Below are 64124 nucleotides of genomic sequence, written 5' to 3' on the forward strand. Positions count from 1 at the left end.
ATCATACAAAAGCACAGACAGAAATTTTGCATCATTGGTGTGAAGTGACATCAACAATAATGAGGATGCTACCAAAGAGCTAAGCAGTGTTTTAAGAATATGGTATTCATACCCAGTTTCATATTCTTTTATCTGTCAGGTATATACACTATCTTAAAGAATGCACGATCATGCTGTCTTAACATTTATTAACTTTTTTTCTTGATAGCAAAGTCTGGGAATCTTATAATTATGTACATTTAATTCCTGACTGGCCACCAGAACTTAAAAATACCAGGAGTTTTTTTTCCAGTTTTCAAAATGCAGATGCATTTCTCTTGAGAGGCATTTTAAAGCTATTCCAAAACCATCCTGACCTATGGTCTGTACAGAAAAATATTCTGGCACAAAATCAGTTTGGCATCTTAATATAGCCTACAGGTAGAAGATATGTTCCTGTCTCTATGAAGATCATATCCCTCCAAGAATGTAAACATCCAATTTTTGTCCTTCCAGACAACTAAATAAGCAGACATATTACTCATCTCAACAGTGCAACACCGTAGGTGGGGGAGATCTGAAGAGATTTCTGCATGCATTCACTGTGGGAAGCTCTCAGAAGTCTGAAAGCTTGGCTGAAGCCATCAGGAACTTCTCAGGTACAGTCACAGTTGGTTTGCAATTTGTATTGCACACACAGCTGCATATTGCATATACAGGTCAGACTCAGCTGTTAAGGCTAAATGTGAAACCATATACTCAGCTGGTATTTACTTTTATTCCAACTGCAAGTCGCTGGAGTTCTACCCAACAGACACAGGCAGATGCAGTTCAGGGTAGGGCAGGATTCGATCACAAAATTATCACCTTGGGGAAAATCTGAAAAGAAGAATGAGCCAGAAACTCAAGAGAAACAAAGCAGCTGCATAAAACACAGGTCTTTCTGCTGTACACACACAGAGACACAAACACAGATACTGCAATAGCTTGGGAGGCTGTGGTCATTACTTCATGCCTGATGTCATGATGACGTAGTACAGCATAAACATGCCTACATCTGCTGCACAATGACAAAACATGACATTGTCACACATGTTGCCATACAGCAATACCTTATGCCTTACGGCAGTACCTTATGCTTTCATTATATTTTCTGCAGCCTATTTAGAGTCATATTTCCTAGCTGCTTTTCAGGGAAAAAAAAAAAAAAAAAAAAAAATTGCAGTTCTCCACAGCTTTCTCTGATTATTTGAAAGAAAGAAATTGGAATTAACAGAAAGATCCAACCACCTTTAATTTTGCCACCATCCACTACTTGCAGGCTCCGAGAAGCACTTGAAAGACAGGCATGGCTGTTCTGAAACAGGCACCACATAGGGCCACCAAGATGATGGAGGGACTACATGATTTCCCTACAAGGAGAGATTTAGAGAGCTGGGACTGCTCAGCCTGGAGAAGAGCAGACTCAACGAGGATCTTATCCATGTGTAGAAATATCTGAATGAATGGTGTAATTGTCCCAAGACATGCACAAGTTAAAGCCAGGTAATCTGTACAAGACCAGATTCCAGTCTGCAGTAATGTATACCAGTACTTGTCCAGATAAGGCTAAGAGGAACTGGGAAGGAATGGGGTGAAGGAATGGCACTGTGGAGCAACATCAAGGCCAAGGGAAGAAGCTGAGATGATACAAAGAGAGGGTAAGTAGTGCCTAGGACACAAACAGCACAAATCCTTTGGGAAATCAGACTTCATTAGTTTCAAGGATTATGGTATGACCTGTTGAATTATACCACACACATAAGCATAGACAGTGGGGAGGAACTCATAATACATACACGCTTTGTGGTACACTGATGCAATAGAAACACATTTAACTCCGTGCCATATTAAAAAGAAGTGACATTATGAATACTGATCAAAGCACAAAACCATGCCACTCTATGGAAATAGTCTTGGTCTAGACAGTCTGAGCAGACTTAGCTCATTAAAGAAGACACCACCCTCAGCCAAGAGTTTAATGAGCACTTTCACAACACCCAGGCAAACATCCTAACTTGAACATACAAATCTCTGAATTGATAGTGAACAGCACTCTGTCTTCTGCAACTCGAAGCCAAATTTATCTTCAAAATTAGCAGGAACTCATGGTCTCTGAAGCACGTGTTCTTATTAAATCATTCTCCCAGACTGTGATCTCCCAATCACTGTACTTTTGTTGATTAGAAAAGATTCATACTGAGTGCCAAGTGAGCAGAATAACTGACCTCAATAAGAGTTGCAGCTGGACAGCAATTTACAGTTGTTAATTTATATCAAAGTTTTCTTATCAGAAGCCAACCATCAAATCAGACAAGTAGCAGCAGCATACTGCTCCCACATAACAGACCACTAAGAAGTGGATGATTTCCACGTGGTAAATTCTAGAAAATTTCCAAACAATTTTTATACCTAGTTTGTATATAGAGCAGAGCACTTTGTTCCAGAAACTTACTCTAGACAGATTTGAGAAGAACATTAGTATAAAAAAAAAAAAAAGAGAAAGAAAAAATTGGGACCTCATCCATATCACGTAACGCTGAATAGCTTTCAGATATTGCCTAAAGTGTAAAAGGACTCCCTCTTCTTCTTCCTTCCCCCCTCCTTAAGTACCTTATTCAAGAGAACTTCACATTTTTCAAGTTATTTACTTCAGAAGTATAACCACGATCAAAAAATCCTGTGCAAACTATAAGTCATAAGCTAAAGCTTTATTAAATTCCAAATACTAGCATAGCTCTACTTAAAATTATGTCTGTGAAGCTTCCTGCTTTTTACTGGCATAATTTAAAAAAAAACTATTGTTTCCCAAACTCTGGAAGAACTCTATCTACATCATTCTTGCAGTTCCTGCAATAAAACAGCTGACGTGATCACTCTGGATAACATAGAGTTGTGCTGCAGCACTCTGGAAACATTGCTGTCTTTGCTAAAAAAAAAAAAAAAAGAACATAAGTTTTTGTCAAAATGAAATATGAAAATATTTTTAATGCTATTTTGGAGAAATATTCTTGGTGCTTTCTTCTGTAACTAGTTCTTCATTTGTTACTGTGGGCTACACCTTTCCAGAATATTTTTTACTCAAATGATTAAATATTTAATGACCAAATACTTTCTTGCCTACACACAACAATGCACAGAAACACAAATAACAGAATTCACTCACAGCATACTGAACAGAGTCCTCAAAGCCAAGATATAATCTACTACACATAGAAAGGTCAAATGACAGAACAGAGCAACTGTCATACACCACAAATAAAGTAACACAAGTATCATGGCAGGTGAGATGAGGGGAAATGTCTCGTTCCACAGTTTTTCCCCATTCAGTAGAGGGACCTCCTGTTCTCACAGACAGATTTCTGATTCCCTGAGCTGTTTCCAGCATCTTGTCAATTGGGCCTAACTTGACTAGGTTTAAAGAATTAAAAGTACTTGTTAAGAGCATTAAAGGGAGCATTCTCTTATTTGCATTATACCTTTAAGAAGGCCAAATCCAGCAGAGTTGCATTGCTGTTGGCAGTGAAAAGCAGCAGTAAAGGAGAAAGCTATTCAATGAACATGGAGGTCTGCCTAGGACTTGAAAAGTAGAGATTAACATTGTTATACCACCAGGGATGACACTGGACAAATCACTAACTCTATGACTCTTGTGCTCTTAGGTGGTACATGCGAAAAATAAGCATTATTCTACCCTATTGAAACATAAAAACAGTTTGAGAAAGACAGTGGGAATTTTATGTCTACTAAAGACATTTTTCCCCATAAAATCTTTGCTAGTTAAAGCAACAACAGCATACTTAGAATAGCAAGACAAAAACGTATCATTGTATCTCAGTTACAAGTACAAGCTATGCAAGATGGTAGCTCACTGAATCCAAGACACTTCGAGCCACATGCAAAGGTCATTCAAGCTCCAAGTTGTTCTGGTCTCTCTCTTACAAAGATGCTTGCCAGTAACAGTCTAAAGATTGTAGGCCATGAAATTTGATTACAGCATAACCCACATGACTCTTATTTTCTGGCTTTGTGAAGCTACGGATGAAGTGAAATCCTTCCCAGGATGAAGAATTCTGGAACGTGTCACATTGCCTTTGGCTGGCATCAAGTTGAATTGGGCTCTAGAAAAGTGTGTAAACAGATTAAGGAAATTAAGATGGCTCACATTTACATGTGTGCTGTTCCATAAACATGTTCATTACAAAACCATCCCTCCCAACATTGTACTGAATGATGTATTTCTTCGTCCTGACCAGCAATTTCACGCATACCACATTTTTGGCATCTTCCTGCCTGGACTGACCCTCTGCTCATGGTGATGTCTGAGCATCACAGTGAGATATGCCAACCACTGGCTGCCAACACTGCCAGACTATGCTAGCCAAAAAAAACTCCATAAATTAATGATTGGTTTTCTTGGCTGGAAATAGTTCTATTGATAAATTATAGATCTCAAACTTAGAAACCAATATATGCAGTAATCAACAGCATTTAGAGTGTATTCCTGACTTGCAAGATGAAGATTTCTAATGGCTGAAAATACACACAAAAGCATTTAAACTGTAGTTCAACTAAGCCTCCAAAGTAACAAATAATTCAATCCACCTGTTCACATCTTTTGCACGTATAATAAAGCATACCATGGTAATCCTGAAAAAAACAATTTTCTCTGTGGCAGTATGTTACCCTGGATTTTTTTAATTTTGGGGTGGTGGTCTGTCCATTTAAAACTAGCAGAGTCTTTCATAGACAGTTTGAGGCAAATCTATTCCCCGTAGTTCAAATCTAGTACAATAGGAAAACACCAAGAATATTTCTCCAAAATAGCATTAAAAATATTTTCATATTTCATTTTGACAAAAACTTATGTTCTTAAAGCAAATCATTTACAAAGTAAAGTCCAAGATTGTTTACAACAAACGAAAACAATATCACAGCCCACTTTACTCGAGGTCTTTTTTTGGCCTGTTGAGTATTTTCTTCACTTTTCTTTCATAAAATGAATTTCAAATCTCATAAGACAGAGCTCATAGAAAGGTTAGATCTCATTAAAACACTTGAAATTACTACACTAGTTCTTCTCAGACCTGGCTTTTCTCTATTAAAGCTCGATGAAATATTGTCATCCAGCTGCCTGCTTTGTAAGATCATGAACCAATTGCACAGTGACTGCTGTATGAGGTGAAGAAAGCTTTCATTAAAACTCTGCAATACACAGCTCTTTCAGCATCAGTAGGTGAGTAATCCCTCAGCTGGACCAGCTAAGAGCAAGATTTGCAAGCTGTATGCCCAGTGGTATTGTTTGTTTGTATTACAGTAATACTTAGAAGTACTAAGTGGAATAGGAACTGCTCTTCTAAAATGCTGTATTTTCTTGTGCATGTTAAAGATGGTAGGTCTTATAAGACCCAGCTGAAATCTGTAGCCATATTTCTACTATAGAAGCAAAGAAAACAATATATGAAGATTATCATGCATCTTGCAAGTTGCCTATGCAGTTGCCTACATCAAAACCAACTGCAAAATTAATACTGAAACAGAACAACAATAAACCACTAATTAGAAAATCCCTTTCCTCTTATGATGTGTTTTACTCAGAATATCACAACAGACTCAATCTCAATCAGATTCTTCCTCATCTTTCTAGTGTAACAGACTACCATCAGTATATACTTTATAGGGCTTATTTTGTTTACTGACTGTCATCACAGGACTGAACTGTAGCTTGTCAACATCTGTTGCAAGCAGCACTGAAGCCTACTACCAGAAGCCTAAATGAGAATGCAATGGTCAGATTTATGATGCCGTTTGGTTCATATTTCTCTTGATTCACAGTTCATAAGTGAATACTGCCAAAGAAGAAAGTGAATATTAATTGCACAACAACCCAAGTTAAGAATAGGACATCAGTGGGAATGTGGGCAATAAAGTAAGTTAAATCTGGTAGTAAGGTACCAAATACATGAAAAACCCAGAGGTCATCTATTTGCAAACCTTATGTTTGCCTTAATGAGATGGTCTGGTTATCCAAATACCCCTCAGAACAAATTTCTAGTGAATTAATTTGCCAAGATCTGGACCCTCTATTAACAGATAAGTCCAAACCATCAAGTTCATCCCCTCCACAGACCTCAAGATGAGGTTTTATTTCAAAATTACAGTGCACAGCAGTCCTTTTTGTCCTCATATTTATACTTTCATGGTTATCACCTCTATTGATGCCAATACAACGATTAATGTTTCCTACTATTCCTACTGATACACACATCAGCCATTACACACCAGGCCTGAAAACAGAGGGCAGAAAAAGCCAGACCATATATTGACAAACTGAGACATGAAAGGAACTGCAGAGCGCTGTGCTAGAATTTCTCATATGAGAGTTGCTTTGTAGCCCAGAGAAAGGTTCATGAACATCCTAAACCACTGCCCATCAATGCATTTCCCATAACCCACCATATTATTTCTCACATTCAGCAAGCCTTAGAAGTTAGAGCCATGTAATTAATCCCATTTAAAGACTAGTCTAGTTAATTAATGAAACTAGACTTCATGGGAACATCTCTGACTAAAGCAGGATTATAGCCTTGAGTTCCCCACTCCTCTATGTTGAGTCACACAACAGTCCTTCCACTCATATCCAGTAAGGTTTCTGTTGGGCAAGGACGGGGTTCCAGAAATGAGTCAGGCATCTGTCAGTGAGAGCACTTAAGTAAAAGTGAATTAAGAATTAAAAAAAAAAAAAAAGAAAAAGAAACAGGTTGGTCACTGAAATGAAAAGAACGAGGGCTTCAGGTGCTTGATTTGGAATTCCTTGAACATGTAATCACTGTCTCAAAATCTGAGCATTTAAAATAGCTTGAAGGTTTGCAAACATAACTCACCAAAAGCCTTGAAAAAACAGGATTCAAAGAAATTCATAGACTTTACCTGCTGGTTCTCAAGAGTCACCTGTATTTTTTAATTCATTTGTAATCAATTCTGTATTTCAGCCTTCTTTGGGACATAATGGTTTTACCTAAATTGAGCTGTGTTTGAATTCAAGCCATGCATCTTTATTATTTTTTTTTTTACACCTTTGTCCTCTTGTTTTGCCATCACAACTAACCACTAAGTTCAGTTTTAACACTATGCTGTTGCATAGAAAGTCTATCTAAAGAAATCACATAGTAATGCATTGTTTGGATGACTTGGTGTGAAAACTTGATGGTATGATGCAACCACGATAACCTAATCATACAGCATTTCCTTTGCATTTTCCAGACAAAAAAAAAATTGAAGACTCTGTAGTGCATTTCACTGAGCTATATTTTGTCACTTATTTGGTCTGGATATTAGTTCTGTCTGATGTTTAAGTTGTTTGGAAGTGATGTATTAAAAAAGAATAGAAATCTTGACAGTTTGTTACCCAGTATTCAAGACAAATGAAATCTCTTTTCACTGAGTACTTTCAGCACTAAGCTTATCAGATCACTACTGGCTGAACGCTTGCAAGACTAAGAGCCTCAGGCTACAAAGCAAAGTGTTTCCTGAAGTAAGTAATGTCACCCAAGAGGACAGAAAACAGCATTAACACTTAAAACTTAAAAAGAAAATAAAATGAAACTCAGTTAGTTGCACTAGTGCCAATGATGATGAACTTATGAGATACCATGAAGACATCAATAGTATGCCATACCATAAAATAAAGAATCATAGACCCCCCAAAGCTAAAAATTTATGCCAAGATGGGAAGCAGGTCACAGCAATGTATTCTTGTTCTGCTGGTTTAGACAAAAAAAGAAAAAAAAAAAAGTCAAGAATTACATTTAAATTACTGATCCAAATGCATCCATTGTACAAGCAGCACTGTAGCAACTCCATAATGTCTATTGCGAACCCCTCATTTCCTTGTTTGATAACTTTAAAAAAAAAAGAGAGAAAGAAGTATTTGCCTTTAATGACAACAAATAAGGTCATTCTACCCAGGTTTCTTTACCAGAGGCTAGCTAACACCAACTCAAGTTATGGCAGACTATCCCTCTGTATTCTATCAGGCATTATGTAATTACAACATTATAAAATATTGCACAATAAAGGTACAACTGATCTATATTCTTAAAACACCGATTTTGCTGGAGACTTCAGAAAAGCTTCAGGGCTGTATTTCTTCTCAGTACCATATACTTAAGGCAATGATTAAACCTCCATTTTTACTCCATTCCACTTCGTTTATCTGTTGGGAGCCAAGCCTTCTCATATGTTGTTGGTTACCATGTACTACAACAAATTAAAAATGCTGCCTAAGTTTGTAGCAGCAAAAATTAATGCTCCATTGCCAGATTTACACACATTGCAAAACAGACCCAGGATTCCTGACTGTCTCCAAAATAAGACATACTAATGCATCAGAAAAAGAATGCATTTTTATTTTAACCGTATTTTCTTATGTTGATTTTTAAGGTAACAACATCAAAAAAAGAGTGTGTCTCCATTAGCAATATAGTGTGGATGAGATACACATATTAGAAACAAATCTGGTAGTATCCACCAACAGTATTTTGATTTATGCTGTAGATGGTCTCAGAATGTACAAGCTAGATTCCTTTGGGATGAAACTAAACCAGAGGATGCACTCTGAGAGCACACTAGTACTACTTTCAGGTCACAGGATAAAATTGTAGAGGGAGGAAGGTTGGCAGGCAGTGAGGAAGATATCGTAAAAAGCACACAGTGTGGATTTTGGGTCTTAACACCATACACCTCACTACAATCTATACCTCATCATGCCACTTACTAATCTAGACTTCAGAAGAAATCTTATATTTAGATTTTAAAATATTTTTAAGTTAGTCAGCTATACTCTCTACTCAAATAAAAGAAGCAATAGGATTTAACTAAGTTAATATTCCATGCAGAAGGTTTCATCTACATGCAAGGACCTTCTTTTCTTCAAGAATTAAGACATCCATCAAGCACCTGTTAAGAGAGTTTACATACTCATATGTACTGAGTTTAGCCTCTACAAAATTCCATTGTAATTTCACAGCTATATTCACCTTACCTCAGTTTTCCTCCTACACTACGTCCAAAGACGCAGGTCTCTGAGAACTTTCAAATGCCAACTGCTGAAATAAAATATAATTAAAATCAGAGTTGGACCACCTTCTTTTCTTAATATTTTTGTCATACTGCTCTCATCAGAACTCCTGCAAAGTGAATCTCAACACCCTCTACCTGCTTTTTCCCCTGTGCTGGTTTTGGCCACTGGTTGCCACTTCCTCAGCACTTGTTAAGAGTCCTTCCTGAATTGATTTACATTGCTAACTCAGTGGAAAACTCTTTTTTCTTTCTGGAGTAGGTGAGGGATAACTAAATTAATAAATGAAGTAAATCAACTCAAGAGGACATAAACAAAGCAAGGACAGAATGTACATAGCCATGAAGGAGATAAAGAGGAAGAAAGTTCTTCCAGACAGAAGTAACTGGGTCACTGGTAACATTCAGCTTGAGTTACATCAGTATTTTATAGAACCAAAACACAAGATATGGTGAACAAGTACCCCTACTCCAAGTCTACATCGCTACAGAAAGGTCCTGATAAGACACAGGTTTCCTTCACTTCACCACAAACAATCCAGCAAAAGGCAGGGACCAGCATTTCTCCCATTCCAATAAGTCCTCAGCTGAGCAGGCTTTTGGTAGCCCTTCACTGGCCAGTACTGGTTTTGGACACACCATTTAGATGCTACAAACCTTCTATCATCTGTTTTAATTAATCCTGACACCACAGGGATCAGAATCTACTTACTTCGACTGATGGATCATTTGACATTACAAAGTACAGGAGCTTAAACATATCATTAACAGTTGGACATTTCTAGAAAACTTTATACACAATGTACTGAGACAACTGCTGTCAGGACAGCAAAGAAGCATTAGAGTTTTCTCCAATTCTAAATATTTTGTTGTATTTCTCTGTATTTTAAATATTGAGAAAACAGATTGCAGAACTAACTATCAGGTCCAATGATTATTTCCAGCAGCTTTTGTGTAACAACTCAGTTCACTTGTTAGCACTGGAAATTTGCATTGATATAAGCTGAATTTGAACAGGGACTGACACAGTTTCCTCCTACATTGTCCTATTCTCATCTGAACATCTTTCTTCTTGTTTTGGTTTGTGTTATTTTGGATATATAATTCCATCCAGTAACATCAATAACTCCTGATGGGGAAGTACTCCTTACACCATATTGCTACAGAAATTGAACAACCTCCGTGTGATTAGTAAGACTTTCCAGTGCACAGAAAGTCTAAGCTTCTCTAGCAAGTTACTCCTCTGGTGCCATTCCAGAGAGGGATTATTGCAGTAGAAACCTGTATCATCTCCTCAGCACACCCCTCTGGCACAACCAGCCCCAAAACTTTCAGATGCAGCAGTCCTGTGGGAAGCTGTAAGGCCAGAGGGAGAGCATGATCTCATTCCATGTGTTCATGTTGCCACTCGAGGAAGCCCAGGAAGGAGCTATCCAGACATCTCATTAAATGAGAGAACAAAGCATAAAAATGGTGCAGAAGAAAATAAAACCCAGACCCAAAGAGACGAAGCAGCAAGCTGCATGTACCAAGTGCAGGGTTCTAGATGAATGTTCGCCTCAAAACAGTTACTTTTGATTGTTTCAAAGATTTTCCAACTCAGGGTTCATGGTTCAGACACATTCCACAGTGCCTGTGAAAAAAACAATGTGTATTTTTGAAGTAGAAACTATATGTGAACATGCCAAAATCCTAAAGAAAATCAGACTAATATGAGTACAATTTTTTTTTTCTTTCTTAAAACTAAAAGCAAACTGCAAGCACACAAGATTTTTGTGAAGAGGTATCTGAGTATCCAAGTTACTTCTGTGGTACTGTAAGCTGTGAATCAGAATGCCAGTTTGTAAAGAAGGCTTACTTTGATCCTCTTGTTTGACTTATAGTCTGTGTAGACAGTTTCAGACAGGGAAGATGGAGGAAAGTAAACTCTTGAAACCTTGCAGCTTGCAGCAGTGAATTAACTTCAAATGTTAAACGTACAACCTTCCACAAATAGTTGGGTTTTTGTTGCCTTCAGAGCTGAATGTGCTATTGCAGTCCTACAAAGAGGGGTGAGTAAATATATATTTTTAAAGTTTCCTTGAGTATGAAGTACCGTTGGCAGCAATATCCTGGAATACCGCAGTGTTCAGATGTTCCTGTTTGAAAGGAATACAGGAAAACTGAAAGAGAACTAGAAAAGAATCACAAACATGATTAAGAAATAGCATTGTAAAAGACCTTAAAAGAACATGAGTAATGCTGGATTCTGTAACACTTTCTTACCTGGTTGAAAAAGCACAGCAAGAAGCAATAGCTAAAAGGTAAAGCCAGATAAACTTAAAGCAGGAATGTCTCAGAATGTCGGTCGTTAACCTGTGGAACATGCTACATGACGAAAGAGTGATTCTTCTCTCACTACTTACAAGGCAAGCCCAAATGCCTCTCTGAAGGGCATCTACCTCAGCCAGAACAAGTAAAAGGTAGGGTTGGTATAACAACTGGGATTAGTTCAGAAATCCAGAGATCTGTCCCGGGCTCCGCAGAACTATGAGTGACACCAACTAAATTAGAAGCAGGATCAGTCCGTGGTAAGTTCATTAACTTAGTGAAAAGAGATCTAATGAATAAGCAACTCCGCAAACGCCCATCACAATGATTCCTATTTGCACACTGAAAGGCCCCTCACTCCAGCTGCTTGTCGGGCAGCCGAAGCCTGTCATTCACCCCTTTGTACTTCTACCCATTGTTCAAAAACCCTTTTCTTCTAGGGAGAAACCCCTTATTTCGTTCTTATAGAGAAACCTTTAAAAGCTGCGAGGGAGAAAGGGAGCCTTTAGCTCAAAACAAAGAGGAACTGAGCTTCTGCCAGCAGGAGCCTAACAAGCAAATGACAATTTCTATCCCCAGGGTCCGAGCACAATCTCCGCAGGCTGTGTCACGCCCTGCGTCAGCTCGCTGCCCCGCCACGCTTCCACAATGCCTCAGAATGACCGCCCGCCGTCCCCCGGGGAGGGCTAGCACCGATCAAGGCAGAGGCAAAGCCATGTGGCCTCGTGTTCTGTGCTGACAGTCATTATATGGTAAAATAATGCGAGGTCTGTGCCAGATGAAAGCATGACCTGAATGTGTGCAGGACACGCAAGCCCAGGGAGCTGGACAGCTGCGCCGAGGCAGGTCATTGCGCACTGCAACCAGCCAGCAGCTCTGCCTTTGAGCATTCCTGGCAGCTCCTCTAGATGGACTGGGAAGAGAGAAGTCAGTTCTGTGCAAAGCAGTTCTGCCAAAACCACCCCAGTAAGGGCCAGAAGATCTCAAGGTGGAGGACTTGCACGGGAAGGAAGCTGCTCGTACACACGTGCCCGCTCCTTCCTGTGCTGTACGGAAGCAAGAAAAGAGCACAGCGCACACAAATCTGCACTGGATACAACATGCCAGGGCCTGGTTCAGAGCGCAGGGAAAGGTCACAGTGCCCATGACTCACCAGCCATGGCATTCAGGACTCTCTGAGAAATCGTAATCCACAGTCATTCTGAGCCTTCTTCCAGCATTTTTCTGATGACATACACATTTTTTTTCTGCCTGCTCCCTTTAATTTTTCAAATTCCTGGACAACCACACTCGTAACTAAAGACAATGGCCCCAGAATGAGCAATGAAGTCTCTTTCACTAACTGTGTATAAAATGTTGTTCTAGATGCAGCTTGAGTTCTGTGATAATAACACTGTTGGGAAATCATCACCAGTGAGTAATGCTACTGGCTTTAAGGGAAGCATGAATTTTGCAAAAACTCGTGTGAGAACTAATCTCCCATTAACTTCCAAGGGGACTGCAAGCTTTTATACTCAGACCTCAAACAGAGGGAAAAAAAGCCATCAAGAGATGCTATGGTCAAAATATCAAAGTGAACCGAGCAAGAGCCTCTCCTTTAACTGTACTCTTTGTTTTTACATGCTCTTTTAAGACATGCTTCATAATCCTTCTTTGATTCAAATAATTTCCTTTCTGCTTTTGCGAAGCAGCGAGTAAAATAATAGCCTTTTTTGTGATAAGAACATCCAAAACAGTAAAAAGTATTCTTTTTTTATGGAACTGACCCCTAATGAGCAAAAATAAAAAACGATCACTTGTTGTAAGTGATCCTCTGCCAGCAGCCCCCATGCCTGCTACTAATTTCAAGCACTTTATGTTCCCCCTCCAGTAAGGCTTTGTACTCTTTCCCACTCATTAGAAGATGGCTACTGTAAATAGCACTTCCAGCATTAATATTAAATACAGAAAGAAATACGCTCAAACCAGGTTATAGCTGTAAGGCAAACTGACAAAAGCCAGGAAATTCATAAGATAAATTCAGTCCTTAGCTCAAGCTGTTGTGAAAACAAATACGTGGGAGTTACTGAGGTGCCCAGGGTCAGTGCAAAGTGCTCATTTCCTGGCTTTTGTCAGCTGGTGTCAAAACATCAGCCTTACCTAAACATCAGATTTGCTGGTTTTAAAAATGGCCTTGCAGTCAGAAACAAGGGATGGGTGGATGCACGCCCTCAGCTTGCTGCTTGCACCAGCACACCAATGGGAAGCATGTCTCCCAACCCAGTCAACCATGTCAGGCTGAGCAGGAGATGCCATGGGCAGCCTGCATGATGCCAGGCTCCTTTTATCTTTGTCCCAAGAGCAATTTTTAGGTGGGAGGCAGGTGTATACAATAGTTCTTGAAGAACATGCTGTGTGCTTGCTGGAGTGGCTGTGGGACAAGAAGCTTGACAGATGCTGGGTTTGGAATTGACACATGACCTCACACTCTCCTTTTGATTGGTAGCTAGCAGAGGGAAGAAGGGAAACTTGGCAGGTACCATCCTTCATATTTAGGTGCAGACCTTCCTTCAGGAGCATCTCCAAGCATCCTCCAAGCAATGGGCACCCACCCAGCCCCAGGGGAACACAGCTGCTCCAGGAGGGAAATGACAGATGAGAAAGATGAGCATCCCCCCTTGAATGTTCAATTCATCCTAATAATACAGTCATTTTGATGGTTTCTGACTTGACAGTCAATACTGTAGTTAGAGTTTTCTAGTAGAGAAAAAAAGAATGTGGGGAGGGAGAGGAGAGTGGAACTTGCCCAGAAATATTTTCAGTTGCATAAGAATAATTTTTTTTGTTCTCATGTGGATGTTTTTGTATAAGACTAATGGACTCTGATCCTAACCTCTGAATGGAGAAGGTGATGTTTAATCCCTGAGTTGCCCATGAGAGGCGGAGAAAAACATCTAGGCCTAAATTCTTTTCTTTTAAGCAATGCTTTGGGAAAATGTTGCAATATCTTAACTGGCATATAATTTAAATGGCTTCAAACCTCTATCATTAAAAATGCACTGTACGTAGTTATAGTTATAATGATGCTTGACAGCTTAACTTTAATTGAAGAGAGGCTGAACTGAGCTGCATGACAGCTGTCAGTGCAGCTTTTTGGACCAGCTCACCTAACACACACAAACACCTTTTTCTAAGCCAGTGAAGATCTCACCCAGAATACCCTCAGGGCACAGTAAATATTTAATTGTATGACAAATATTTTATCTGCCTCAGGAGGCTGACAGGAATACAGGTGGTCAACTGAGTGCAAGCTGAGAAAAAACAGGTGAGTCAATGCCATACTCAAATGTTAACTTATTCCATGACGCCCAGCCTTTGAAGGAATACATCTTTTATAACCTGGGAGAATAAGGAGGAGGCTACTTATGGAATTAAAGGTTCCCAGCTTCTAATTAGAAGGAGAGTAATTGCAGCATCATTTATAGAGATCTTAATAATTTATTTTCTTTTCTGGACAGGTACATTTGTGCTGTATAATTTTCATTCATACATATACAAATTTATAGTACTTTTCTTTGCACTACATATTTCTCTTCACTTTAATCCTTTATTTTAAGGTATATTTTGATGCCTTTCACGCAAGGAAAAATAAATAACGAAGAGATACTGAGCTTTGAAACTGACATTGAAACTGAAAAATAGAAAATTTGAATTTCCTTGATTTTTTTTTTTCCCCTTTTCTTCCACAATCCATTATTTGTTGAAGGAATGAAAATATGCAAACTTCAGCTCACTGACACCCAATTCATTGGTGATTTTCAGCCAAATTCAATAAATAAATAAAACAACGATTCATTAAGGAAACCATCAAACCGCCATAACTGCTTACTTATGGCCTGGAGCTTTTTTTTATTTCTTTTCAGTATTTTAGATGGGGGAAAAAAAAAAATAAAAAAATCCCCTCTACTTTAGGCTCAGTGTCTAAATTAGAGACAGTATCATCTAGACACATAGTACATCAAAGCTGAGACTTCAATTAATTCCAGAGTTATTTATTTAAATACAAGTTTCTCATTGGCCAACTACCTCTGAAGGGCCTCAAGAGGAACATGGAGGCATTGAGGGGAATTCCATCATTCCCATCCTCCAACCTCCTCTCCTAGGCATAGGACCAACATCAAGAAAATAAAACAGTCACCAAATATAGCACAATGGGCCTTTTCCTACTAATTACCTTAAAAATTCCCAACTGAAGAAAGAGACCCCACACAGATTTTCTGTGCCGCATGTTAGCCCTGGTTCATCTGTGACGAACCTCCGAAAATAAAGCTTCATGGTGGAGCTGCTGACACAACACAGAGCAGCCCCATATAACGAAATAGTTTTAGACCAGCCGATTGACTCCATCGTTTGGAAGAGAGGCGTTTTCTCTTTGAAAGTCTGCTTTTTGTATTGCTCACACTCCTCCTACACACTGCTCCCTGGCAGACTATTTGCTATTCTTAGGAGGCTTCTGCAGCTTCCTACATCAGATGGAATTTACCTTCATGTAATTATTTGTTCTGGGAGCTTTGATCTCTACTTCCCTTGTAACTGCAATGTAGTCACACTTTGAACTACAAGAAAGTACCAATTTAAGGCTCTTGCTGCAAACATCATAATGGTTAATCCTAACAAAAAGGTGTTAATTGGTCTCCTGGTGATTCTAAGCCGCAGTCACAATATGTTCTTATATTTGTTTACCACTGCTATATTTCCTCCTCATCCCAGTAAAAGTGCATTAGACCTGATAACCTCTTAGGCAGGCTTCTCGATTTTTTGGTTGAGGGTATGAAATAAAATAAATATATATCGATATAGGTGGAGCAGTTCTGGCCTGACCCATTGTGATTACTGACTACAAGCTTCACAAGAAGCTGTTTGAGGCTGTGTACTCCTGGGTAAGAGGTAAAAATTTAGATGACTCCAAAACTCTTTCTGAAGCACAATAGAGCCTCTGTTCTAGATGAAAGCTGTTTCTTCACATAATGCATTCACTCAAACCTTTGGCCCTGACAGAGGTTTCATAGAGCTGGGGAGAAGCATTATTCTGTTTCATTTTTGGATCCATCTCCTGCTCAGCAGTCCAAGAAATTTATACTGAAAAAATGCTTAAGCTCAAACTAATGAAAATTGCTCATCATTTTGGACTGTGCTATTGGGTTTTCAAGAGGTTGTTTTATTGTTAAATTGGCTGGTTTTATAACATAACCAGGGTAGAGAACACCTTCCCAGCAGAAAGCTAAACTATGGTCTCTGCTGCTCAAGGTAGGGCTGCATATTTTATTTGTCTGTATGGAACATGGTGTGCTTTTAAGCAATCACTGTGCAAACACATTTATGGCATTGCCCAATGGAGAATTAGGCTTGTTTGTTTTTTGTCTTACACAAATGTGGTCCTTATTTTTAATATAACCACTAAATTCTGATCAAATATACTATATCCATCTCTCAAAAATAGAATAAAGCAGAAGTGACATACGAAATAGAAGTGAATAGTTGAGGAATGGCGCTGAAACTAACTTTGTCAGGCCCTGGGGCTATTTCTCAGGGCAATGACAAAAGGACCAGACAGAACTGCAATTTTGTTGCTCAGCTTATGTATTCCTGGAGTGCAGAGGATCCGGCTGTTCAACAAAACATTACTCACAAGATAAACATGAAAATGGCACAGAACACCAGAATCCCACCACGCTCTTCTGACCTCCTAGGGACATTCAGCATTCTCAATGAGCGCCAAACTGCGAGCTCTCCCTCCCTCTTTCCCTCTCAGGCAATTAAAATATTTTTGTTTGCTTCTGCTAGGCCAGCCCTTCCCACTGACCAGTTCTCCTGAGGAGACGTTTCCGGTTGTCCTTTCCTGTGATTAGAGCACTTCAGAGTCATACACTTAAAATCTGACTGGAGATGCCAGGAGAGCCCCTGCTGACTGAGGACAACTCTTGAACCCCAACTGAACTCCCAGTTTCTCAGCTGAATCTTTATTCCCTGAATTATGTCTGTGGATGGACCATACTACACAGTATCTCCCCAGTGCACTCAAAATACGTTTAAGCCCATTAAGAGCTGACAAAATTCCATCGTCGTGATGGCTTCAAAATGAAACATAAGCGTGAAGGATATCAGTTATGGGAGAGGAAGCAAAGTCCAGGCTGGAGCCAAAGAAGCTTAGTGGAAATTGGGTGACCTGTGTACAGGATCCAGGCTGGGAGAAGTACAACATTTCTTCTTCCTCAGCTGCGAACAGGGAGTTCACTCTCCCACCGCTCTACGTGTCCAGCCCAGGAGCATTTACTGATGCTTGTCCACCAGCAGAGGCCTTAGCCTGTTGCTGCGCACATGCACACACATTTAATAGCAAACTCATGTCCCAGGATTATAGCAAGATGGCAGCCCTGAAACAAAAATACTGCTATCAGGGGAAACATTTGAAAAACATTTGTTTTATTTTTCCACTTTTGCTTTGCATGACTTCCTACAATCTCCTGAATATAATCCAGACCTTCAGCAGCTGCAAACTGTGATATCAGGCGTTGATAAATTTATTTTGTAAAATATCCGCAGCACTCTCATTTTATCACAATGCTGCCTGTGAGGAGGAAGGGACAAAGGATTTGTTTGAATTCCCAGCAATCCTGCAGTTTCAGTTTCTGTGTATTTTGCATCTGGGGAAGCTGACAGTCTCTCTAAAAACTTTTTGTTCTCACAGTTAAAACTTGAATCGGTGCCTTCTTTTTCTGGCTCATATACAATGTTTTGTGCTCAGCTTTCTTTGTTTTTTTTTTCTTTTTTTTTTTTCCTTCTTTTTTTTTGGGGGGGGGGGTGTTGTTGTTTGGTTTGGGGTTAGTATTGTTGTGTTGTTTATTTATTTAACTACTGACATGAGATAACCAAACATTTAATGGAATTTTGTTGTGTGACAATTATTGGGTGTTTGTGTGTGTGTTGTTTCCTCTTACTGGCTTCAAAATGAAAAAGCGTTTAGAACAAACTATACAATGCCTTCTCAGTTCTGCTATTTGAAGGATATTTTCAGCCCCACCTTCCTTGGAAAATAAAGTATTTTAAAAGGGCGACTTGATACAATAAATCTAATCATAATCATAAATCACACTTAAAAGTTACATTTCAGGATTATGTAGGCTTAGCAGTGAGTTTGAGTGTTAAAAAAAGAGTGCAAATTTTGCTATGACAACTGACAGGACAAAATTTGACATCTTTGATTTCAAAGTGTAATTATTCGCTAGGAGTACAGATCCCTTCTATACCTTACATAAACACTCTATTGAAAGCAAAGAGTTTACAAAATTCCGTCACAGTATTTTTTTCTTACCTGGGCACTTCAAGCAATCTGCTTGAACCCTGAAGCTCATATTACTGCATGAACACACAGGTTAAAATTATGTGATTGCTTGGATTAGAGTGGAAGTGACTGAAACAGGTTTTCCACTTTTATAACTCTATCAAAGTCAAAACTAGCATGCATTTGTGTGTGGGGTTTGGGACTTTTTTGTTGAAGAGCAGAGCATGTGATGGCAGTACTGCATCCTCTGTCTGTTTGCTGGGTTTACCCAACTTGGTAAAAAATATAAATAAAAATCCAAGGGAATAATATATTTTATGTCTGCTTGTAACACAGTAAAGAACTTAACAATCTTCAGTGTTTTCATCTTCTCAGAACATGTACAGAGGTAGAAATTTGAGGCAGGAAACTAAGCTCCAAAGAGCGTAAACAGTAGTTCAGTGTCACGCACAAAGGCTGTGGGAAAACAATCTTTGTATGAGATCTGCTCAACATCAAACACACACTTGAATCAGACCATGTTCTCACCTTTCCTTTCAGGTCCAGTCTTACCAGCACTTTCCTTGCAGCAAAACATTTTTTCTATCTTGAGCTTTATTAACTGATGTTTAGTATTCTGAGTGAATCCAGGGCCAAACTGCTGATGAGAGTCAGCTGTAAACAAGGGCATGATCAGTTACAAAGGTGGCAGCAGTGTATTTAAATTCCTAGCACTGTTGGTGCAGTACGTGTCGCTTAGACTGAGCAGTGACACCCACAGCAGATATCTCAGGAAACAGAGCACTGTCCTTTCCCTGTGATGTTCCTGAAATGAAGAAGCAATTCTTTCAAGCCACTTTTCTTGAAACGAATGTGGGGGAAAAAAATCACCTAGTCTTCACACTTCAAGGGAGAAATGCTCAGAAATCAGCTTACAATCCATAAGGACAGGCTCCTTCTTTTCAAGTGTTCTCATACTTCCATATGCCACAACTCAGTAGATTCAGCATTTCTGATGAAGTACAAATGAAAAAGATGGGTCTGGGAGTAGGGACATTCAACATTGTTGTAAACTAAGACAAATCTTTGAAAATTAAATGATAACTGAATTAGTTCTGACTAGCTTAGTTTCTGATTCCCTGAAAGCCTGTGGATTGCACAATGGCTATTCATCTGCATACAGTTATTTCAAAATGAGGAAAGAAACCCTATTTTACTCTAAAGACAACATGTAAGATTGAATGCAGGCTCTATGGACGATGCCAAAATTCAAGACAGAAAGTTGGCCACTAAGAGCCTTGATTTCACAAGTGATCCTTTCCATAATGCACTCTTTCCCCTCCATATCTCCATTCCACAATGTCTTCATAACCTTCATAACTACCTCACCATCTTTTTATATGTCCTGTCCATGCTTCTTTCCCTTTTGTTTATGTGTCCTTGGCACATCCCTGTATTTTCACTGATTTTTTTCCTACACAATATTGTAGGTCTCAAATACAGGTCACCTTTGGACTGCAGTAGATCCACTGACTCATATACCCCGTGCAGCACACCATGGTCCCCCAACACTCCTACCTACTGCATTCCATTGTCCTTTCAGTTCCTCTCCTGCCTCCACAGCAGTAGCCATAGCAATTCACTCTCACTAGTGCAGTCTACTGCATCTTCAAGGTTCTTCCCTGCTGTCTTAAAACCCCAGTGCTCTTCCCTAGCTCTGGCTAGGGCATTTGCCAACAAGTGGCATTTATGTTCCGTAGCTGATGTAGAGCCACCCAGATACAAGCTGGTATGTCTGTAGCAGTAGGCCTGACCACACAGGAATTCAGGAATGGGAATGAGATGTGTATCAGCAAGCCTGCCAGCAGCTGCCTACTGCCTCTCAGGCAATCAGGCTGACATTGCCTACCAGATGCCTGGCAAGTCCAACAAATGGCTTTGGGGATGGCATCTGGTCCCCAGACCTATGCTGCTCCTGCCAAGTGCCATTCAGCATGATGGGATTTTTGATGGCTGTTTGCATGAAAGTGGGATTTGGTCTTGAATGAGCAGATGTCAGCCTCCTTCTCCTGTGATGTCTCTTCAGCTCTCTGATGACAGCTCAGTCACCACCACCTTCCCTCTCTTCTCTCTCATCCCTCATGCTTAGAAGATGCCTCATGCAAAGCCAAAGAGCTCGCTATTCATTCACTTTGAAAAAGTCTGCCTCATCAAGATGGAAATAGCAATCTCAACCCAAGGATGTGGAGAGGCCAAGTCCTCTGTCTCTCATTCTGAGTGTCCTGGAGTATCTCTGTTGTCCTCACTTGTCCACTTACATGTAACTGCTGGTTGCCTATCTTTTGGAGTGCATGCTTTGTGGGTACAAGGACTACATTTCACACTGTTCTTGTAAAGATTCGAACACAGTGATCCTGGGAAAGATACCAGGATCAGAGCCATCGAAACAGTTCAGTAAACAATCCAGTAAAGTCTTGCCAGACATTCAGTTTACAAACATATGGTGTTTGATATTAAAAAGCTGAATCTCTGCCATTGCACACTCAGCTTTGTTTTACACTTCAAGTCAGTTGCTTATGGGGAAGAAAGATCATGCAGCAGCAATGGGCAGTGAGCTCTTTTCCCAACTGTCAGTAAGAGGTTTTGATTCAGAACTTTCCACAGGGCATGTGGGAAGACCTCTATCTCCCCAGAGTGAAAGCACACTGTCCTTGCCAAAATGAGGTGGCTTTTCTGATATTCTGTTATCATCTTCTGCACTCCTAAATCCCAAGGAGTCATCTGCAGGCAACATTCCAAAGGGGATACTGAATTTTATTGACAGGAAAGTACTAAAGCATTGGTTCCCACATCCACTATCTGTAAAAGTCTTTCCCTCAGGGCTCACACAGGGAGCAGAGCTGTCCCTTCCTGCATCATCCCCACTGAGAACAATGCAGGGAAGACGGCCACTGCCAGGGAGGCTTATAAATCTCTGTTGATCAGTTTTGCTTGCCTTGAAGAAAGAACAAACACACATTCTTGAGATGAGTATTCCTAATTCATTAATGGGCCTTTAGAAATGTTCCAGCTGCATTATCTAAAAATAGAATCATAGAGTCATAATATGACTTAGCCTTCAAGGGACCTTAAATATCACCCAATTCCAACTTCCCTGCTGTGGACAGCGCTGCCACCCACAAGCTCAGGCTGCCCAGGATTCCATACAATTTGGCCTTGAGCACCTCCAGGGCTGGGGTATCTACAGCTTCTCTGGACAGCTTGTGCCAGCATCTCACCACCCTCTCAGGAAAATACTTTTTCCTAACATCTAACTTAAACCTCTTTTTTTTTTTCTTTTTTCTAGCTTAAATCTAGTACCCCTTGTCCTATCTCTATCAGACCATGTAAAAAAGCTAGTCGCCCTCCTTCTTGTAGGCTCTCTTAGCTCAGGTAACCTTGAAAAAGAAGTTACCTGCCAAACTGGGTAAGCTAGAGAGGTGATTGCCCAATTTGCCTCTAACAGCTGGTTGGAAAGCAAGCATTCACCTACCTAATAAGTTTGAATTCTCTGAAAAGGAGGCATTTACAATGAATTCCTTAGGTCTAGTGTTTATATTTGTTACTGGGACAGCCATCACTGTGAAGTCCTCTTTAAATTTTTAATCTTCCAGGCTGTGTGTGGCCCATCACATCTGCACTGGATCTTGTGTGTTAACAGGTAAATATTTCAGGGTCATGATGGCTTCTACACATATTTCTGTGTAGAAGCCATCATACAGAAGTCTCATTTGAACAAATTAGTGCTGCTAACTGACCTCAATATCTTCGTTATCACTGTAATCATGCCAGTTAATTGACTCATTCCCTTTGCCCTGATTCTAAAAGCATAGGCAATACACCAGATGTAGCTTTCTTATGAATCAAATTCCTTCCAAGTCCTAGCCCATGCTAGGCAAACAGGTGACTAGTCAGCATTCTACTTTGTTATCTTTTCCAAATGTACAATCAGCCTTCTCTGTTCTGTCCACTCAAAATGTCTGTCTGCCCTTTGTGCTCTGTAGATAAAAGCTGTCTCTTTTCATGGCTCATGCAGCCACATACACATGGGAATGGCTGTGTCAGCAATGCTGAAGGATGAAGTTCAAAACAAATTTTCTTCTTGGCAAAGCTGGTTTGGAAATTCTCATTTACCCCTCCCAAGAGCTACTCATTTCTCTGTCATGCCACAGTCTTGCGTGTCGCCAGTGCACGGAGCCATCTCAGTGACCTGGTTTGCAGCATGAACCACAACTAGTTCCATCAGCACCACTAGAAGGGTGGTGGCTGGAGAGCAGGATGGGAAATAATGAATGAAAGAAGAGGAAGAGAGATTTCTCAAGCCGACTTAGTTGTTGAAGAAAGCATGGAATGACTTGCTCATATGGAAAGATTTTTCTTATCTGCTCTCCTGCCTATTATCACCCCTCCCATATCCATAACGTGAGCCAGCACAGCTACATAAACATGTAGGAGATCACAGAATAATCAGTTCAGCTACTGCTAGAGGCCTCAGATCAGACTAGTTCTCAGGAAATTTTCTTGATAAGAGGAGTAATTATATAGTTCTTTCCAGACTACCACTGCCAAATATCTAGTTTGAACACTGTCTGACTTTTTGTTTCAAACGGCTTTTATATCTACCTTCAAGATGTACTTAGCTGCCAAAAAGACTCTGATGTCCAGCCCTGTTCTGTACAGAGAAATTGTGCCAACACCACAAAACCTACTCAGGCAGTACAACAATATCAGTTTGGAGTTGATTAATGGCAACCCAAAATTGAGTAGAGACCAGGTACAGTGCTTCTGTGTAGAACCTCTCATATCCTTTAGCCCTGCCAGAATGCAAGACTTAGTCAGTCTGGCAGTCTCACATAAAAGTCCACTTAAAAATGCAGTTTGTATGCACTTTCTGTGCAATACATACAGCCAGCTCCTAGCAGATGTGCCATGCGGTACATTTTGGCATGCATGGCAATCCCATGCCCTAAACACATGAAAGTTAATATGCCTGCATTAAACAACTGCAAGTGTGTGCAATACCCTTGGGCACTCTGGTGGCACAGTGCTTTTGGTTATGTTTTGTGTCCTAGGATTGCAGTGGAGAAATACGGAAGTCCAATGTATGTACTTCTGCCTCAGCTTCCCTGAAAATACTGCACTGCAAAAATACAAACAAAACAGCAAGGTTAAAAAACTGTACTGTGTAAAAGATGCTTAGTGAGAATCCTTTATTGTGTCAAGAATTATATATAAAATAATAAAATTAAAATTAAATATAAAATAATAGCAGAATAGAACTGTTACCAGCCTTTGGCTCATAACTATCTCTTTGAAGAACTATGAACATTATTCAAGATTTATGCATTACTCGTCTGAGAACTGCTTGTTTATGTGCACAACTGTGCAAAAAAAAAAGAGAAGTACTCAGGATACTAGTTGTTTACTGGATCCATGCAAAACCAGCAAGTTATAAAATATTTTAAGACATAGAACAAGTGGGGCTTTTTTATTTGGTTGGTTGTTTTTTTCTCCCATGAAAGTTTCAGCAGAAAATACCAAGTGGATAAAACAAATATTAAGGAAATAATCTCACTCAATGGACAGTGGGGTGACAAGGCCAGAAGTAGAGCAAAGGATCTGTGAAACATAAGTTTTATATCTACTCACTCTGAATACAGGATAACAAGGAGTCCTTTCCAAAGTAAACAGTTCTTAGACTAACACAGAAAGGATGAGATACAGTAAAATAAAAATGTATGGTAATCAAAGAGGATAGAAAAAGAAATGTGGCTGAAAGCAATGGCTGCTGAGCAGATAAGCCACTTGCAGGAAATATTTTAAAAGATTCTTCTGACAGCTTCAGAATATTTGCAAAGTCTGCTGTAGGTGAAGGGCAAGGAGAAAAATGTGGAACAAAACACTTAAAACTTTGCCCCTCAAAAAACAAACAAACAAAAAAATCCACCTTCTTGTTTTGCTTTACTTACTTCAAGACACCTTGAAATCATGAAGTGTTTTAACACAAGAAAAGCAGAGATCATAAAAGTGATTGTTGCCAAATGACAAGATGTTTAATCTTTTGCTTCAGTCGCCTCATAAACCAGCTTATGGGTAAATTTTGGTAGGACTAATACCATTAAATGAAATTTCCTGTTCCACTGTGATTAGCTCAATTGCAATAATACCATCTCTGCATCTGAGAAAAGCTTCATTGCCTGCTTATGCATCTGTTTATCCATATTGAAAGAGATATCCCTCTCTCAGGAAAGCATGCAGGGAAGCCAGATAGCCACTGATAGGAGCAAGACCATCCTAGATCACTTCTTATGCATCCCAGAAGATGGACGAAAGCTCAGCCTGGACTCTCCAAGGGTCACTAGAAGTCAGAGGACAGGTAGAGAGAGCAGTGGTGTGTGTTGTGGATTGTTCCTTCCCAGGAATACTCTGGTAAACTGTGACAATTGGAGTCTATCTAAGCTTGGGAAAACATCACTCCTTTAGCTCTGTGCTTTCGACTGACCCTTTCTAACCATGTCAGTTGATGACTGCAGCTTTATGCAACATCCCCAAGTTTTGTTCCCATCATGCACTAAGCAAGTCTGCAGGGCTGACCCGCTGCAGTCATCTGGCAGCTCTCCTCTATCCATCTCCCAGTGTGAACAAAGCCAGACAGCAGCCAAGAACAATCTATGCCTTGTATGATCACTCACTTCCGCAGCCCTCAAGCTGTGACACAAAAAGACTTTCCAGCAGTCGCTGGGCTGGGTTCACTGAAATGAAGATGGTTTCCTGCTGCTTTCTACTAGTAAAAAGTTATCTGAAATTTCTCCAAACTGATGCACAAACAAGTCTGAGGAGAACAAATAAAAATTCTGGCAAACTAGAAGACACATGATTCCAGAGAGTAGGTTTCTGTTCTGAAAACAGGATGATTCCAGTTGCAGTGAGGTAATGGTGAATAGTTGCCTTACAAGCCATCTCACTGGGAGCAAGCAGAGTATCTGCAATACAAAAGTGTTGAGTCTCCATGGTGAAATTGCTTCAATACATATTCCCTGATTTCTTCTTGCTGGTTCTTAGGAAGGGCAGCAGTCTACTTGCCCAGAGTTTTGTCTGCAGCTGATTGAAATATATGCCCTGGATTCATTTTGTTCTTAGCACCTAGCTGAAGAAAAAAAAAAAAAAATAGCCTGGGATGATTGATATGTGCTGGAGAAAGTCATTTTACAACTTAAAAACATAACAGATTTCACTTGGTGCTATTCAATGGGAAATTGAAATCAAATACAGTAGCAGAGCAATCTGTCAAAGAGAACTTGTTTCTCTGAGCAGCAGAACCCACTTAAAAATACATAAGTCACCAGCATATGAAACAAATGACGTTTTCATTTCTTTCAGTCTTCATATCTTAAGGATATGAGATCTAATGTATAAAATCTATTATTATAAATCACAGAAACTGTGAGTAAAAGGCAATGGTTACACAGGTTACTCCGTGCATTTGAGACTGTTCATTCTTCCCCAAGGCTTATCTCTGAGCCACATCTGTCTTAGTAAGAATGACATAATGGGAAATTGTTACAGGTTTGAAGACTTTTTAAAAGGATTAGGCATTGTGCTTCCTGCATTCCACAGATAATAACAACTTACTATCTTCATCTCCAAAAATTTTTCAGGGTGACATATTACACTCTATCAGGTGATTTGGAAGAAAGGGCACACTGTGTAACATACTGGATTTTTACAATGACTGAAATAGTTTGTCCTTTAACATCACTTATGGTGACACTACAGTACGTGTCTTGCAGGCAAGTGAATCTGTGAATAACTTGGGTAGGAGTTTCTCATTTACCTGCAGACAATAAAATAGACAGTTCCAGATCCAGGTAGAGTTCCATTCTGTCAATTTTAATTATCCAAAGCTACTAGAAAAATTATAGCACGCTGTATGTACTTTTGTTTAGAAAAGGGATAGCTTTTTTGTTGCTGTTGTTTGTTGGGGCTTTTTTGGGGGGGAGGGAGAGGATTGGTTGTTTTTTTGTTTTTGTTGTTGTTGGATTTTTTGTTTTTGTTGTTTTGTTTTGGCTGTCTGAAAATGTATGGAGCATTTATTTGCATTTTCTGTTTATTTTAGTGGCAGTAGTAGGTGAGAGGAATTAAAGCTCTCTCTGCCTGAGTCCTCACTCTCCCTATAGAGGAGGCAAAACAGTGGGAGAAGTGGGATGGTAATCTCTTCAGCTCCTACAACCAAAGTGGACAGGGACTGTGGCTCAGAGATGTATAAGTAAACAATTTCCTTTTCCCCTTCCCCATAGCACCCTATTTCATGCATATTCTATTCCCACTCTCTTTTGAATCCAATTTAGACAGTACTATTTGTGGTACATGACTTGGGGTTAAATGTCTAACCTAACCTGCTCATGTTAAACTGTCAAAGTGCCAGAGCAAAGCATCAGCTTTTCTTGTCCTGTTTTAACTCCCACCTTTTGCTCCCATCAGGCCTGCAGTGCTCTGGAAAGTCATCCATATGGTGTGAACATGTATACCACAGATAAGCTCTCTCATGCAGGAGTTTGCATTTCTGATGGCTTTTCTTGTACTGCTGAGCCTGCATTTTCCTTGTGGCATTTTGCCTGTCATTTTATGCTAAACCTGGAATTATGAAGAAGTCTCTTGGGCAAAAAATATTTTATCAAGAAGAGAAATGTGAAGAAATATGTTAAAGATACCTTTGACTGTAACTTTTACCATTAAAGTTTTTATTCTATTATTTGATAACAGAAAAAAAAAATACACTTGCAAATGATAAATCATTAACTGTAGGCCCATCAATATTGTGTTTTAAGGTGTCACTACAAAGCCAGCTAGAAATCAAATACATGTTGATTCACACTGCTGCACAATTGGTAACACATCCCTTCTCAGATTTGTACTGCAAACTGTTTTGCTTCTGCTGAGTACACTTAGGGTGGAAAAATGGATATGCTTTTTCTTTTTGTGTCTCTCAGTTACACGCAACATAGCACAAGAGTATCAACAAGGATCATGTATAGTGAAGGATATCTGATAATTAGGCCACCGTATAACATGGCTGTAATTTCACATAAGTTCTTCGTCCCAAAAGCTGTTCTCTTTTCTTGCCCAGGTAAGTCACACTGACACACTGCCCTTGTATCAAAAGTGCAAATAGTCATTTTTGATATTGTGCCACCACACCCAAGAGCAATGAAGAAAAAGCTTGTCTGATGATCTGACAAACGGATGAGAAAATTAAAGAGGGAGAAAGCAGTGCTGTTCAAATCTTCCTGCCACCAGAATGGGAAATACCACAGACTGATGCATGTGACAGCAGTATTGGAACAAGTCCAGAGCTGGCCACTGCATGCAAATCGCACTTCTTGGGAAGCTACATGGTTTTGAAATTCTCTCTCTTTTTAAATCAGAACAAACATTTGATGAAAGGTTGCAGCTGCACATGCACATTGCCAGTGACACTCTTCAGAGCACTCACAGGACAACCCTCCCAGACTACAACTTTTGTTACATCTGATCTGAGGCCAGACTCAAGACCTCCAAGTGAGAAGTCTTACCACTGAGCTATGACTGGTTTGAGCATGTGCAATTTTTCTCTTTCCAGCGCCTGGCAATTATGCAAAGACAGGCTTCACATGTACATCATCCAATCTTTTTTTTTGTCTATGTGCATTTAGTTCCAGTCACTTTGGTTCATAAAGTTAGATTCATGTTCTTCCCCATTTCATAGAGTCATAGAATTGTTAGAGTTGGGAAGGACCTTGAAGGTCATCTAGCCCAACTCCCCTGCAATGAATAGGAACACTTACATGTAGACCAGGTTGCCCGGAGCCTGGACCAGCCTATCCTTGAATGTTTACAGGAATGAGGCATCCACCACATCTCTGGGCAGTCTGTTCCACTGCTTCACTACCCTTATTTCCACCTTATTTGATTGTCCTGTTTCTCTCTTTACCCTCTGCTGAAGCCTCAGCCTCTGTAACAGGCCTTTCCCAGCTACACATTGAATGCAGGTGATAAGTTTCTCAGGAAAATTTATTTTTCAACAAACTAGTGTTTTACAATAACATTTCTCATGACAATCTTCCATCTCAGCCTTACTAAGAATTTCCACAGAGAAAGGCAGAAGCTTATCCTTACACTTCACTGATAACATTTAGTCTGTCATGCAGATAAAGTCTAACTAACTGGGTGTGCAAGCCCTTAAAGTTAAAACACTGGCTCTTTCCTAGGAGGCAGCAGTCTGTGTCAGGTAGGAAAGTTCCTGGCATCCCACCAAAGCCCATGGAAATTACTGTAATTTCAACAGGCTCTGGTTTAGATTCTGTCTGCACAAGCATTAGACAATACCAGTATAAGTTATACCTAATCGTATTAAAAAATAAAAATCATAGCATTTTAAAATTCAAGTGATTATTCAAGTGATTAGTGATTATTTTACTTTGGCACCTACATGGCTTATATCTAGCTTACTTCAGGAGTGTTCGCAAGAAGATTCAAACCTTGATACTGCATTGAAAACAAGAACAAGATAGATCTCTTCCTCGTGGGAACAAAATGGGATGATTTGTGCACCTACAAGAAGAAGATGGATGAATCCAAACAATCTCTGACCTGAGCTGGCCCAAAAATGCCTGGGCAGCAATGGACAGGTTGCTAGCCTGTGCCAGCACAACCTCTATACAGAGCAGGGAGGGAAGATAGGGTAGAGCTGTCATAGTTGAGACTCCCTCAGGCTGTTAGTGCAACGGACCATCACAAAAGGGCCACGGATGCTTTAGGATCCCATGGCCCTGAAACACTCCCTAGAAACTAACTGTCTTCCAATGACCCAATAGTCAAACCTGAAAAGATCAATTCATTAGTCTGCTACATTCTCCAGCGACCCAGAACCCAGAACTGCGACCCTAGAAACTTGGTCTGCTTGAGCTTCGTGACCAGAGACTCCCCAGATAACCACAACAGGTGATATAATAGTGTGTGGAATTGTTAGTCTGACTCCAGGCTCCTAACACTCCTAGTGAAGCCAACTGCTTTTTTCTTACAAGCCATCAGGAACAATGGCACTGAAAGCAGTAATTAAACTGAATGAACTTCCCAGAGTAGAATTGAACACAAAATTTCACAGTGCACCAAAACGTGTACCATGGTGCTTGGGGAATTGAGGTTTTTCTGCAACACTGAGCTCATACTTCTGCTTGAAATGGACATTGTCTGCATTCCAGTAAAGAAGCAGAGGATTGTACAAATTAGTGCTGGAAGGGACTGCAAGGGGTCACCTCATCCATCCCCCTGCCCCAAGGCAGGCTCAGCTCTAACCAAACCATTCCTGACAGATGTTTGTCTAGCCTGTTCTCAAAAACATCCAGCAGACATCCCACAGCCTCCTTCAGTGATAGCAGTAACTTATTCTGAGATTCCAGAACTCAGCTCAACATATGTATTGTCTTACTTCAAGTATAAGGATGAGGCATGCATCGACCTTTAAATATGCAGATGTGTTGCAATTTATCAAATGTTAAGAAAGCCCTCATCAATGCAAAGCTGATTGAACAGCATTTCACACACACTTCTACTGAAAGAGAGAGGACTTCCAGAGCAACTGACTACAGCTGATCTGCTCCGAACTAATAGACATGGCTCTGAACAACACTTCTCCCTCCACACCAACATGGATGCTTCTCAGGCACTTAGAAAGTACTTAGGATACACCTGAATGCACTCAAGTGCATTGGCTCTTCTTTGCTTTGCAGAGCAGCGTTCTCCTGCAACATCAATGGGGCTCAAAGCCTCACTCACTGGAAGGCTGAGTCTTGAAGGTACGCAAGGTGTCTGCTGTGGAACAATTCCCCACACTCTCACTTTGAAAGTTGCTAGGAGAAATTGGTGCAGATAAGATACTATTGTTTCTATCATCTCTATTCTCTGGGATACTCAAGGCCAATAGTAGTACAAGAGTTTCTTTACTGATATTCCTGTCCTCAGCCTTTTTTAGAACTTCTGACTTCCATTATACTTACTGGAGTGTAGGAGACAAAACCAAACCAAAACAACAACAGCAACAAAGCAGGTCTCACCTGATTTCAAGATGGGTTTTGGAAAAGAAAAAAAAAAAAGCATTGTCTCTTGATATCTTTGGGAGAAAAAAAAGGTTGTTTATTCTTTCATGTGGCTTTTCTCTTAATTAAATTGTCCCCAATACTGCGAGAATTGAAAGCAGTTAGAGTTTCATCATCTTTCCCTCAAAGCCAGTATGTGCTTGGCATTTTCTCCAAAATGAGCCTGAGGCACTCTGTAACATTTGTGGAATTCATTCTCCACAATGAATTTGTGGAATTTATTGTGCAGAATATAAATTAATAGAATGATTACCAAAATAGTCAATTGATTTTAGTACCATTAAGCAGGCTGTTCTTAGAAGGAGAAAGATAGGGTGACCAAGAAGCAGGTGCTAAAGCTTATAAAGAAGAACACACAGGAGTGGGAAAGAAGTTTCTCTGTGCCTGATGGAGTGACTGGTCTCATCCCTGTGAAACAAATGAGGAGTATGCACCATTCTTCTCCCTGTAAAGGCATGGTTAGGTGAGGCATGGTGAGTTACTCCCAGAGGTAGGTGCAATTCCTGAGTTTCACGAGTGCCCCGAATTCATCCTGTAGCACTAGCTGCGTAACACTCAGTGCCCCAAAGCTTCCCTCACACATGGCTGCAAGTTGCTTTTACAATATCAGTGACCTGAATATGTGAGAGCAAAACTCTCAGAGAGAATTAGATTCAAGAAGCATGAAGCTTCCCAGGAATCTGAAAGAACTGGCATTTAGGCCTTCATGGCCCGCTAGAGCCAGTTAAAAGGTCAGAAATAAAAGGTTATTGACCTGTAGATTTTCTTGAGACTCAGAGGGCACCATGACTTCAGCCCTAGAGTTCTTCTCACAACACAGAGATCACAAAGAAGTTTGTAGGTCACTGACCCCACAGCACATGAAATCACAAAAATGACTGGTAAATTTACTCTGCGTTTTATTAGACTGCATTGAATGTAAATAAATTACTAAGAGATTGTCACTAATTGGAAAGCTCATGAAAGCCATAAGCAACTCTCCTTTCTGGAAGAAATACTTAAGTACATTTCTGTGTCAAAACACCGGATCATAAGTGTCCTACTTGACTTTATAATATATGAATATATGTTGCTTGTCTGGGGTGAGGCAAAGTCTCTCTGAATCTGAGTTTAGTTTTTCCTCATACCCTTTAAACTGTGTCTGAACAGCTCCTGAAAACCTACACAGTTACTCTCTCTTCAAACAAATATAGCAATACAGGTCATATTATATATTACACACAAGAAGGGGTTGTTCTTGACACATTGCCAAGAAAGTTTGAGAATACAAGTCTGTATCACTTTGATCATGAAAGACAAGTGGCTCCAGTTATTTGCAATTGTATTTGACAGGATGGAAGTAAGATAGAAAGTCGAATGTTAAAGATCAAGGCTTTAAGAATATGCAAGCAAAATAGAATAGAAGAAGTAGATTTTCAAAAGGTCAGGGAAGGACTCAAATATAAATTTTATTAAACATCTGTTTGAAAATCTGTGCATGATGCAAGTGAACTCTTAACTGTTGCTGTACTCAAAGCACCCTCTCTAATTCTAGATAGCCACTCGCTGGCAACAGCAGATTTCCAGTGTTCAGCAGTGCTAATAGGCATCAAAATGCTGCCACAGCTTTGCGGGCACCTTTTCACACAGATTCTTGCCTTTTAGTGAAATCCTTACAGTCAGTAGAATTAGTCCTGATCCATGCTGATGGAAACAGAAGGAGAATCAACATCTTGTCCCTTCAAGTGGCAATCCTTGTAATCATCTTTTCTAAATATGATGGCAAAAGCTACTGCCTAAAGAAGTTACCCCAACTTTCAGATGGACTTTGAATACTTCACACACAAAGGAAAGCCTTAGAGAATGACATCAGAAATGGATGTTTGTTTTAGTGTGGATCTCCTAAGTAACTCAAACTTGCTTCACACCAAAAGCGTGTTATACAGGTGAAAGATTAGTAGTTTATCTAGCCAGCATGATGACTATTAGGATGGAGCTGAGCAAGAGCAAATTTCTTAAATGGAAATAGTTGCAATTTCTTAAAAGATTCAAAGATCTGATGAATTATTGTGTTTTTCTTCATATGAAGCTTAGGTTTAAAGGCAGTAGCATCCAATATGTTAATGAGACAGAAGCAGGCATTGTTATGACTGCTGTTTTATTGATATTCTCAAAGTAACCTTGCTTAATAACCCAAGAAGCACTACCCTCTAGCCATGAGAAGATATATCTGAAGCACTAAGTACTCAAGGACCTACTGCTATCAATTTCTTTACATGAGGGAGTAATGCAATGCAACACAGCACAGTGCACCTGCCATAGCCATGAACTCTTCCTCTCTGCTTGATGCCAGGGACAAGGACACGTTGCAAGTAACCAGTGAATAACATGCTAGCAGTCATCAAGTCATCATTTTTCTTACAGAAACTATACCTTCATGCGTTTTGATCTCATAATATAATTTGTCAAATGTTAACTGGTTTGTCCATTTTCATCAAAGGACACAATTTCAAACTACCTTGCTTTTAGCACAGAGGAGGAACAGGCATGGGAACCTGCAGATCAGCTGATGTGGAGTAACCTGTTTTCTACAGTGACTTACTTCTTCACATACTTTTTGGTTTGAGGACTTTCATGCTGTTGCTGCATTATGGACCATAAACTGCAGGGAAATCCATTTTCAGCTTGTATATCATGGAATCATAGAATGGCTTAGGTTGGAAAGCACCCCAAGGATCATCAAGATCCAACCCCCTGCCACAGGCAGGGCCACCATCCTCTACATCAAGTACAAAATCAGGTTTCCCAAGGCCCTACCCAACTTGGTCTTGAACACCTTCAGGGACAGAGCATCCACAACTTCTCTGGACAGCCTGTTCCAGCACCTCATCACTCTCTCAGTAAAAACCTTCCCCAATATCCAATCTAAACCTTCACCCCTTGAGCTTAAAACCATTCCTCCTTGTCATATCACTGTCTATCCCTGTAAAAAAGTTGATTCCCCTCCTTTCTATAATACATTTTAAAATACCAGAAAGTTGTAATGAGGTCTCCTGGCAGTCTTCCCTTCTACAGGCTGAACAAGCCCACCTCTCCCTCAGCCTGCCTTCATAGGGAAGGTGCTTCAGCCCTCTGATCATCTTAGTGGCCCTCCTCTGGACCTGCTCCAAGAGTCCACATCTTTCTCGTTGGGTGTCCCAGACCTGGACATGGTACTCCAGATGGGTCTTTATGAGGGCAGAGTCGAGAGAGACAACCACTTCCCTGTCCCTACTACATGATAAGCAGCAGTCTTCAGTCAGTTCTAGTCACATACCTATGAATTCTTAGCCTACGACATCAATCTTTCTATGATTCATCTAAGGAAAACAGTTTCAGCTATCTCTTTTTCTTCCTCTAGTGAAATTTTGATCATAGTTACTTTGAAATCAAAGTTCACATCAACATTTGCCATGTGAAACGTGGAATAATGTATTAAAACATGAGGACTTGCTGTAGAGATCTCCAAGATAAAAATCAGTGACACACACTATTGCAGCAGAGGCTGACATATTCTCTGACCTGCTTTTGCTTTGAACAGTTGGGTCTGAGATGATTGTGGAGAACAGGACGCTCCCATCAAGTTCCAAAAAAACTCACATGACTGGGTACTCATTTCAAAATGAGTCCTAAAGAATCAATAGCTCCGTTTTGATTATCATAACCCTCTGCAGCAGAGTAAAAGCAGTCACCAAATGTATCTGCATCTCATCTTTGCATTTATTTCTTTCACTCTGACATCTAACAGTCCTCACTGTTTGTTCCTCTGTGCTAGACATCTTCCTCTGGGCATAAGAATCTTTTGTTCCGTGTTGGAACATCTCCATGCACAAGAAAGATCTTGTTCTGTGGGACATAATATCTAGACATACGGCATTAGAACAATAAGAAGTAAATCTTGCTTCTCTTTTATTTCATAATAGCAAGAGATGCTGAAGCCATTAAACCTAGCTATGATGTGAAGCCAGCAGGCCTGGTTCTCCTCCTTTTGCGTTGTTCCCACCACTTAGTTCTGAATGCCCCTTCCCTGTCCCACCATACTCATGGATCTTCTCTTTTCCTTCCACAATTTGGCCGTTAGTAGAAGCTGAAAGCATTCTTCTCCTCAGTCCATTATTTACTATCTGTTTTCAGGTTGCATTCAAGAGCAGAGCTGGCTGAGAGATACCCTCAAATAACAGAAAAAGCAATAACAATAACCCTCAAAGAACAGAAAAGGAGTGAGAGCACTCTCCTAAAGAAAGATTATCACATTCCTTCACAGCTGTTTCAATTACCTATTTTCCTCCTGCTCTCTAAACTATTCTCAGACCCATGCTCACAGGTTGTGGATTTGGGCAGCACTGCTGCTGGCCATTAGCCCAATTGGGCTATTCCCAGGCAGCAGCACTGCTTAATAATTCTTTAAACAGAAGTAAAGTTTCATTCTTGTGTATTGTGGAGGTGACTGGGGCAGTAGAGGTATTTTCACACAGATTCATCTAACAGCACTAGTATAGAACTATTTAAACTGTTCTCTGAATTACAGTAACTGGTCAAACCTGTTCTCACAACTTCTGGCTTTGAGAGCAAGAAACTGAAACCAGGGAAGCTGCTGCTCAAGGAGATCTGATGTTTCAAATGGATTTTATATCAATTTAAATTTTCTCTAGGCAACTATAAATTATTTTAGGGATAGGGCAGAGTCCTACATCTATCTGTTCAACTCAGTTGTCATTCTCGGTTTGTAACATTCAGTGCAATTTTTTTTTCCCACCTAAGAAAAACATATCAGTGTAAGCAAAGTGCATATTCCCACTAGGTATTTTAACATAAGCTGTTAATGACTTGTGACTTCCTTATGCAGTCAGGCAGAGAAGACTTGTTTCACACTAAGCAGGTAAGCAAAATTTAAACCAGATGGTTCCAACAAGGAGGAGTTCTGAGAGGAGCAAGATTAACATAATTTTATATACCTAAGCAGGGGCCCCAAAGCATGGGAGGAAAGTAGCAGTACACTGACAAACTTTGGTGCTTACTTGAGAGGCAAGAAAAGGAGCTCACCACCTAGAGTCCTAGAAAAATGTTATTCAATAGGAAATTTTTGCAACTACTTACAGACATTGACCCTGAGCATCCATTCAATCTAACAAGGCTCTTCCTGCTTGTACGGTTGAACTGTAAAGACACACTGCAAGGCATTAATCACATAATAAGGAGAAATCAGCCATAAAAAGGAGGCTGCTTTAAATTTCGTGAGCCATCACGTGAGTCCAATTTCACTTGCCTTCACAATTCAAAAAAAACAGCACTACACAGGTACATTAACTTAAACAGTTTTCCTTTTGGTAATAGCAGCTTCAGTTGAAATGGAAGGATGTTGCAAATGAAAGCTTTTTGTAACACCTTACCAATCCTTCACATCGCTCCAAGAGGGAGCAGACTGGTAATTGCAATCAAACTTAAATCTGGTTCCAGTAATTAAAGGGATCACATAAATCTTCTACTCACTGGCATGAGATTCTGTTTACTAGTTAATTAAAGACTGTTTCTTAAGCCCTTTCAGAACAGACATAAAAAAGAAAAACAAAAAAAAAAAACAAAACAAAACGCAAGGCTGAAATTATTGGTTCGGTTCTAACCAGGAACAAAATGTTAATTTATCCATTAGTTCATGTGTGCCTGTATTTTTGAAATGTCTTGTTTCCTTTGATATTGCTGAGGGTGAGGAAGAAAGCGTATGCTCCCTAATGGCCCAACAGTCACAGCTGAGCTTGCCCTCAGCAGGGCAGTGGGCAGCAGACGTCATGGCAGGTCACTGTATTATCAGTGAGGTTGGGAAGCCTGCATGTACTCCAGGTCTCCAGTAAGTATGAGGGAAAGGACTGTAAGGGGCAGATTATCACATTTGTAGTATTAGCAAAACATAATGGCCGTCAGGCTGAATAAGAGGAAAATATTTATGTGGTGTCTTCAGATGTTAGCATTATTAGACTTTAAATAAATTTTCCTATGTTCCATCCTAGCCATTGAGTAAAGGTGGTCCAGCAATCTGACTGCTTTTTCAAGGCTCTGGAAGAGAAAGGTTTGTTTCCTTCCTATGCCACAAACTTCTTTTTGTTGCCACTTGATACTATAACACAAGGGAAAATACAAACTAAATCTTACACCTATGTGACACTGTACTGAAGCTGCTGCTCAGCAAAACTGCCTTGTATACACAAGTCTCTCTTTACCAATGCATAGCACAAATCCTCCCCTTTTGGACCCAGTATAAGAACAAATACGCCAGAAACCATTGGATTTCTTGGAAACATGTCAGTGGACATCATATGGATACTTCAGCCAGAGGAACAGATTTGGGCCATACTTGAATCTTAACATTAAACTGCAAAATCAGACTTTCCAAATCCACTTTCTTAAAATATTTTGCTAGGGTAAGTTCTTGCAGCCCCTGTGCTGAGCTGCCTGCTGGGTGTCAGACAGGATAGAGTCCTTCTCCTGCCCCAAGCCAATAAGCAACACCACACTTGGGTTAGCACAGTTCAAGCACAAGCTGCTGTAGCTTCAGTTAACATGCTCTGGTCCTCAACCAGGCTTAATGCCTCACATTTATTTATCATGTTATCAACTCACACACAGCTTTCAGTCAGCTCAGGGCATGAACAGAAGTTACGATCTTGCCACTGCATGTTATAGAGACTTGGCATTTCTCTCCAGTCCACTGTTAAGAAAAATCTCCAGCATCCTTCCCAGAAATGTAGGATTCTTGAGGCTTGAATAATATTCAATTTCACGTTACAACTCTACCTTACTGCTGGGATTGAAAAGATTTATTCATTTTCAATGCATGTCTGTCCTGCCCTATGTAGCTTCATACAGCACCTTTATCAGAGAGCTGTGCTGAGCATACATAGATATTGCAAAGGACAGCTAAGGATGAGGGCAGGGAGTGTTTTGTAGGTATACACCTGTATTTACACATGCACATGTACACAAAGGCTGATATGTTTTGATTCAAGAAGGGGAGGAAATGTGAGCATAATGGGTCTTTGATTCAAATGAAGTTTTCTAAATCCCCATTCCCAATTCTTCTACCCACGCACACCAGTTTTCCCTTCCCACAAGTGCTCTCTCCTGCTTGGGTGGTCCTAACCTTCCATGGAGAGTGCTGGAAAGGCAATGCATACTCCTGCCCCATCTCCTGCACACAGAGGGCAAAACACTGTGTACTGCAAGAACCACGTGTTATAAAATAGTTTCACAAGAATAGCTCTCAACTACTGCAGTAAATCAAGCAGATAGCCATGAAACTAGGATAAAATCTGATTCAAAAGCATCTTAATCACTGCCATTGCACATCTGAATCATCTGCTTTTTGATCTTATTCTTAAATCTTGATGAGCATTTTGGAATAGGTGTTGCATGAAAAGAGTTCCTGAGACACAGAGCACCTCATATGGTGGTGCTCTGTACCGGCTGTGTTCATACTGCTGGACTTCAGTGGTCCCTCTGCATTTCTCCTGGCTCCTGCCTCTCACATCCATTTTTCCTGCAATCCTATTCTCCTATTGTCATTTTCCTCCCACTTGCACATCTTCTTATCCTCCACATGCTCCTGGCCCTTGGGAAGTGTCTTTCCCTTTCAGGCAGGTTAGCTTTTGGAAGGCTCTACCTCAGCCTCCTACCCACATAACTCCTTTCAGTCATTCTGCTTGTTTAATCCTCCCCTTGGACTCCTTTCCCATCCATAGCAGGGAAGTGTGACAGACAAGTAAATCTTCAGCTGTCGTCACTTCTATCCTGGTGAGAAGAAGGACTCACAACTCAGCCTTTTCCCACACCAAAGCAAACTACAACCCATGGGCTACACGTTTGCCAGTACATTAAACCACTAATCTGTAGTATTTAACTATTACAACAGGTCTTGGCATTCTTTCTGACAGGGCCAGCTAGCACTCTCCTAGCTATTACAGATTTATATACGTTATTGATTGTTTAACAAGTTCTGTGCTTCTAACAGGATGCTTTACTTCTTTGTTGCATGCTTTCCTAAAGTAATGGTCTGTTGTAATTAACTGACCAAAGACTGATCACAAAAAACAGACCCTACTGTGGTTAAAGCTGGTGAAGTGCTATGCCATGCAACTCCTTCACAACAGCTTGTTTTGTTTGTGTAAGTCATTCCAACGCCCAGCATCAATCACAAGGTGAAAGATGCTGACGAAGGCCAACTTTCGTAGCCTTTCTTCATCCCACTACTTTCTCAGCCCTTTCTTTCTCCTGTGGGAAACAAGCAGCTTTCATCCCAAATTCTCCCACAAGTACATTTCCCAGCAGTGCCTAACAAAGATGGAGCACAAAGAGGTCACAGAGCATCCCCCCTGTATGACCAAGTGATGTTCTACTGAAGTGGCCAGATACTGCCTGAACTCCTCTATGCTGACAGCAGATACAGTCAAGCAGTGGTAGCCACTTTCCATTGAGACTAATCAAAACTCCATGATGAACGCGACAAAAAGCATTCACCTATTCATAGCATGTCTTCAGCATTTAGAAAATCAAGTATAAGGCATCAGCTACATAAAAATTCACAATTGTGGGGGAAAAAAAGAGTATATATCATGAGGGCTACTCAAGACAACTGCTTCACAAACTTGGGAAAGAGAGTCCAGCCTGGCCTTGAATGCTTCCAGGGAGGGGGCATCCACAACCTCCTTGGGCAACCTGTTCCAGTGCATCACCACCTTCTGTGTGAAAATCTTCCTTTTAATATCTAACCTAAACCTGCCCTGTCTCAGTTTAAGACCATTCACAGAATCACAGAATCACAGAATTGTAGGGGTTGGAAGGGACCTCCAGAGATGATCGAGTCCAACCCACCTGCCAAAGCAGGTTCCCTACACCAGGTCGCACAGGTAGGCGTCCAGGCAGGTCTTGAACATCTCCAGAGAAGGAGACTCCACCACCTCCCTGGGAAGGAGGGAGGTTCCCCCTTGTCCTAGCACTGCAACCCTCATAATCCATGCCTTGGCTGTGTGCCTGGTGCCATGGTCTCTGCCTGCCTTCCATGGCTTGCTGACTGGAACCGTGGACCCTTCCTTCCTGCCTTGGCTGGCTGACTGGAGTCATGTCTCCTGTCTGCCTGCCATGGCTGGCTAGTTGGAGTCCTGGCCCCTGCCTGCCTGCCTTAGCTGGCTGGCTAAAGTTATGGCCCCTGCCACTCTGCCTTGGCTGTCTGGCTGGAGTCATGGCCCCTGCCTGCCTGCCTTGGCTAGCTGGCTGGAGCCTTGGCCCCTGCCTGCCTGCCATGGCTGGCTGACTGGAGTCATGGCCCCTGCCTACCTGCCTTGGCTGGCTGGCGAGAATCGTGGCCCCTGCCTGCTTGCCTTGGCTGGCTGGCTGGAGTTGTAGCCCCTGCCTGATCCTTTGGCTGGCTGCAGTGGTGCCGCTTGCATTATTCGGATGGAGCCGTGGCCTCGGAGCCGTGGCCTCTGCCTGCCTCGGCTGCTTGTCTGACTGGAGCCATGGCCCGTTCCTTCCGGCCTTGGCTGGCTGTCTGGAGATGTTGTCGTTGTCTGCCAGTCTTGGCCTCTGCATTTTTGGGCTGGAGTCTTGGTTGCTGTCTGCCTGTTTTGGCTGGCTGTCTAGAGTCATGGTCTCTGCCTGTCTGCCTTGGCCAGCTGACTGGAGTCATCGTCGCTGTCTGCCAGTCTTGCCTGGCTGGCTGGAATTTTGTCCTCTGCATTTTTGGGCTGGAGTCTTGGTTGCTGTCTGCATGCCTTGGCTGTGTGTTTGGAGCTGTGGCATTTTCCTGCCAGCCTTGGCTGGTTGGCTGGAGTCGTGGCCACTGCCTGCCTGCCTAGGCTGGCTGACTTGAGGCATGACCCCTGCCTGCCTGCCTTAGCTGGCTGGCTGGAGCCGTGCCCCTGCCTGCCTGCCTTGGATGGCTGACTGTATTCGTGGCCCCTGCCTGCCTGCCTTGGTTGGCTGACTTGAGCCGTGGCCCCTGCCAGTCCCTCTGATCATCTTACTGGCCCTCCTCTGGACCCACTCCAAGAAGTTGACTTCTTGTTAGACAGTGCCTTAACATATACCAAAACAAAACAAAACAAAACAAAAACAAACAAACAAACAAAAACAAAAAATGCCCAATTAGTCGTGTCTCTGAAAATTTGTTATGAGGAGAAACTGCCCCAGCATGGTCTGAACAAATCGGACATGACCAAGGATTGTTTAATTCATTTTTTCTTTGTTTATTTTATTATTCTGAATCCTGGCTGGCGTCACAGCCACTTCCTGATGACATTTGTTCGATGGGTGGAATCATGGCCCCTGCCTGCCTGCCTTGGTTGGCTGGCTGGAGCCGTGGCCCCTGCCTACCTGCCTTGGCTGGCTGGCTGGAGTCCTGGATCATGCCTGCCTGCCTACCTTGGCTGGCTGGCTGGAGTCTTGGCCCCTGCCTGCCTGCCTGCCTGCCTTTGTTGGCTGGCTGGCTGGCTGGAGTCGTGGCCCATGCCTGCCTGCCTTGGCTGGCTGGAGTCGTGGCCCTGCCTGCCTGCCATGGCTGGCTGGCTGGAATCCGGGTTCCTGCTTCCATTGGCTGGAGTCGTAGTCCGTTGTGTCATCGGCTGGAGTCGTGGTCCCTGCCTGCCTGCATTGGCTGGCTAGCTGGAACCATGGCCCCTGCATTCCTGCCTTGGCTGGCTGGCTGGCTGGCTGGAGCCGTGGCCCCTGCCTGCCTGCCTGCCTGCCTTGGCTGGCTGGCTGGAGTCCTGGCCCCTGCCTGCCTGCCTTTGTTGGCTGGCTGGCTTGCATCACAGCTGGTGTTCTGTTGTCCCGTATTGGGACAACAATTGGTGTTGGTTTCCCGTATTTAGAGCTTTTGTTAGGGTGGTGGCTCATGGCATCATAAAGCCTTGGCTATGTATGCCTTAGAATGTCCCTTGAGAACTAAAACATGGCTGCACTGGAGGATTGGGTGACTTTGTCCTGACAGTTGCCCTATGTGTCACCACTGGGATTCTGAGGGGCTCCATTTTCATGCCATTTCTCTATACTGTTTTTACGGTTGATTCCAATAAAGATCTGTTAGTTGTATCAATGAGTTTGTGGATGATGCTAAGCTGGGAGGAGTTTTGACCTCCTTGAGGGTAAAGAGGCCTTGCTTTGAGATCTGGACCAAATGAGGGTGGTTCCCATCTGCAGGAAGAAGGGCGAGCACTGGGTTCTGCACCTGGGATGGGGTGCCCTGGCTCTGTGTGCAGACATCAGGGGTGAAGTTCTGGAGTGCAGCCTGGCAAAAAGGGATCTGGTTTGACGGCAAATTGCATCTGAGGCGGCAGTGCGCCTGGCACTCAGAAGGGTCAACCATACCCTGGGGTGCGTCAGGTCCAGCACTGGCAGGCGAGGGAAGCGGCCGTCCCGCTCTGCTCTGCGCTGTGCGGCCTCGCCTGCAGCGCTGGGTGCAGGTTGGGGTGCCACTCCATAAGATGCGAGGAGAGAGTGTCCAAAGGAGGGCTCCAGAGATGGAGGAGGATCTGAGGGCACAGTGTTTGAGGAGCAGCTGAGCACCGTGGCTGTGCTCAGCCCAGAGCAGAGCAGGTTGAGGGCAGCCCTCATGGCGGCTGCAGCTCCTCACAGGGAGCGGAGGGCAGCGCTGAGCTGTGCTGCCTGGTGACAGCGACAGGGGAAGCCCATTCCATGCCCACCACTCTCTGGTCCTGTGTGAAGCCAGAGGTTCGAACTGATGACCCTAGGTCTCTTCCAACTGCTCCATGAATGCCTCCATCCGCACACCCCATGCTTCTCACCCATAGCATCAAAATTGGGCAGTGGCTCTCCCAGCTGTCTCTCTCCCTCCCAGCTTCTAGCAGTGCCCTCAGCTGCTGCACAGCAGGCAGGGCAGGGCATCATGATCTTTCACACTCTGGGAAAAGTCCGTTGTTTGTACAACAAACTGAGCATGCGAGGGAATACACAAAGAGAACTTATAGGTACACATCAGGTGAGTAAAAAATAAATGGGAGGCTGTACGGCTGGCCTGCTCTTGTGGCTAATGAAGAGTTGGAGAAAGGGGCATTTCTATCAGCTCAAGCCAATTTGCTGACAGTGGCAGCAGCTGATCACTTCCTATATAAAAGACCTGCAGTGACACAAGGGGTGCTTTGAGGCTTGTGAGCTGCGTTTACCAGGAGCACAAGCATCCAGCTGTCCCAGAACCTTTTATCCAGGATCACAGATGAAAGGCATGGTTCAGCTAAACCAGGGAGGACATACACAGCTCTGATGACTAACCCTTTTAAAGCTGACAAAACACTCGCTAACACAACACATCTGATCTCACCTTATGACACGAGCATTTCCAGGGTTTTGCAAAGTTATCCAGAAACAGCTAGATGCAGAGTAGAGCCAAACACAGCTTCAAACAAGCTGATAGCCATGAGCCACATGAAAAAGGGGCTAAAGCTGTGCTATTCAGGTAGAGAGAGACTGTAGCAGATGCTCTGGGGATTAGTAGTCTGGTGGACACAGTCTCTGTACCATGTTCAACAGCAGTTTATAAGCAAATACCATCTATAGCACCTTACATGGAAATTGAGTATTTATAAAGCAAGAGGGTTCTACTTTGAGATAAGAATTGCCTGAAGAATCAGACCTGCTTCTTTCTTCCGTTTGCTCAGTACCCCTCTGCACTGCAGCGTGGGATAACACCTTGATTCAGCTCTAATACCAGCTGTGCCCTAAACTCGGCTGCTTCCTATCAGTTCTCCTTGGCTAAACAGCAACCTTCCTGATGGCAGAACCATTGTTCCTGGCCTGAGACCACTATCTAAAAAGCCAGATCACCTAACTCTATCCTTTGGCAAGACCCTTCCTGTTAGTCTTGCAGGACAACATCCCTGTAAACATAAAGGTGAGTTCCCACAGGCAGCAGTACACAGCAGCCCCAAATCCTGTCAGTGGAGATACCAGGAGGCAGTGGATGATAGGACGTAGAGAAATCCCACAGCCCCCTGCAGCCCAACAAGGCTTCCCTGCTCTCAAGGAAGTAATTTTGCTCATTCCCAAAGCCATTGCTGAGATGTGTTGTGATGAGGTGCATTGAAATCTGGTGGAAGACCCTGTAAACATAAGCATCAAATATTAGTTTATGTGTGTGATTCTAACTTACATAGATGTTCAATTGCAGTTGAATAATATGGCCAACCATAAACTTTACTTCTGCATCAGAGCATGGCATACAACCCACAAATTCTGCACAGCAATTACTAAGTATCTAACAAACTTAATTGAGTAAAGAAGTATGAAGTAATTTACTAAATGTCTAATGAAAAAAGAAATAAAAATTAAAAAAAAAAAATTAGGAGCTGTCCTGGTAGAAATTCCAGTGGCTTTGCTTCCTTCAGAGATACAGATAAAGGTTTTTAGGGTAATAGGGCAGACACTTGAAGAAACGGCAGCGTTGGCTATGCATATAGACTGGGGAATGAGATGCTGGAGAGCAGCCTCTCTGAAAGATGTCAAAAGGTCTTTGCTGACAGCAAATTGAACGTGAGTTAACAGTGTGTCCAGGCAACCAGGAGGGACAACTGTACCCTGGGGCACATTACACACAGCAGGTCAAGGGAGGTGATAGTCCCACTCTACACAACACTGGTGCAACCTCACCTTAACTATTGTGTGCAGTTTTGGGCACCACAGTACTAACAGGACATAAAACTATTAGAGCATCTCCAAAGGAAGCCTGCAAAAATAATGAGGAGTCTAGAGGCAAAGACATGTGGATCATCTCATGTCCCTTGGTTTGTTCAGCCCAGAACAGAAGAGGCTGAGGAAAACTCTCACGAAAACCTACAGCTTCCTCATGTGGGGGGAATGGGAGTGCAGATGCTGATTTCTCTGGTGATCAGTGATAGAACCGAAGTGAATGGTGTGGAGTTGCAACAGGAGAAGGTCAGGCTGAATATCAGGAAAAGGTTCTTCACTGAGAGGGTGACTGGGCACTGGAGCATGCTCCCTCAGGATGTGCTCATGGCACCAAGCTTGTAGGAGCTCAAGCATTTGGACAGTGTTCTCAGACATGGGCTCTGATTTTTGGGTGGTCCTGTATCAACTCAGAATATTCTATGGTTCTAAGTACACGTTGTCTCCCATGGTATCCAGATACTGCCAGAAACAGAACCTAAACTTGGTGATGAAAGAGATTTGTCATTTATTTAACCACTCATTTTAATTCTTAGTCATGCCTTATGTACTTTTTCAGTCTTAGGGGTGAATCTCATATTCAAATATACAGTTTCTAACAAGTACTGATACTTTAAAATTCATGGGCCATTATTAGAAGTACAGGACAGACGGCCCTGTTGCACATGTGTTATCCACTGAGGGAGCTGGCACTTTATTCCATGCCACACCTGTGCATAAATTTAAAGGTTTGAATAAACCGTATGTTTTCCTCTCTGGCACTGTATTTCCTGTATGATTCACACATGTGATAGGCCAGGCTATCATTGCAGACTACTGCCTCTTGTACTATGGAGGGGAGTAAATTTTGCATGTCTTGCAGAGGTGTGAAGGCTTAAGGTCTCACTATACATACTGGATGTCCAGTAGGAGAAGTCTTCCACGTTCAGTACCAAGCAAGTGGAATTTGAATCCATGATAGGATAAAAGCCCTCCAAAAAGGGAACAGATGGCCCTCATGAGACCAATGAGTCGGTATGTTGATGCCCAGTTCTACAGTAAGCAGCCCAGACCTCTGTACACTGAGAACCCAAAGAGTTCCTGTCCAGCATAAAGCTCACCATGAGCGTGGCAATTGATGCAACCTTGTCCTGTTTGAGATGGCATTTTTCTTCCAAGATCTTTTGTATTTTTTATTTCCTGTGTCAAGTGTGCCCCAGCCAAGACTGACTACAGACAAACAGGGAAAATGAGCAGGATCAGGGCCTGTCAGCCACACACTGCTGTTCTGGGCTGATAAATGCCTCAAAGCCTGCAGTTAACAAGGGACAGCTACAGGAAGTTTGATACAAGTAAGACCAGAAAATTTCAGAAATCTTAATTGCTGCAGAAAACAGTTCTTTGAGTCTGCTTTACCTTTCTCTACCTATGCTAAGTAAACACAACACTTGTACTTTCAGCACCAGGTTGCACAGGCTGGTGGTGGCACCTGGAGCATCAAGCCCATCCCTGCTCTGTGCCACAGCCCGTGGGCATCTCCTCTTTCCCTTCCTTCTTTGGAGCTCTGTGTAAACAAAAGGATGGGACAGTAGACAATGAAAAGCAAGGAGGAAAGGTCTTGTTCCTTTGCTCTAAAGCAATGGACTGGACAAAAGTCCCATTACACAGGAAAGCAGGTCAGCACGTAGCAGACATGAGGAACTGAACTACCAGGGTGTGCACAAATGCCCCTGCAAAATGCTATAATAGATTTGGACATTAAGCTACATCTGAGGGCCAGAGAGGTACTAAGACAAGGTGGAAAAATCAATAGCATAAATAAATAAATAAATGTGTGTATGTATATATATATATATAAAATGTAAATGAGCTTAAGAGATCAAAGGGCTTGGCTCTATGTGTATATTATATGTAACGACTGGAATGTTTTATACACAGCCAGCATTTTTTCCTGGCAAATAATTATGAAGGATTCGAGATGCTTAATACCGCTTCCAAGTCGTATCAGGCAGTAGCCTGAACTGTGCAGCAAGCACCATCAAACTTGCATTTCCCGTTCCTAAATGTTTTGAGGCTCTTGGGAGGTTTAACTGCTGAACTTTGAGACACTGATCATAGTAACAGCAGCAGCATAGAACAAAGGGAAGGGAAGTGCAAGTGAAGCAGAAGCTTAAACCAAAGCAGTAAACTACATGTTATTGACCTCTTTTTATTAAGAATACTTGAGAAGGACATTATAATGGATTCAAAACATTGCGGGGGGACAGAAGGAAGAGACAACACTTAAAAGAAACGATCCATGGAGAGAAAATCTCTAATAATTTATTGACCTTCAGTTTCACATTGTGAAAAAAAAAAAATGCAAGTTTTACAAAACCTTAAAATGTAGTAACAAACAAAAAGACACACCATAGACATTTTTCTTTTTCATTTGTACAGTTTCCTTTTAGTATATGAACCACACCTCTTCAACAGCCAGGAAAGAGAATATTTTTCTGCTCGAATCACTCTTATTCAGACAGGTGTCAGACCTAGAAAAAAGGGGCTGCACATTTATACCATGAGAGGAAGGCTGTTCTTTGTTAAATGTTTCTACAGCAACCAGCCCACAGAATAAGAGGAACCTTCTCGTCTTTTGCCAAGGGTTTTGTGTGCACTCTGCTGTGAACCGCCTTCACTTCAAAGCACAGGCTGTGCACAGGACTGGAATGGCCAAGCATGCCACCAGGATTCCCACAAAAGCTTCAAGAACCCAGTGCCTTCCCTCCAGAGCCTGAAGCCCAGCCCAACTCCCGCTTCCTCCAGCCTACCCACAGGAGTTAATACAAAGGGCAGGAAAGCAGACCTTGGAAACAGCTGCAGAAGCTTATCCTACTTTTGGAAGCCACATAGTGCCACAGAGCAGATTTGTGCCGTAAGCCGAGCAGCAAGGTGCAGAGAGGCTTCGCACCTGAACTCTCATCAGTTTGACAGGGAAAACAAACCTGGGATGCCCTGATTCAAGGGAGGGGCCCTGGATCCTCACCTCCCCATGCCTTGCACCACCAGTAGCACCTGGCAGAGGACATGCAAAACACAGGTGTCCAACATGAGAGCTTGTTTGGTGCCCACAGCCCCTGAGATGCACAGCACCAGAGGCTCAAGCCGGCAGCAGGGCATCCTGTGCATGCAAAGGGATGCAGAGAGGAGATGTATCCTACCTAAGATGTTTTTCTATTGCTCAAAGCCACCTAGTAGAAAGGAGCTGATGTGGGCAGGGGGAATGCTGTGGGTTTAAACACTTTGTTAATCTACCATTTCAATAAATCAGTTAAACTAGAATAACTGCAACTGTTTGCACCTAGCTGGGCCTCACCCTTAAAATAAGCTGCTAATGCCTTTGCTAATCAATGTTGTCTGAGTATTCACAGAACTCCAAGTATTCTATTTCTGAAATGTAAAGGTCTACTCCAAACAGCAAGTCAAACATAAGGCAGCACAGAGAAACTTCCAGTGACCAGTGTAAATACTTTCAGATGACACAGCTTTCACAACTACAGCTACACCACTGTCACACAGAAAGGCAAGCATCACCAATGTGACTATTTTTGTTTTGCATGCACGCATGCAGCTTGAGTTTACTTATACTGCAGCACACACCAACCATGTTACTGAATGTGCCAGTCAAACTGGGCTCCAAAAACATTTAGGGAAAAACACAATACTATACATGCTTTGTAATAGAATCTGGCAAAGAAAGCACCTGTGAAAAATAAGCTTCTGAAATCCAGAAAGAAAAGAGTAGCTTCGTATCTGTCTCAAGACCAGACGGATAAGAAACAAATTTCTTTAAAAAAATTAAAAGACTGGGTTCTCAGGTCTGTATCAGACACTCTGAGCAACCAAGTGTTTATATACATACCTGGCAATGGAAGAGAAAAGGCAGAACAGTCTGAGGGTTATTTTTAGGACTAGGAGCTTTGAAATTAGTTTTCTATCCCCATGAGAATTTGCTAGAGCACTTGGGTCTTTGATACTTGCCCACTCAGATGATCATCTGAAATCCAGATGGATGAGGCAATCCGGTCAGTGCAAAATTGCTGCTCTTGCATTTAAGACTTCATCTCTAACATATCTTGAGGTTTTTTGCTTTTATTCCTGAATCAGCCGCACTCCATTCACTGGGGTCAATGTGGCTGAATTGTAGGTATCCCCTTCTCCAATCCAATAAATAAATAAATAACTTTGGACAGTGACTTCATCTGGGCTTGGTATCCAGAAGCTATTCCACAGTATTTGCATTGCAATCAGGGAGCTGCACAAAGAGAGAGCTGCACATGGTTTTGGCTATTTCCAGATAAGAAATTGAAAGGCATGACCAGCAAATGAAATGTAGCAAGGACACCATCTACAAGATGCACCACACGCAACCTGGGAAGTTGGTGGCCTGAGAAAGTGACTTCCATGGCTTCTTCCTTTAGTAAGTGTGTAATTTTAGATTTTCCTCTTTTTAATCCTTCCATTTCTGACAGAGAAGCCACCCCTCCCACCGTTACCCAACAGTTTTCTTTCTTTGTGCAGCAGAGCAAGTCAGCAATCACAAAATGTGCAAAACATACAACGATTCACACAAGCCCTTACAACATGAAGACAATTGCAGGCATTGTTTCAGCATGCAAGCACAGAACAATAAATAACTGTATCTACAACAAGTAACGTAACAAGAATAGGACAGTCTGGATTACTTATAAATACAGGGAGGAAAGGGAACAAGAAGCATTTGGGGCTGCCACTTTTGCTCCCCACTGTTGCAAGAAGATTTTGCCACTGTGCTCTTCTTCCTCCAGCAGGAGATCATTCACTGCAGGGTCCAGATGCTGTAGGTACTGCCCACAGACAAGCACCTCTGGCATGCAGAGTTCTCCAGAAGCACAGCTCCTTTCATCCTGCTGCTTCTGACCCAGCCCGCTATCCTGCAGCTGGTGCTGACACTTCAAGTCATCACAAAGGGTAGTGACAACCATTTCAAATTTCTCATACAAACAGCAGAGTCTGCAAAAATTGAGAGCTGTGTGCTGCACTGCTCAGAGAAGTCTTGTCTCTTCTTTCTCTCTTTTGAAGGACTGATTAATATCGACATTAATCCACAATTAATAGCGCAAGGACTAGATCATAGGTTCACTCATTTGTATTTAAGCCATGTGCTGAAGTCCAGAAGACAGTTTTTTCCTCCCATTCCTTCATCTCTAATTTAGATAATTTACAAGGTGCAGATGATTTTCTTCAAATGCAAGAGATGCTGAATTATTTTTCTTCATTAAAACCACTTATCCAGATCTGAGGTTCCAATTCTCTTCTCCAAACAGTGGAGTAAACTAAAAGCAGTGGGAAGGAAAAAAAAAAAAAAAAAAAAAAAAGAGAAAGAGAAAAGGCTTAAAAGGCTTTGCAGAGACAAGGTACCATACGGTTTTTGTTAGATGTCAAAAAAATCTAACAGCTAGGCTTACGACACAATCCAGTTGATGCACTTTCCCACCCCCTGCCACCTTACAGTTTCAACTACTGATAAATAAACCAGCCATGAACATAATTACTTAGGGCCAGATTTGCCTTCCTAGCCCTCCTCAATAAACCGTTCCACTCAGCCACAGAATGGGGTCAGCTAAATTTTCAGTTATAAATCCAATCATTTGAAACCTCAAACTGGCCAAACACAGCTTAACATGATGGGCTCTGCATTTTGCATACCTTAACATTTCTCTGCTCCCCCTGCATGCCCATGGATTTCTTTTCAGTGAAGTTTGTGCAACTTCTCTCCCACAGAAGCCCAACTGAACAGTTCCTTCTGTTCCTGGGCCACAGCAAACCTGGCAGGAGTAATGCAAACGGGGAGGTGAAGGCGTTTCACCCCAATGCTTCCATTCACTATGAAGAATTCTCAATTGAATTTATTCATGGTATAGAAAAGGACATATTAATCCCCTTACTTAAAACATCTCTGCTATTCATTAGAGCAGAAACCTGCTTCATTCCTTTTCCACACAGCAGTGCACCATGCATCAATAATTCCATCCTGGAGTCTTTTATAAAAACTGATTATTCAAAAAATTCAGCCTTTGGATCCTGAGATTGTGCTCTCTATTTTCACTTTGAAGCTGCATTAAAATGCTAACTCCCAGATCATCATCAGCGTGTTAGCAGTCATTTCTGACAGCACTGCTAGCATTTCCAGAGTCAAACCCAAATCACTACAATGCCAAAGAGCTGCAGTGAACTGAGTTGGCTTGAAAGTAACATGTATTTCTCAAGCTGCAACATCTAAGTACAACAGGGAGCACGCAATGGAAACGCAGTAGCCCACATAACAGCCCAAAAAACTGTGCCTTTTCTTGCAACTGTGGGCTTCAAACAGGCTATCTTCATTACATCCAAAAAGCTTCTGCTCTTTGTGTCAATTAGTGTTTTCTAGACATTCCTCGGGGCAGCATGTCATTCTTCCCATTGAAGAACACACAAATTAGCTCTGAAGCCAAAACAATTTACAATTTTCCCCGTTACAGGAATGAACTTTAAAAAAAAAAAAAAAAAAGTATATAAATGATTCAAAATCAGAGAAAAAAAAAATATATATATACATATATATATATATATATATATATATATATATATATATGTTTTTCTAACCTACTCAAAAGCCCCAAGTTGGAGAAAAGGGACAAAGCAGCCTGAAGTCTTCCCAGAAGCTGTCAGGCTGGGGCCACACAGCGCCATGAAAACAGAGGGTAATCAGAAGTAATTTCCTTTTTGTCCCTCCCACCCACTGACAAAGCAGCAGGAGTCAGTGGGAAAAAAACGCACTTGCTGGATGAGCACACAAAAATCAGAGAGACTTTCAGTCTGTGGCTGTGTTCATCCAGTTATCTTGTGTGTCAGTGCAGCTAAAGTAATGCCTTTAACAAGACACAGCAAAGCAAATGAAAGCTTTTGCACCTCTATATTCTGAGGATGACCTTTCAAAATAAAACATGCTGTCTCAGGCGCTGCAAACGTTAGAACAATTAAGTCAGTCTCAGAAGAATAAGTCAATATTTTTCTTGGCACAAACCTCAGTCCAGGCATTCAATACTACTGTTCTGGTAACAGTGAGAAGCACTGAAAGTGAGTAATAATAGAAATTGACCGAAGATATAAAGATGTTTCACCAGTGAGGGGGAAAGCCATGTCGCAGAAACGAAGCTTCCCTCCTGCTCTCCAGCAGGGTCCCCAACAGCAGGACCCTGGGAGTCTGCAAACACAACGTTCTTTCTGGAGAACCCACCTTAGTCTGGACTTCTGGGGAACTAAGTCACAAATGCAAAGCTCATGTCATTACTTCAGCTCCATTTATTTCCCGGGGTCCTTCCAGCCTTCCTGGTTACATTACACACACAGTTCAAATCCAAAAAAGAAGTTGCCACTCCTGGGGCACGGATTATTTAGGATTAAGCAAACCACTATGTTCCTTCAGCTGGCTAACGGTGATTCTATCCTGATGTCTCAGGGGGAGAAAGAGCAACACAGCACTAACGGGAGTCTGCCAGATCTGTTGCAAAACAGACAGAGTGACAGTTCTGGAAAACGTCAGCAACTTGCTTTATGTGATGTAACTCTTGGAAAGATAAAAACTAGGAAAAGCTAGAAATGGTTGAAACATGTAGTAGTCTAGAACAACAACAACAAAAAAACAGTTTGGGAAAATATTGGCAGTGATTTCATTTTTTAATGAATGTTTTCTCCCCTCCTTTTAAAAACTGGAAGGTCACAACATCCCAACAGGGAGGCCAAACTGAGACTTGCTTGGGAGAAGATACAATGCTGAAGTTGCATCTGTAAGAGCTTGGCCCATTATGTGTAATTACATTGCTTTGGAACAGTAAGTGCTATAGACAGGTAATTATTTCAGCCAGCAATATTAATTATATGTCTTCCTGACACTCTATGCAGACCAGCATATATATCCGTAACTATTTAGAAAAAAAATCTGTATTTCAAAGTGTATTAATGGGAGAAATTCAACCTTAGTCCAGGTAGGTGCAGCCTTGCTGTCTAGGTGAGACAGCAAATTTCATGTGAAGTCCTTGTAAAACACTTCTCACAGACATAAGACATCAAGTTTCCCAAAAGAGGAAAGCATGCAGCCTGCACTCAGAAGTGCAAGTGAACTCACTATCATGCTTCAGATCAGAATTTACAGCCCCTACTACTGGATGTACACAGTGACCCATACAGTCAGGAGAACAGCTCTGGTCCCTTATCTAGCATGCATTTTGCATATAAAAGCAGAGCAGGGTTCAGTTTCAAAAATATCATCTGCATTGCCCCACAAGGACAGGGCCCAGAAAAATAATATTTTCCAACATCTAAATCATGCAGCAACAAGTCCTGTGAGGAGAACTGGATGCAGGGAACATAGCAAACCACCTGAAGCATCTGTTTTGTCACAGGTTGGTTTCTGGCCAGCCGCACGTACCTTATCACTCCAGTTGCACCACTGGACTGCACATACTTATCCCCTCAGAGCGAAGATTGGAAGCTGTGTGAAAAGCATTATTATGGTGGAACTCAAAGGTTCTGTTTCTTACCTGATAATTTCCAGTTGCAACACACACACAATTATGAGGGGAGGTGCTTCCACGTGCTGACGAACGCCGTGGGAATCAGCGAGTAGGGCACGGTCGTTATGCTGTTCCATACGTCCAAAGTGGGATCGTAGCAGTCCAACGTTTTGCATCTCTGAATGCCAAAGTAGCCTCCAACAACATACAGCTTGTTTCCTGATGCCACTGCATGGCAACTCATCCGCTTGGCTGTCACATCTCCCACCTTAGTCCACTGATATGTCTCACTGTTGAATTTGTAAGCAGAGCACGCAGAGAATTCCGTATCTCCACCCATAATAAAAATCTGGTTACCCAGGACAGCTGCAGCAGTGTAGCGCCAGGGCTGAGGGCAGGTGGCTGGTACCGTCCATCTGTTCTCACACTGATCGTAGCACTGAACTTTGGGCAGCTTGTCGTGACTGACGCTGGTTCCTCCGAAAGCAAACAGCTTCAGCTTAGCGCTGACCACAGCCGCATTGCTTACTCCCTCTCGCAGCGGGGCAACCATGGTCCATTTGTTGGTCACAGGATCGTACTGCTCTACTTGCTTTAAGGATACTGAAGGGGAAGCCGGAAGGCATCCAGTTGCTGCAGTGTGTCCTCCTACCACATACAGACAGTGCTTCAGCTCAGCAGAGCCATGGCCAAAACGAGCCACCAGCATGGGAGCAGCCTTTGACCACTCCTCATGAAGGGTGTCATACACCCACACATCCTTGGAGACTCCGTTTTCTGACCCTCGTCCCCCAGTGATATACACTTTGCAGCCTATGGCACAAGCACTGAACTCTTTCCGCGGACTCGGTATGTCAGCCTTCGGAATGATCTCCTTTGCCTTTTGGTCCACCAGGTACAGCTTGTCACACATGAAAGTCTGGCCACCTAGAAGAAAAAGCGAATGGCCAGTTTTGCGGGGTCTGGCACACAAACTAGTGACCACTCCATCATTCTGTAGGATTTTTAACTTGCATCGTATCGATTCTTCTACTATCTCTTTGCTTTTCCTTTGCTTGGTGATAAGTTCTTCCATTGCCACGTTCTCCATCAGGTATATGGCTGGCAAGAGGGCTAGCCTCACTGTCTGAAGTAGCTCGGGCAGGTAACAGTGACGCTTACTCAGGTCATAGTTGACCCAGTTCATAGCTGATTCATACACGAGCCTTTCATCTTCGGTTTCTAATTCTTCACTGGAAAGGAGCTGCACTACCATGTCTTTCGGCAGTTGGAGGAAGTCTTCACTTTTACTGATACTCTGGAAGTTGCTAAGGCACATCCTCCAAGAGAGCTCGTAAAGCTTGGTGCACTGGTGAGCATCTGACAGCAGCAGCATGCCAAGACAGTTGGTAGGATGAAGGTTTTTCTCCAGAAACTCTGCACAAGCATCCCTGATGTCCTGGAACTCCAGCATGTCACCAGCCTCCAGCAGCGACTCTGCATTCTCCTCATTGATGATAACCCTGGAGGAATACGCATAGTCCAGAAGCAGCTCCAAGACTTCTGGGTGAATGGAATTATGGAAGTTGACTTCGCTGTCCTGGCTCTCTTTCAGTCCTCCACTGAACATTGCTTCAAAATAGCGGCTGCAGGCAGCCAGGACAGCTCTGTGGCAGGGGAATGACCTGTTCCCAGCATGGAGAAGAACATCTGTAAAGAGACGCTGCTGACGCAGAAGGTTCAGGTGAGTCAGGACACTATCAGCATAGGATGACTTGTGGAATAAGTATATGTTTATGGAGCCAGTACTGGCCCTAGATTTGCGATTTTCATGCATGCTGACTGACATTTTCTTCCACACCTACAAAGAAAAAAAAAAAAAAAAAAGAGATTAAGAGGAGTTTAATTCATTTTCTTTTCACATAACAAGAAGTATATATATTACTCACTATAAGATGGGGGGGGGGGGGGGAAAACAACAGCATAATTTGTAGATGACTGGACAGAGAATTGCGTGTACCTCTGGCATGTGTTTATTTTTGTAAGATGAGTTTCATAAATTACATACTCTAAATTTGTTGCCCAAGAGCAGGTTTATCTTGGGAAACCTGATCTCCAACTTCCACAGCAATACAGTAGGCAAGTCATAGGAGAAAGAAAAGGAACCAGGGCTGATTTTCTCACCCTTCCCCAATCTAGACCAGCTGATTCATTACATATGTACATATGCACATGCTTGAAACATTCTCCTGTACTGAATCATAGCAGGAAGAGCTACCAGACAGAATGCCTAAGGAATGTCAAAAGCGGCATGATGAACAAAAAACTACTAATCCCATTAGGAAGCTTTGCTTTGTTACAACAATTCCATATGCAACAGCAGAGAATGAAAAGAGGAACCTTAAAAGGAAAACTTAACAAGGATCATAAGTTTAGACTTGCAAAATCTTTAAAAAATACTACAACTGAATTTCAGAAATTACATCTTGAACTCTGCCAGAGGCCGCCTGCTGCAGTGATACAGCACACACAATGGGCAGAGTCACAGAAAGATGTTTTCACTGCCAACTGAAGTCATCAACGCATCACCATGCTGTGGCTACCTCGAGAGCCAGGTACTCAGAGCACAAGCCATCGACTGCTACTGACTGCTTTTGTGGAGGAGACAAAACAAGAGAAATATCCTGTACTGTTCTATTCCTGGTAAACACAGTGCTTGACAGCTCTTATCAGGTGAATGTTCCTGTTATCTGCCATGATATGCAGGTCTACATACGATTACCGGAGCAAGATTCCAGGTTTAATTAAGAGTTGTGCAAAACAGCACAGAGTGCACGGAAAGAGAGGAATACTGGGAGTTATATAGAGCTAATGGCTGAAAAACCACAGTGCAATGAATAGGTGAAGCATACAGAGCCCAGTGCAGCAATGGCTGTGACTTACTGTTATAACTTCACTTCTCACTCCAAACTGCAGAGGAAGAAAGAAGAGAACCAACCTTCCCTATTACTATGATACTCTCTTACACAGAGTCCCTTTTACTGCACCTTCAAATAAGGAACAGGGCAAGAGCCTACCTGGGAGGCTCCCAGTGCTCAAAGTCAGAGCATGACCTGGGGCCACCTGCAGAGGTTTTTCATGTGGATGTACTTCCCTCTCACAGACTTGAACATTTTCATATTCGTGAGCATGTTTAAGCAGTACACAACCGTGCAACTCTATTCCCACATTTCATGCTTCAAGCTGACACAAGAGCTTGAAGAACCTAAAAAAAAAAAAATCCTTTAACAATTGCATTTGTTTTTCTAGGTTCAGAGCCCTCAACAAAATCAAAACCATACATGATTCACTTGGGCAACAGACTTCACTTCAGAATACCCTATTTACACATAATGGAAGATACACACATTCTGCCACATATGCAGCACAACCAGTACCATTCTGCTTGCTAAATAACATACAGAATAATCAATTTGTCACATACAACAGAAAGTTTGTGACACACCTTTCACTTCAGTTGCAAGGGGAAAAAAAAAAAAGCACAAAAAAAAACAGCCCTCAAACCAACACCAATTAGGAAACAAAAAGGCAAACCTTACTGCAAAACTACCATAACCCACTTCCTTTAATATGGAAAATTACTTCCCTAGTACAATTCAACTGGGATTGAAAAGAGCAAGCAATACAACTCAGTGTAAAGTGTTCAGTCCAAAATCCTTCAAAACTCATAGGAATCCTTCCTCATCAGAGCCACAACCCAAGTACCTGACACACCAAAGTTTGGAAAGGTGTTTTGAAACTCTGGTCCCATGACCAACCTACAAAATGCATTGATACCAAGCACCTAGATATAGAACAGCTTCAGGAGGCAAGTACATCTTCTCAACACAAATCCTTTCATAAGAAAAATGAAATTACCTTTAGAACAATTCTATTAACTAGCAAAGAGAATGGTGTCTGACTTAGTTGCCATTCAAGGATCTTCAACACTAATCTCAGGCTAAAATAACCCACAGTCTTAATCTACAGGCAAAAAGACTGTACTGACCACATACTCTCTCAGGCTGAAGCCTGCTGGAAATGAAGGATTACGGAAACAGCCGTGGCTTAAAGTACATATATATATACAGACAATGGGGAGACAGGTGAGATGTGCTCTTTACCAACAAAAAATCCTCTGAAAGCTTTTAGAACTTTTCCAAGCATTTTACCTTTTTAATGCCATCACAATGCAATGCACAGCATCAACTGGATCTCGGCTTTCCTCACAGTGAGGGAATAAACCTGCAAGGCTTCCTTTGCCATACAGTGGGATGGGAGCAGAACACCCACTAGGAGACAACAGAGCCACCAGGAACCAAGGATGGTGCTCAGTGTCCCTGCTCCCTGTCCCAGCCAAGGGAAGGTGCAGACAAACAGCCCTGGTATGTCAGGATCTCCACAGCAGGTCAAGGAGTACAGTTCTTCTCTTTTCCTCCCATACACTGGGGAAGCTCAGAGCATGCAGAAAACCTCTTACCATGCGCACAGGGTTCAGTATTAGAGCAGGTAAAGTTCACGTCAGAGGCTGCAAACATTCAGCATCTACAGTCCACTAAGAACCACTAGCAAAGATCACTTGGAATGAGACCACAACCTCAACAAAACAGATGCAAGCTTAAAAAACTCACCCAGAAACAATGCAGACATTGGGAGGTACAGAGCTACAAGCACATGTATAAGGGAGGAACAGATTGCTGCACGCTGCCGAAGCCCAGCCACAGCCCCAATAGGGAGCACTGTTGTTTGAAAAACCAAAAAACAAAACAAAACAAAACAAAACCTCTCTGAAGCAGCTACAATGCAATGCAGTCGCATTTCACCCCACCAGAGGAGAAGACTTGGTCCCTCACTGAGCAATGCCAATTCTAATGGGTGAGTAATCCCAGTCCTTATGGAGCACTTGCAGTGCTGGTCTTTAACTGTTCCGGTAACACTGTCTTTATCATCACAATGCCATCCACTGAGAAGAATTCAAAGTATGCCTGTTCACATTTAAGATAAGGTAACATATTTCCCCGAACAGAACAAAGATATGTATCTACACATTTCTTTTCCTCCTCCGTGGTTGCTGAGATGAGCTCACACATGGACGAGCCCTTAAGAGTAATTATCATAATTCACTAACGAGCACTGTTTCTGTGAACATGTCTTTTTGCAGCTTCTGACAATTAGCTCTGTCCAGAATCCTACAAGAATGTTAAATGGTATAAATGATATCTCTGATTCCTCCGTTTGGTGCTGGAAATTGTGCAAGCCTCAAATACTTTCAACGGAGGTAATTTACAGTCAGTAAGCTAATGTTCATCTTGAATAAAATGAGTCAACTCCCTTCAGGCGACTTTTCCTTAGAAATAGTATTAGTAAGTAAAAAACAAGAAGTGGTCAGAAAATTACAGATACAGATTTTATCTAGGAACAGAGGTTCAACCAAGACTTTGATTTGTAATTACACCTCAACAGGCTGCTTGTCACAGCAGCCCTGTAGTAAACACGATTTTAAAACTGAACAGACTCCCTGCCCTGTTTCTTTGCAGTTCTGCAGCATGCAGGTCACAGCCTAAATCAAATAAAGAATTAAGCATTTTCAAATTACCGACACAGCCACGATGTAGACTCATTTTCATATGAGTCTGTAATTACTTGGGGCTTGTTGAGTTTTAGTGCAGAATCAGTGAAACTGCTGGGGAAAAGGAAATCTGCCATACATCCCATTGATCTGACTGATACTGCTTTCAGCTGCTAACCCCGCGGCGATACTGTCGGTCTCGCTGAGCCGAGCCCTGATCCTGCCTGAACTCCTCTACCACAAGCTTAGCGGCTCCCCAGGACCTGCAGCGAGATGGGAAGCAGAGCACGCTGCTCCTGCGAGGAATGCAACGCTGCTCACCACACGCAGACAAAGAAACTCAGCTCTAAATTCCCTATAGTTCATTCCACCGCGGTGCCTGAACAACCACCTCTCTGAAACAAAACTTTCCGGTTTTCTTCCCAAACTGATGCAGAAACAGCGCAAGAAGTCAAAGCGCATCTGTTTTTCTTTACAGAGCAACAACCACGTGGAAAAGTTTCTGCTCCAGAGCAGGCGGAGCAGCTCCGCAGCCAGCTCCAGCAGCAAAGCGGCGCCGGTCCTTCCCCCGTGGCTGTCACCGCCGAGGGATGCCCCGGCCCGGAGAGGCAGCCCGGCAGCCTCGCAGCAGCACCCGGCTCTCCGCAGGACAGCCGCGTACCGGAGGCACTCAATCCCAGCGCCGGCATCCGCCCGCTTCCCCGCTGCGGGCAGAAGGAAGGGACACAGCGATGCGGGGGGCGGCTGCGGTGCGGCGGACGCACAGCCTCCCCGTCCCACCCCGGCTACGCGCAGCCCCGCGCTGCCCTCCCGCTTCCCTCCGCGCGCGGCTCGCCGGGCACCGACTTACAGCGGCTGCTGCCAAACGGGCGTCCCTCGGCCTCCACGCATGGGAGGGGAGAGGCGGCCGTGCAAAGAGGCGGCCGGCGGAGGTGGTGCCGGCTGCAGAAGGCGGGCCGCGGCGGGGAAGGAGGAGAGAAGAACGGGAGAAGGGGCGGCTACTGCTGGCACCGCCGAGCCACAACTCTGCCCCGTCGGCCGCGCGGGGATGGGTATATGGGCTGGGGGCGGGGAGGCTATGCAAAGCAGCTGGGTGACACCCGGGGGAGGGACGGGGAGGGAGCGGGCGGCTGTGCTGCTGTGCTGCTGCGCTGTCACAGGAGTTCGCGTTACGGGGAAGGCACGGGATAGCCCAGCGCCGCTCCTCCAGGGCTGTGCGTGTGGCTGGGCTGCGGTCCCGAGGAGCGCAGGGCGCGCTGCGCTGTGCGGGCACAGGAATACCCGCGCGGGTGCGGGCAGGAGCCGGGATCCTGCTGCCGGTGCTGCCCCGCGGAGAATGCGCGGCCGTGCATCCCTGAGCGCTGGGGCCGCGGCGGAGCTGCTGCCGCTCGGTGGCTGCGCACTGCAGCGCGAGGCTGCGCCTAGCTTTAGTTACTTCCCAGTTAATGAAGTATGAGAAAAAAGCACGCGTGCAAAAGGCCGATGTGAAAAACACACATAACATCGGTGTTTACATAATGGCGTTGTGCAGCTCTCGACCATTCTACACACTGCTGATGTACCGTTTGCTAATACTGCTTGCAGCAATGGCGTTAGTCTAGAGAGGCTTCAAGAAAGGTACGAACAATTTACCCCCACCAACTCATAGCTGCATGTAAAGTTTGCACAATTCATTTGTTCCTCATGAGGAAACATCACTGTTTCTTCTGTCAGAAAAAAATAAAAATAATAATAATAAAAAAAAACCCTGTAAACAATTTACTAACATGCACACGGTTACGTGTGTTCCAACGCTGCAGATTAACATGAGCTCAGTGTGTAGCAGGACACATCTGAAAACTCTGGAGAGTCCAGGGATAACAGCAAACATGGTGATTCTGGTTAGACAAGGAGCAGGTGAAAGAGAAATCTTACCCATGTCTATGTTTACAATCGTTTATTTATGATATGAAATTCTGTAGATTGCAAGGTTAAAAATGCAAGGTTGCATATCTATATGTAACAAAGTGTATTTCAAAGCTATCTAGGTGTGAGAAGCTCTTGGAAACTGTGAATCACCTTATACAAGGGGAATTCATGGACAAAATGGCCTAACCCGGTGCTCATTTCAGCCAGGCAGCGCTAGTGGATTCTGGATTTATGACAGTTCATGACTGAATTTTCTAGCACCATGGGCTGTTTTTCCTTTCATCATATCATGTTTCATAAAATCTGATCCTGCTTTCTCCCATTTTACCTCCAACAAAACATTCAGAGATTTCAGCCAAATCCTGCCCTAGTAGAACAAATTGTATTATGGTGAATTCTGCATAGTCTGGTGTCATTAAGTCAGAAGTTGTCATCCCATACAACTAAAAACATAGGGTCACATAATTTCATACAGTGTCAGGTTTGTTCTCCTCCCTCCATGCAGGCAAAATGATCACCAGGAGTGAGAAACAATATTAGATAGGCTGTAGTTCAGCAGCCACAGCTTTTATGTGAGTCTGTTTTTGCTCCTAGTGGTGAGGAATGGTCAGTGGAAAATAAACTCAGTAGAGAGGACAATATGTAAGGTTTATGCAGCTGCTCACGGCACACATATTTGGGCAATGCTTTGGGTGACTGAAATGAGACAGTAATCCTCTGAGCGACCTCCATAAAACAAGAAACCTGTTGAGGTTAATGAGGGCAGAATAATTGGATGAAGCAACATGTTGCCTGTTGGTGAAACAGCCGTAGAGCCAGACAGCTCCTGGTGCGTGCATGTAACAGCACACATGCACCGTGTGAAACAGTGCTACTGATGGGAGAAGAGAGAAGGACAAGAAAAACTCAGTAGTCTTTTGTCAGTTCCACATCTGGAAGCTCTACAAACCACAGCAGTGGCTCTCTTGCATGTCTTCATGGGAACTACTTTTCAAGCTCAGAAGACAAAGAGCATCCATACCACCTCTACTCCTTCCTGAAAAAGTTTCAGGACTAGTTAGCTCTCATGGTAAATGCAGAACATTCATAACTAGAGTGCTTGCCTTGTTAGCATGGGGAAAACACCCAACAAATTAATCTGGTCCAAAGCAAATCTTTGGCCCAGTTTACATTGGTCACATTTAAACACATTTCCGGTTAAGCCAGTTTTGTAGATGGGCCAATCTGTATTTTGACATTGCTGAAAACAAAGTTAGCCTAGCCTATCCCAGGACATAGCTTAACATGCCCACTGAACTAGTTAGAACATGTTTCTCCTAGCACTCATATAGCAGGATAGATAGGATCTTTGAAATATTGCTAAATATCATGATTTTATCACAAATCACTAGACAATCAGCATTTTTCTCAAAGCCCCAGTTTCTGGAGTCATGTGAAAATGATGATTTCTTAGGGCTTATATTTTTTTTTAATAATAACTTTTAATGATAACTATGTGGAATGGAAGTGTGGCCTTTGAAAACCGAAGTCATACAAAATCCCAAATATTTTCTGTTTTTACCTCTGGAATTTTAAGTGCCACATTTGACTTCAGTGCAATTGGGGTAGCAAAATGTCTTTGTTCAACTCAAATCCAACTTGCTATGTTTAAAAGCATTCCTGGTTTGACTACACGGGTTTCATCTCCCAGCTTCATTTAAATTTGTTTGGCTCCTGTGTTGAGACAAGTCCTTGGATTACTGAATGTATAGCAAATTTTATAACATGGCCTTTTTGACTCTTAAGAGTTCTGCAGGCATGGCTCTGCAGCTGAGACATCTTCCAGACTGGCCCAGCCACACCAGCAAGAGCTCTAACACTGACAGAGCTGTACTACCAAAATAATCCATTTGCCAATCCAGATTACCACAGTCAGGAGATTGAAATACTTTTTTTTTTTTTTTTTTTTTTTTTTTTTTTTTTTGTTCTGTGTTGTTCTGTTGGTATCAGTTGCATCTACATTAGCAGAGTTTGCCAGTACAGCTATCTTGGCAACCCTTTTAAATGCAAATCAGCTGTATGTGCCCGCAGCACAGGCTGAGATCTCATTTTTAATGCTATTAAACAGCTGTGTCTTGGGCATTTGCCTTGTTAGACTCTTTTAACCACATTATTTTGTTCAACTGCTAAATAAACAGCATGGGGTTAAATATATTAGTGTAATTTATCTTCATTCCTTCTTAATTTACACTTTGAATGAATTAATTAGGATGATCTAATTAACACTGTACAATAGCAGTACCAGTGCCAGCGATCTCTTGGGGGGATGAGGCCAGGAGCACCCCTCAGTGACCCACACCTGCTTTCCTTATCATTTCTCTGTGATGAGCTTCTCCGGATTGGCCTGGAAACATTCGGTTTGTGCACATACTGTGCACAAAGGGCTGTTTGAAGGTCAGCACCGAACTGTTCTTAGCAACAAAAACACCAGCTTTTCCATTTTTTTTTTTTTTTTTTTTTTTTTGGTGGGGGGGAGGGATAAGTCCCTCTTTGCCTTCCTCTCCTCACCTCTGTCAGCGTTATTTTTTCTAAAGGATTACATTCAGTCAGAATTGCCCTTAGATGTCATTCCTGCATGGCATGGCTGTTCACATCTACTGCTTCCTGGAAACCAGCAGCAGCACTAAGGGACAAATTTTTGGGCAAGCGGCATGGAACTGCTACCCTCCAAAACATTCATCCTGCCTTGCTCTGACAAATGGCTGTGAGCTGCCAGTCCTTCACCTCTTGCAAAGTAAGTGAACACTAGCCCATTTGAAGTTAGTGAGCTACAACATCATACAGTGTGTAAGAGATAGGAAAGAGTAGGTCCTGGTTTCTGTGTATGGCTGAGTATGTTCTACAGAAGGGATTTTCATCAATAAAGGGTTAATGTTGTTTTAAAATAACATTATAGATGTGTGTAATGTTTGGAATGAGAAAAATTTTCACCAAAAATTTCTTAATCCTCAGGAGAAACTCTTGGACAAGCCTTACTTTTTGCATCCAGTCCAGAATTCACAATTCTGCACTATTCCAGAAGTATGTGCTAATTAAATAAATATTTTTTTTAAAAAAAGTAATATTGATATAAAATGTCTCAGACTATGAAGAAAAGTCTTCTACTACTGCATTGTTTATAATCCCTCTATGTCCGTTGTACCATTTTCAAGTCCTTCTTGCTCTTTAGTTGCCCACAAAACAGTCACTGCAACTTAGCTTTTATTCTTTTTCTGCTGACTCTGTATTGCCAGCTTGGTCTCTATCTTAGCATGAAAAATTGCTCCTTGTTGGTGAAGACAGCAGTGACAGTGACATATTTTTGACTAAGTTTGATTAGAAAGGGTTCCCCATTTTTTTCAGGTATGGAAGCCAATTCCCAGAGATACATGGTCCAGCACTGTGCTGGGACTTGGGACTATTACTGAAAAGAGGGATCAATGACATTCATGGTGACGCTCAGCAAAAGCCTTCAC

At 42.3% G+C, this 64124-nt stretch overlaps 1 protein-coding gene across 1 annotated transcript; it reads right to left on the bottom strand.

Moving 5' to 3' along the window:
* Window positions 1-46868: 46868 nt before the first annotated feature.
* ENC1 (ectodermal-neural cortex 1) lies at window positions 46869-59674 on the bottom strand. Its single transcript, XM_042875455.1, has 3 exons — window positions 59573-59674; window positions 53163-54975; window positions 46869-49916 (listed from the first exon to the last, which is right to left on the bottom strand). The coding sequence occupies exon 2, from the start codon at window positions 54961-54963 to the stop codon at window positions 53194-53196; it is 1770 nt and encodes a 589-aa protein (XP_042731389.1). The 5' UTR covers window positions 54964-54975; window positions 59573-59674; the 3' UTR covers window positions 46869-49916; window positions 53163-53193.
* Window positions 59675-64124: the final 4450 nt, after the last annotated feature.

Source organism: Lagopus leucura, unplaced genomic scaffold (assembly GCF_019238085.1).
Source record: "Lagopus leucura isolate 7727_CA_CO unplaced genomic scaffold, USGS_WTPT01 Super-Scaffold_100014, whole genome shotgun sequence".
NCBI classification, from domain to species: Eukaryota; Metazoa; Chordata; class Aves; order Galliformes; family Phasianidae; genus Lagopus; species Lagopus leucura.

What these genes read in the sequence shown, in the direction of transcription:
- ENC1 (XM_042875455.1), bottom strand. Translation starts at nt 54,963, where the DNA reads ATGTCAGTCAGCATGCATGAAAATCGCAAATCTAGGGCCAGTACTGGC.